Raw genomic sequence first — 72,089 nt, 5'->3', positions numbered from 1 at the left:
CTTGCTTCTTGCTCCAAGTCCCCTGCCACGAAGAGCGCCTGAGAGAGTATAACAGAGTAACTGCATGTGGAATCTTTTTCTGAGTTCTGAGGAGAGGTGTTCCTTACACACTGCTTCAAGTTAATTGGCTAGCATCAAACAAATCCATTGGTTCACTGGACTTGAGGTCAGAGATCACACTCCCTTGAGAACACACCCTCTTGAGGGCCAGGCATGTGTGGTTTTAATTGAATTAACTTTAATTGAGTTAATCAGGGAAGTTAGTCAACCCAATCAATCTTAATCCAATCAATCCCCTCTAGCCTTTGGGTGTTCCCCAAACTCTACTATTTTCTCACACCTCTAGCAATCACCCTGCTATTGAGCTCTTCTTTATTACAACCTGTCCTATTTTCCATGTTTTCTGCACATGGATACTGATGTTTCCGGGCATTATGCATTCCAGTTGTCCAAGACAGTGCTTGCACCAGCTTTGAGAATTAACACTTAAAGCACTACCCTTATATTCTATGTCAGTCCCAACCAAGAAGTTAGGTCACATCACTGCATTTTGAATATATTACTGGTATGTCATTGGCATGATTATGTAAATAGTAGGGTTACTAGCTTAAAGATGAAAAGGTCAGTCAATATGCATTCATTAAGTACCTACTGTGTACCAAGAATGGTGATGAGTATATAAGGAAAGTCAAAAGACAGTGCCTATTCTTAATGAGTTTACAATCAAATGGACAAGGTTCTTTAAAGGTTGTCTGGTCAATTCCACTCAGTTTACAGATGAGGAAACTAAAAAAAACCCAGAGGAATGAATTGACTTGTCCCAAGTCACATGGAGATAAGAGCCAGAGCTAGGCCTGAAACCAAAGCATTATGATTCTAATTCTAGTACTTTTTTTCTTTATATCATGTTCCAAGGCAAAAATGAAATTTCCTTTTATGATGCTCCGTTTCTCATAGCTGAATAAATAGGGCCAAAGGAGACAAAGGGGAATGATTACATTCTTCTTCTTTTCTTTTTATCTCCAAGATATGATAAAGAGGATCGGCCTGAATCAAAATTAAAGTTTAGAATGTGATCCAGAACAATGCTCCTGTATTTCATTTGACTACAGGTGGTATATGTAGACAGAACTGACAAAAATGTTTGTAGATTATTAGAATTGCAGCTTGGTCCTACTTGAAAAGTTTCTTTGGTACAAGAGCTGTTGTTTGTCCAACATTCCTGAAGAGGAACATGACATTGGGGTGATGTCATGACTTGTACTGAATTCAATTTAAGTGAGGGAGGACTGTGCAAGGTCACCAACCTTACTTTCTCCTCCAAAGGCATCTGGGTACAGTGGCAAAATATACATCAGGACAACTAGATATGGCCCTAGATGTTTAAGACAATTGGGGTTAAGTGAATTGCCCAGGGTCACACAGCCAGTAAGTGTCTGAGGTAATATTTAAACTCAGGTCCTCCCAACTTCAGGGCCAGTGCTCTATCCACTGTGACACCTAGCTGCCCTTGACTTAGTACCACTGATACTGATGATTATGCATTTCAAGTAATTATTAGACGGTTTTAAAATAAGGCATTACATGATACAGTGGACTTTAATGAATAGAGAGCAGGCTTCAAAGTCAAAAAGTTACATAATGACTATGTGACTCTGGGCAAGTCACTTAACCTCTCAATTACCCGAGGCTATTCTCTAGTACTATCAGTTTGAAGACCTAACCCCTATTATCAGAAGGAATTCCAATGCACCACTGAAATCATAGGCCCAATCAAAACATAAAATAACATAAAATAATGAATTGCAAAACACATTAAAAGTTCATTAATTAAGAATAATTGGAGGCAGTATGAATTGCAAAAAACAAATCTGAAAAAGAATATTTTAAAGGAATGAAATTTCATTCCTCTTAAATATGTAATAACTCAAACCAGGTGAACAAAGGTCATTTATTCATTCAAGCTGTTGCCTGCTAGGGCCTCTTAGGGGATATGTTTTAATGAATATAGAACACTAATTTAAATTAGCATATCAATTGCTTGCATATAAAAAATGTCTCAAGTTTTATACAGGAAAGTTCTCATTTCTCTTCTTACAACTTACTTCCCCTCAACATGCTTTCTATGATCCAGTGATCCTAGCCTCCCTCCTTGCTTTTCCCTTTAGAAGACACTCCATATATAGATTCTGGGCATCTTCATTGCTGTTCCCCACGGCTGGAATACTCTTACTCTTCATATCTACTGCTTGGCTTCCCTCACTTCCTTCAAGGCCCAACTAAAATCCCATCTTTAATGTGAAACCTTTTCTGATCCCCTTTAATTCTACTGCATCTTGTGCTTATCTCCAATTTATCAGATTTAGGTATAGATATATGTGTGTGTATATATATATATATATATATATATATATATATATATATATATATATATATATATAATATATATATGGAGTGTTTGTATGTGATTATTTATGTTTTCTCTCCTATTAGACTCCTAGCTCTTTGCAAGCAGGCACTGTCTTTTACTCAGAATTTAGCACAAAGCCTGGCAAACAGTAACCACTTAATAAATATTAATTGATTGACTAAAAAAAAATACTTGAATCTTGTTTATAACATCATCTTACTCACCACAAAGTAAGTGTTTATTAAATTATTGTTGAATTGAATTTAATCCAGAGAAATAATATTAATCTCAATGAAGAAAGGGACTCTGTTCTGTTTACCTTTGTATCATTCCTATAGCCTCCGTCCTGGCTCTGAACATAGTAGGCCCCTTATAATTGACCTTCAAATTCAGTGAAGAGGCAAAGAAAAGCTCAGCCTACCTATTGTTCAATAACACAGTATTTTAATGTGTAGAAAGGCAATTAGTTTTACTATATGTGAAAAAATTGCCCAAATAATCAAGTGGCTAGCAGCAAGAAAATAACAGAGGGAGAATAATGAATAGAAAGTTCTGAAGTCTGATATAGTTTTCAAGTGCACCTGTTTAACTACATGCATCTCCCTCAGGAATGCTCATTTATCAAAACAAAATTCTTTTTCCCAGGCTGTCCCATTGTATTCTAGTCAACAGTCCATGGGGGTTCCAAATGCCCTAGAAACATGTTTGTTCTAAGCAAATATGAAAAATGTAGCTTGCCTTGACCTTACAAGTTCCATTTTGCACAACTTAGATAATTGATCTAATACAACTTTAGAGCCTCCTTAATTATATACTAAACCCTCATAAATACATGTGTAAGGCATGAAGTTTCAAAACATTTCATTTGCAAAATGGTATCAATGTTTTAGCATCAGCAGAGTAACAAAAACAAAGGAATAAAAAAAAAACAACCAATAAACTAATGCCCATTTCTAAGAACCAGCTCCTAAAAGAAAACTCATATCCAAAGATTAGTTTCCCTATAAAGGAAGAAGTGCCCCAAAGCAAGGAAATACAAAACAAGTGATTATATTTATATACAGTGTGTGTATATACATATATTCTACATGAAGTATCTTTTTCTTGCAATCAGGTCCTAGTTTATTTATGGTTTTAAAATAATCAGTAATCATCTTCCTTTGATTTATATTTCTTGGATAATATGTTGTTCAGAATTATCCTAGTGGTGTCTGTTGTTATGAGTATCAATAAGATTAATAGCACCTATATTGAATGAATGTTTTGAAAATAAATAACGAACAAAGGGAAGAATAATATAAAAAAATTAGAATGTTCAATATTACAAAAAAGTGAACATGGTCTTATCCTGAAGAAGCCTACTATAAATAGAAATCTAAAGGAAAAACATAGAAAAAAGCTTGGGGAATTTGTTGAAGTAACTAACAAACAAATTTAAAATCATCAGATGTTTGAGGGGGTATAGTTTTCATGCAATTTCTTAACTGTAATAAGACATAAGCCCAGTGTCATGCATAAAGGACCAGAATTTTAGAGCTGCAAGGGACATGAAGGATCTTCACAATAATAAATCAAATCATGAGGCACTTTAGCTTTTAATGAGCTTTTTCCATGAGGATCCTTTATGGAGCTAGTGTCATTGTTCCCATTAGGTAGATAAGAACTTTAAGGCTTGAGGAAAATAAATGTCTTGCCTAAGATTACACAGTAAGAATCTAGTAGACCAGAGTTTTCAGAATCACAGAATCTCAGATGTGGTAGAGAACTAACTTACCATCGAGTAAAGTCTATATCTAACCAAGAATCGTCTCTCCAATATAGCATGTAAGTCATCATCAAGTCTTTCTTGATGACGTCCAGAGAGCGGAAAGTAGGAATCCAGTTATTCCAAGGCAGCACATTCATCTTTTGGCTAATTCCAGTTTGTAGCACATTTTCTCATACATGAAACTCATATTGCAATTTCCACCTATCATTCCTAATTCTATACTCTGAGTTTGACACCCACATTTTTTTCTCGAGCTATACTCTTATACCAACAACAACCAGATAGACATATCTACCTGGACATCTTGTAGACTTCTCAAACATGATATGTTCAAAACAGAACTCAAAAATCATTATATTTCTACCTATAAAATCATTCATTTTATTAATTTCCCTATTTCTGTCAAGTGCACCACCATTCTTCAAGTAACTCAGGTTTTAAACCTTAAAAATATTCTTGAATCTTCACCCTGAGTTACTCTTCATATTCATTTAGATGCCAAATCTTACTAATTCAACTTTCATTACATACCAAGCATCTGTACCATTGTCTTCATTCTTATAATCTCTATCTTAGTTCATAAATTTATCATCTCTTGTCTAGATTTCTGAACAGTCCAGCCAACCACCTCCTTTTAACTCTAGTTTTTCCCTCCTCCAAAAAACTGTCAAATTACTATTACAGTAGCACAGATATAACACCCATGCCACTCCCAGTAAAGAAGCTTAAGTTCCCTGATGGATCTAGGAAAAAAAAAACCCTCCTTAGCCTATGTTTCCAAACTAATATTACACTATTTCCTTTCCCATATTAGACAGTATATTCCCACCAATCTGGTCTATTTTCTGTTCCTATACATGAACAATTCTATCTCAGGTATCTGTACTTTGTTCAAACTTCTCCACATGCCTGACATTCTCTCCCTTCTGATCTACATTTCTTGGAATTCCTAGATCCCTTTAAGTCTCAGTTCATTAACCACCTTCAATCCAGGGCCCTTCTCGATTCTGATATTTAGTGTTCTATTCATTTCCCAAAGTTATTTTTAATTTATTTTGCATGTATTTGGGGTTTTTTGATGAGCCAGTATATATATGTTGTTTCACTGAGGTACAATAGAAACTCCTTGAGAGAGGAGGCCATGTCATTGTTATCCTAACATGCCCAGCACCTAGCAAAGTAACTGGCCAATGTTAAAGGACTAATGCATTTGTATTAAATTGAATTGTGTTGAATATAACATGGCCTTAAAATGCTTTGCCATTCTCATCTCCCTTGTCTGAACACTCTTCAGTTTATTAATGCCCTTGCTAAAATGTAGTATCTGATAAAATGCAGCATCTGGAACTGAGGTCTAGCCCGAACAGGCCATAGAGTAGACAATCTACCACTTTCATAGTGCTTCCCAGGAAGTACAGCTATGGAAGGCAGTATGGATGAAGAAAACTTCACCTCTTCCCCAACAAGAAAAGAAATGGAATTGATGATCCCTGACAATGTCTGCCTCCACCAACTAGTGGTAGACTCTACTCTCTTGAGATTAAGAAAACTCAGAGACCCTTTATACAAAGCAACCTATTAGCTGGGAGATAAGAGGACTGGCTTAGTACAGGACAAGAGTCCTAAACTCACATGGCTCCTCTTCTCTACAAAGTTGGGAAACTTAGAAATACATACAAAATAATTAGCCCCCAGACAATTGTTTTGATTGCTAGGTTAGACATGGGGTTTCCCTCAAAAATGAATTTGATATAATAAATTAACCAAAATACCTCCCCTCACACCACTCTTTATAGCAAAATCATAGTTGCAGGGCATAAAATGTGCATTTAAGATGTTATAATTATCGTTTTTCTAGAAAATCTTAGTTTAAAATGCAAATAGCCAGACAAAGAAATCAAAGCTATCTATAGCCAAATGAAAAACTTCTCTTAATCACTATTGATTAGAGAAATGTGATTTAAAACTCGGAGGTATCAGTCACACCTATCAGATTGGCTAATACGACAAAAAAAAAAGAAGGAAAATTGTAAATGTTGGAGAGGATGTGGGAAAACTGAGATATTGATGTACTGTTGGTGGAGCTGCGAACTGATGTATCCATTCTGGAGAGCAATTTGAAACTAGTCCTAAAGGACTATAAAACTGTGCATACCCTTTGATCCAGCAATATTACTGCTAGTTCTATATCGCAAAGAGATTTTTTTTGAAAAAGGAAAATAACCTATTTACACAAACATATTAATATTAAATCATTTTGCGGTGGCTAAGAATTGGACATTGAAGAGCTGAACAAGTTACAGTGTGTGATTGTCATGAAATATTATTGTCCTACAAGAAAAGACAAACAAGATGATTTCAGAAAAAACCTTGCAAGACTTACATGAACTGATGCTGAGTGAAGTGAGCAGAATCATGAGAATGTTGTATATAGTAACAGCAATATCATACAATAAAGACCTGTGAATGATTTAGCCATTCTTAGCAATACAAAGATCCAAAACTTAATCTTAAAAGGAATCATCATGATAAATGCTATCTACTTCAAGAGAAAGAATTGATATGTTCTGAGTTTAGACTGAAGCATACTATTTCTCTCTCTCTCTCTCTCTCTCTCTCTCTCTCTCTCTCTCTCTCTCTCTCTCTCTCCCTCTCTCTCTCTCATCTTCTTTCATAAAATGACTAATACAGAAATGTTTACATGTTTGCATATTTATAACCAATATCACGTTGTTTACCATCTCAGGGGAGGGGAGGGGAGGGGAGGGAGGGAGAGATAGAATTTGGAACTCAAAATTTAAAAGAAAGAATGTCAAAAAATTGTTTTTACATGTAATTTGGGAATAAAATATTATTTTAAAAATCACTGATGTTACCTCAGTATTCAAAATAGCCAATTGTTTTAGTTCTGATGATCCTGGAATCATGTGGGCATTATGATATGATTAAGTTCAGATCTTGGGTATCAATTGCTATTAAGTATTTTTTTCTGTCTTTTCCAGTCCAGAGATCATTCTCCTTCCCAGAGAAAACTAACTTTCTGGTTTCCATCTGCAGCTCTGGTTCCTTTAAACTCCATGGAACATGGTGCCCTATCCAGAATAAGATGATCAGCTGAAATCTTATCAACATTTCCTTAACTCATCTTTGAATAGTAAACTACATCAGCCTTCCCTCTTCTCTAAATGGAAGAATGCTGGAATATGAAGCACTAAATTCCTCCAAAAGCTTTTCTTGTAAAGTGCTAAAATCTAGACTTTCCAGGTTGTTCTCCACTTTCCATCTGTAGCTCTGCTTGCTTTGAAATCCATAGAACATGATACCTCCATATCAGGTGACCCCTGATGGCCTCCCTCCCATCTTTTCAGTGTGTTGTCTTCCTCCACTGGATTGTAAACTCCTTGAGGGCTTACAAGGGAGGACCTCTTTTTTGTACCCTCTGTGTTTAGCAGAAGGTGCTTGTGACATTGGAAGCACTTAATAAATGCTTATTGAATGGAATTGAAACAAAATAAGGATTGAGTAACTCTGCTTTCTACCCATGATTAGTTAACATTTTATCTACACCAAGGAGAAGTCTTTTCCCTTATTCTATCTTCTTCTTTCCCTGAATGTAACTAAACAACAAAAATCAATGATCCTTTGTGTTGTCTTACCTTTCTTTGCCATTTTCATCTTATTTTGAGCTTTTGCACTTCTGACAATATTCTTACAGGACCATGCTTTTCTGTCCTTGTTTCTCTTCTGTACTTGTCTTTTTGAAACTCTTATTGGAGTAATAAGTTCTGTAATTAAACACCTTTGTATAAATCCTCATTTTCTTCCTTATCATAATTGTACGTCATTATCTCTTCTGGATTTCATCCTTAAGAAATGTCCATGCCTCCTGAACGGATTTCCCCTGTAGAATTTTAATCCATGGGATCCTACTCATTCTTCCTCTGAAGACTTTGAAATGTATAGTCCAAAAATCAGATTATGACTGTCTCTCTATTCTTCCTACATCACAGATTTGAAGATGGAGTAGTCACTTCCCCAGAAAGTTGCCATAATTTCCACCTCAGCAACCATTGCTTTCCTGTTAATAAGAGTCATATCCAAGACAGAATTCCACCTAGCTGGTTTCTCTACTTATTAAAGCATCTTTAAATTAAGAATGTATTATCTGCACTGCATGTGATAGAGAGATGGCACCAGAAGATGTCCAGGTAATTGAAGTCCCTCATCACAACAGGCTCATAATCTGTTTCTCAAAGATGTCATTTATTTCTTTTATCTGTCCAGGTAGGCTATAAGATATTCTGATGACTATATCACTTTGGCGCCTGCATCTACTGATCTTCCCTCAAATTTTCTCTACTTTGCTGGATCCCTCTTCTATTTTATTATTTTTACATCTCTGAACTCATCTTCTTTCTTGGAAAAATACTTGGCTGATCTACTTAGTGTCTAATTACTCTTTAAGTTTCTAGTTACCTTACAGTAGAATATAAGCTCCATGGAAATAGTAACTATCATATTATTTTCCTCTTTGTATCCCCAGTGCAAACCCAGTGCCTGGCATAATGTAGGCTTAATTGAATTTGATTAAATTATATTATCTACTGCTACCATACCTTCCTCATAGTTCTTTTACCATAGTCTACTTCTTTCAAATAAACATTGCCTTCTGGAGTCACATTCTAGTCATCTAGGCTTCTAGGTGGCACTGTGGTTCGATTGCAGGGCCTGGAGTTAGGAAGACCTGAGTTCAAATCCCACCTCAAATATGTATTAGATGTGTGACCCTAGACAAGTCACTTAACCACTATTTTCTTTAGTTTCCTCATCTATAATATAGGGATAATAATAGCGCCTATCTCCCAGGGTTTCTGTGAGGATCAAATGAAATAATAATTATTAAGGACTTAGCACATTGCCTGGGACATAGTAGGTTTAATATAAATGTTTATTATTGTTGTATTATTACTATTATTATCATCCCACCAAGTCTCAGTAATACTTGTGAGGTAAAATTTACCTCCTCACATTGATATTTCTAATTCATCTCCTCTGTTATAAGTTTGTGCACAAATACTTGACTGTAAGTTTTATTCCTTGTTTCTTTCTTAGATTTTGTTGCTGGTAAACTTTAAGATAATCTCTTCCACTATTCTACTTGCTAAATTATACCTACTTTAGAGGTTTTCCTATCCAGTTTGGGATGTATTGCATCTTTCTCCCTAGTTGATCCTGTTCAGTACTTCCTGAAAAAAATACAGATTGTGATCTTCAAGAATCTAGGCAACCACACTTGCTCACTGGGCAGAAGCTTATCAACACTTATTTTATGCAAGAAAATTGTGCCCAGAAATACAAATCTCATTATCAGATAACATCTTCTTAATCAGCTATTCAATTCTTAAATCTGCCTTTCTATTTGGAAAGAACATTGGAAGCAGTGATTAAATTGCCACCTGTATCATTAAGGTCTTTATTTCCTTGCACAAAATTTCACAAGAAAGAAAGGTTTTCTTAATTTCTTTAGGTAGTATCATTTTGAGTATTGAAATCATACTACAGGAAGAAAGCATAGTTCCCAATTGTTTTCAGTAGCTGCCTCTGTCACCCTCATCAAGGAATCATAAACAACCACTATTTTTCTCTTTTTCCTCTGAGGTTTTATTTCATTCCCCTGCCAGCTACTTATCAATTGTGTTGCTGACCAAACCAGAAACCAAATCCTGGAGGAATTAACCCTATCATGACCAGAATCCCCATTCTAGAAGTCCCAACATTCTGATTGGTGGTTGCCTACTACATCTAGGCTTGGTTCTAGTCATTCTTGACATCTCACCTGGCCCAGTTCTTCACCAATCAGCAATACCCCCTTTTCCAATTCTTGAACTGAAATTCTGTCATTACACTTATAAAATATGTTTCAATCTATTTCCCTGCATCTCCTCTGTCAATATCCTTTCATACTAAAATATCCCTGCATGGTCTTTCTTCTCCTATGCGTTATCCCTTTCTATTAGAATATAAACTCCTTAAGGACATGTGGTTTTTTTCTTCTTCTAAACATATGCAGTGTTTAGCACAATGCTTGACAAAATGTGAGTGCTTAATATTTTTTCATTCATTCATTACATCTCAACTGAAAACTCTTATAGATCTATATCACCATTCTTTAAAGTATGAGCTATTACTTCCTCTTCTGGAAGAACCAAGTATTTACTGATTAGCTCCTAGTATTTAGTAGTTCTCCTACTTCCTTCTCTTCTCCATGGGATATTCTTCCAACATCTAGGCCCTTTGCCTTTTCTGATCATTTCCCTTTATTTGTCCAGTTAATATTTTCTTTATCTACCCATTGAATATTTTGGTTTTGATTGTTTAGCTACCTTTTTTTTTTTTTTTTAGTGAGGCAATTGGGGTTACGCGACTTGCCAGGATCACACAGCTAGTACGTATCAAGGGTCTGAGGCCAGATTTGAACTCAGGTCCTCCAGACTCCAGGGCCGGTGCTCTATCCACTGCGCCACCTAGCTGCCCCTAGCTAACTTTTTCTTTTTTTAATGTATAAGGTATTTTATTTTTTCCATTACATGTAAAGATAGTTCTCAACTTTTGTTTATACAAGCTTTACAATTTCAGATTTTTCTCCCTCCCTCCCCCCTCCCCTAGACAGCAGGTAATCTGATATAGGTTATATCTATATATCTCTATACATATACATATAGATATAGATATATACACACACATATATATATATACACATAATAACATTAATCCTATTTCTGCATTAATCCTGTTACAAGAGAAAAAATCAGAGCAGTGATGCAAAACCTCAAAATAGAAAAAAAAACAACACCACCCAAAACAAAAGAAATAATATGGTTCAATCAGCATCTATACTCCACAGTTCTTTCTTTCTTTTTTTTTCTTGGATTTGGAGATCCTCTTCTATCATGAGTTACTTGGAACTCTTCTGTACCATTGCATTGGTGAGAAGAATATAGTCCATCACAGTAGGTCAACACTCAATGTTGATGATACTGTGTACAATGTTCTTCTGGTTCTGCTCATCTCACTCATCATCAGCTCACGTAAGACCCTCCAGGTTTCTCTGAACTCTTCCTGCTCATTATTTCTTACAGCACAATAGTATTCCATTGTATTCATATACCACAACTTGTCCAGCCATTCCCCAATTGATGGGCACCCCCTCAACTTCCAATTCCTTGCTACCACGTAAAGAGCAGCTATAAATATTTTTGTACATGTTGGTCCCTTTCCCCCTTCCATGATTTCTTTGGGCAAAAGACCTAAAAGTGGAATTGCTGGGTCAAAGGGTATGCACAGCTTTATTGCCCTTTGGGCATAATTCCAAATTCCTAGCTAACTTTTTAAGGCAGTATTTTATTCCCTCAGATAATGTGGAGAATTATTTGCTTCCAGAATTTTATTCTCTCAAATAATGTGGAGAATTGTATTTTTTTTAAAAAAAGAACCATTTTAACTAGAGAAATAACTTGTACTTTGGGAACAGATAGTGGTCACTTGACCATAGCAAAAATACAAGTATCACATATTATACGTGAGTCATTTCAAATTGTTAGTCTTCTCCACACCTGTGAGATCCTCCGTTTAGGTCATTCATGCTAGTCATTCACTGGAGAACTGATGTATCAAACTGATTGCAACAGTGGTAAACTCTGGATTTGTCACTTTACTCAAGTCCTTAGAACTTTGACAAACACACCATCCAATTTCCTGTTTCTTCTCTTACTAACATTTTACCTTGTAGATTGGAAATCCCACTTAATAAATGTAAGACATCCCAATAAATGTAATGAATAAAATCCCTAAGTTAATGTTTACTGCAACTGTGTGGCACACTTTCTTATTTGGATACTTTCTTGGAAGATTTAAGAGTTTAAATTACAAACTTACATCAGAGAAAGATGTTGTCATTTGTCATTATTGTTCTATTTCCTTATTATATTCCTGATCTGGGTGAGTCCAAGGCCTTCATGCTTAGGTTTTATACTTCAGAAAAGTCATACATATACAGCCAATCACTCCTTTTCTAAGGTCATAAAATCAATTCCCTGTAGCTTTTTGTGTATGATCCAAGGGCATTGAGTCAATTCTTACCCTCCCTTTTATTTTTTCCCCTCTCATCTCTCCCTCAAATTATAATGCTCAAAAGTTAGAAGTTATAGATTTGGAAATAAGAGTTAACAGACTTTCTTTTTGCTCTCTTTGTAGCCCTAACACTTAGCAAAATGCCTTCCACATGATAGACATGTAATAAATGTTTACTGATTGATAGATTGATTAGTTATATCTTGTCTTTTTACCAATTAAAATGCTAGAAAATCTGAAGCAACATGGCATAACAGGGAAGATCATAGCAACTCCAAAAACCAAGCCATCTCATCTTCTGCCTCCCCCTATATATCTGGGAGCATACCAAGCAGTATAAGGCAGCTATGTAGCAATGTGCATGAAGGACAGGACGTGGAGTCAGAAAGACCTGAATTCAAATCCAACCTTAGACACTTACCAGATGGGTTACCCTGGATAAGTCACCTAATGTCTTTCTGCCTCATTTTCCTTATCTATACAATGTGAATATTGCTAGTACATACCTCCTAGGGTTCTTGTGAGGATCAAATGAGATAATATATATAAAACACTTTGAAAACCATAAACCATATATACATATTAGTGTGATAAAAGAAAACCCCTAAGAGACAAAATTTCTGGGTAATCAATAAACAATTTATTAATTTGGCTAGCCCATAATCAATAAATTGCTGGTCAGTGGTGTCTCTTGGTAACCAGTGACACAAAGGGCAGCTCTGAATCACTTTAAATTCCTCCTGAAAAAAAATTTCCTGACCTTGTGAAACTCAATCCTGACTGGTGGACATTTAATGAGGAGATGGATTCAAAGTCTTCAGCTTCTCCTGCTGAGAACTTGGCTTGATTATGAGAATCAGCAGTCTCAAGGCAGCTGGGCAGAGGAAACCATTTACAGCTGGACCTCTCTAGCTAGTTTTCTCCTTCATTCCTTCATTAGCTGGTTTGCCCTAAACTCTAATGGAGGTTATCAAAGACAGCAAATGCTCCTAGAGACTGGAATCTATTTATATTATAAACAAATTAGGTCAGGGGCAGCTAGGTGGCACAGTGGATAAAGCACCAGCCCTGGATTCAGGAGTGCCTGAGTTCAAATCTGGCCTCAGACACTTGACACTTACTAGCTGTGTGACCCCGGGCAAGTCACTTAACCCCCATTGCCCTACAAAAAAAAAATAGGTCTCCAAGTTTGGTGGGGTCCTGCCCAACCTAGTTAAATGAATGTCCTGTAGAGATTGACTGAGCTTTTTAAGTAGTTGGGTTTTAAAAGAAATAAAATGAAATGGGTGGATTACAACTTAATAATTATTTTATATAATAATATAATATTTATTTCTCTCATTACCTATTACAACTAGAAAAGGAGGAGCATTGGTATTTATCATATTCTAATGTGGTGGGATGCAGACCCTAAGAAACTTAGACCTTAAACTTTAGCAGAAGTGAAAAACAATCCATAAACTTTAGACAATTAAACCAAAGATTCCAGAAATAAAAAGCAATCTTTGTTTCCCACCTTAGGAATGTGATATTGCCAGGACACATAAACCAAGGGTCATAATATATGTGTGTTTACATATATATACACACACACACACACACACACACACACACACACACACACACACACACACACACATCAAGGCCTACAAGGATGATATGCAAGTTCTATACATTTGAGATATGGATTTTTTTTGTACATCAACAAGATGTAAGACTGATGGCTCATTGCTCAACCTCCAAAACATCTCCACCCCAATTCTTTTGCAATCTCTTTAGTTGGCATAGAAGCTTCTTTGTCTAAAATGTATAAAAGGTCAACCCTCCTTCCATTCAGAGAGACAGTCTCCATCATGACTCTCTCCCAGTAATGTATTCCTCTCTCTTAATAAGTCTATTTTACAGGATTTGCTGTGAGCCTGCCAGTTCTTTGGGTGAGTTAACCACCACCACCACCCCCATCCAGGTCCCAAACTCTGCCCAGAACATGGAGCTCCACCCACAAAACTAATATACCATATCTTTATAAGATAGAGCTGTCTATGTTATATCAGACAATTGGGATCATAGAAATGCCAGTTCTATACATAGGTTATTTTTTCACTTTTTATATCTGTCCATAAACTATGGCCATAGCACATTTAGACAGATTTTAGATAGCATTTGTAATCAAATGGTAAAAGCAAACATACAGAGAGAGAGAGAGAGAGAGAGAGAGAGAGAGAGAGAGAGAGAGAGAGAGAGAATCACTCAAATTACCCACTAGAACCCAGAAGACCTATTGTCCCTTCTACTGTCTTACTTTATCTTACCAAATGCCTTTTATTTTTCCTTCGATCCTTTTACTCCATATTTTTCTTCTCCTTAGCTCTTTTTTACTTATTTTATACTCCTCTTTGAAACTTTCTTCAACAACTTGAATCCTTTTTTTTTTGAGCTTTCCCTGTTTTCAACATGAGTATTTTCCTTTCATCACCAAACATACTTCAATTTTTACTATAGCTTCACTACATAAACTCAAATTTTGTCATTCTTCATATCCTCAGATTCATTCAAATCCCCTTCAAAATTATTTTATCTCCTTCTTTAACTCGTCTTTCTTCTGCTCTTTCTCTAACACAATCTTTTTCCATTGAAACTGGATGCAGAAATATATCTTTCTTCCAATACACTATTCTGCTTTATATAAAAATGTGGACAACAATTGAAGATGGCATCAATCTATCCTTTTCTGATTAGGTATTCATTTGTAGTAATAGCAATTAGTATCATACTCTATCTCTGAACATGGCTAATGAGCCTTGGCTAATATGATGGTATTAAAATGTAGACCTTGGGCAGCTAGGTGGCATAGTGGATAAAGCACCAGTCCTGGATTCAGGAGGACCTGAGTTCAAATCTAACCTCAGACACTTGATACTTACTAGCTGCGTGACCCTGGGCAAGTCACTTAATCTTCATTGCCCCATCCACCACAAAAAGCAGATCTCCATATATACATGCATGGATATAACATTTAATAAATATATGTGTGTATGTGTGCATACATGTACTCATATAGTGCATTTTTGGAGAACTTGGACTCTAATTTTCATAAAGTACACATATAGATAAATAGATAGATAGAGATAGGGATAGAGACAGAGATAAAGTTACTGGTTTTATTCTATTAGATATTTTAGAAAGGGAAGCACAGAATGGTAGAAAAGACCAAATATTTAAGGCATAATTCTTATTTACAAAGCCTTGAATTCTTTTCATAACTCCCGTGCTTACAAACACTACAGCATTTTATATATTCTGTTTAGGACAATCTTACCTCTAATTTAGCTGAATTGCTGTGTTTGCATCACTCTTCTTACCAAGTATTTAATCTCATTCATTCTTAACCTCCTCAAATGAAGAAATAGGAAGAGAGCCCATACCTTCAAATTACTATATCCAATGGTTTTCACATTTTATTTTTTTCGGTGACTATTTTCCTTTTTGAAATGTTATCAAAACCCATCCATCACTTAATGATCATAGATTCATCTTCTTTACTTTTCCATACTCCTAAATATTTCAGGACTTTTCAAATATACCTATATGAAAATTATTGAATTTCCAGATAACAAGATAGATTAAAAAGATAAAAAAGTAACCCAACTCAACCAAATATACTCTAACAATGTTTTTGAAGAAAGCATTGAATCAGGGCAGCTAGATGGCGCAGTGGTTAAAGCACCGACCCTGGAGTCAGGAGGACCTGAGTTCAAATCCGGCCTCAGACACTTGACACTTACTAGCTGTGTGACCCTGGGCAAGTCACTTAACCCCCATTGCCTGCAAAAAAAAGAAAAGAAAAGAAAAAAAAAGAAAGAAAGAAAGAAAGAAAGAAAAAAGAAAGCATTGAATCAAATAATGATGAAGAAATTCTGATCTACTAAGGTAACTGCTGACCTCTGGAAGGGAACATTGAAGCCTGCCAAACCTGTGAGTGCAGACATTTGAGGGAAAGGGCATGCTAGCCAATAATGGGAACTCAGGAAATCAAGATCAAGACTAAAAAGGGCCTGACCACACCATTCGAGAATACAGAAAGAGGTAGAACCTAGACCTCTCACAAAAACCCAAATCAAAATTTGAGTTTGGAGCTGTATGTAAGCAGAAGGCACTGAACACTATGAAGAATATTATTTGTCAACAGATGCCTAACAGGTAAGCCCATAAATTAAGAGTACTTGCAACAACGAAAAGCAGAGCCTCAGAAAGACAAAATGATTTTGCCACAAGAATTACAAGACTATCTGGAAGAAATCAGGAAAGAAATATTTTTAAATTAAATTAATTATAAGTGAAAATAAGAGCTCTGGAGGAATTGGAAGGAGAAAAAATAGGCTAGAACAGATAAGAAAAAAAGTTAATCATGTAAATAAACAGACTGAAAAACTGCATTGATGAGACAGCAAGAATTTAGGATAAAATTGAGGTTGAAAAAAATAGAAGAAAATTTAAAGTATATAATGTCCAAAAACAACTAGATTGGAGAACAGATCAATAAGACATAATCACCAAGTCCCTTAAAAACTATGACAAAAAGAAACCTGGATACCCTATTTTAAGAAATCATAATTGAAAATATTCTAGATTTACTGGTCAACTGGACAATAGAAAGAATGCTCCAGTAACCTCTTTAAAGACCCCAAAATAAAAACTCATGGTACTGTTAGAGTCAAAATACAAAGTTTTAAGTTCAAATAAGAAACAACCAAACAGAAAGAATTCAAGAACTACAATCAGAAGCACACAAGACTTGGCAGCAAATACTTAAATGAGAGAAAAACTTAGAATGCCACATTTCAAAAAGCAAAAGATAAACACCAAATAGACTCTAACAATGTTTTTGAAGAAAGCATTGAATCCAATAATGATCAAGAAATTATGATCTATTAAGGTGAAAATAAACAAACAGAAAAACTTATCTTGAAAAATTAGTTGTTATATTATGTGAGATAAGAATGGATCTTTAATGGGAATAGAACACATTAAAATATTCCTGATGAAAAGACCAGTGGTGGATAGAAACTTATAATTGGAAATATAGGAGGGCAGAGAAATCCAGAAAGATAAGTATTTTTGAACCACTGAAAGGGACTAACCAGTGATGGAGTAGCTGTATTTTGATAGGTTTAACAGAAATGAGATGAGTATCAATTGAAAATGCCATTATCTTTCTGAATCACAGGCAGAACAAAATAAGACAAATAGGAACTGAAGTGGTTTTGTTCCATTTCAAAAGAAGAGGTAGAACAAAAGGTAAGTGAAAAGAAACAAGTAGGAAAGAAAGGAAAAAGATGTCTCAGATGTTCAGCAGGAAAAAATGTGTTCACTTTTGTGATCTCCAGACATCTACCAAGTTAGAGGGGCCCTCATTTCAAATGGTGTATACTTTTTTTATCTCCATAAATTAATAGGAAGCTGTGTCAAAGGAGGTAGGTGCTAGTCGAGTCCCAAAGTAAGAATTTGTGTTTTTAAGTGAAAAATGATCCTTATTTACCTAATGGTGGCACAGTCTTATTGTATTGCTTAATGGGCCCACAACAATCTAGTGCTTTCAGGGCTTTTAGTTTACAATCCTTCTAATACAAAAAATACTAAGGTAAAAAAGGGGAAAGGAAAGGAAGCACCGTACTACCCCCAGCAAAGGAAATTATGATAGTGATTAATTCAAAGGAACCTAAGAAGACTTGTATGACTTGATGCAGAGTTTAGTGAGCAGAAGTAGTACAACAATTTATATAATTACTATAAGATTATAAAGAAAAATAATTTTGAAAAACTTAAGAATTCTAATCAATATAATGAAATATGATTTCAGAAGACCTATGATACATGTTTTCTACCTCTTGATTTTTTTAAGTGACAGAGTATATGTTTAGAATGAAAGATATATGTATGTTTGGATGGATGAATGGATGCATGCATGTGTGTATATATGCATGTATGTGTCTGTACATGTATGTGTGTATGTATGTCAGCTAGGGCCAGTGTGTGGATTTATTTAATTTGATTATATAAACTACTAAGAAAGGAAGGTTTTGGCAAAAAGGAGTAGTGATTGGTGAGGAGAAGGTGGTGTCTAGTAATAGAGATGTCAAAAAAAAGCAAGAAAGAAATAACATCAAAGAAGCAGTTAACGAATGTTTACAAAAGCAATCAGAAGGGAATACTGAGGGCAGCACTGACAAGAGAAACAGTTTTGGAATTATCATGCTTAATAGGTTATGTATTATATGTTATATACACATATTATATCTATATAGAGAGATATATCTTTACTTATTATAGTATGTATCTATTATAATAAATGTAGCTAAAATAAGCTACACTAAATGAGAATCATATTCTCCTATAAAATCTTTTTTTCTGTTCCTCCTTCTATATGGAAATATTCATGTTGTCAAGTTCAAAATAAGGAAGAAATTTAAAAATAAAAAGATACAACTATTAATATAAATTCCAGAAATGTCTTAATTTTAATCTATTTGTAATTCTTCTTGAAAGCTTCATAACCGAATAATAGAGTTAAAAGTAATTTTAAAGCTGTATTTTAAAAATATTTATGCAATCCTTTTTAATACAATAATCCCCTTTTATATGTTAGAAATGCTTTAAAATGCCAAGCCTGTGTTCCCTTGTTTTTCATTACACTAAATGAACTGTTTCTAAAAATGCATCTTTAAGGTGTTGTTTTAGAAAGTACTATGATGTCATTAAAATCTGGAAAACAGATTCTCTCTCTTAAGTTGTGCCAGAATTCCAGGAAAACACAGCTATTTCAAAATTATAGGAAATAGAATCCAACCATCTAAAAATATTCTGACAGTTAATGCCTCTGGTTGTCTGTAACAAATTTAAGAAGTACAGATATTGGAAAGAGTCTTATAATGAGCCAGTTATGAGCAAGTTTCAACTGTGGTAAGGCTGAAATCCTCACAATTCATTGGCAAGCCTTATGTCTACACAAACTCCCTTAAAAATAAACCAAATATACCATCTTCCCACCACCATATTTGCAATAGTCACCAAAGGGCAAAAAGGCCCATTCTTCTGAAGGTCTGACATCAGAATTTGTCATTGCTTGAGCAAAGACTGTTTTTTACTATTGCTGATACTACTTTCATAAAGCTTCAGATGCTCTGTTGAAGTATTGTAATTATTATTGTAAAGCTTCCTGCCAAATCACACTTGCACTAGTGGACTGGATTCCCAAAGGACAGCTGTTTCTTTCCTCAGGGTTCTATTATCAGATAATCCTGAGTGCCTAGCATTTCTAATATTCTTGCCCCAAAGAGTTTCCCATCCCTTAGATACAGGTGATTTAACAATAATACTGGTCAGCTTGTAGACTGCAAACTGTGATTTTAAATATTGAGAGATTCTCTGGTAGCTTGAGCAAATGATGGTGAAGTAAGATGGATATTGAAAGCAGTTAATGCAAACACTCTATTGTCAACTTGTCTACTCTACAACTTACCTATAACTCAGCTATCTGACTTGCAATTGTGGTTAGGTATGGTTACCAATCAACTTAAAGGTCAGATACCTAGAAGAGTAACTTCTGAGCTATAAGGGACCAATCAAAGCTGATGAGACGTTGGAAAGCCAAGCTTAACCAATATGGTGGAAATTCTTGATAGCAGAAAACCACTCAGAAAAATACAGGTAAGAAAGGCTACATCTGAGTTGGCAAAGATGCATTCCAATAGATGGCTTCTTATGTTATGAGCCTGTTACTTAGTAACAGGGTTATTTTTAGTAGGGTATATAAAATGGCAAGTGACCATCATCATATCTGACAGATGGTTTCTTTCTTCCTATTGCATTTGTTCCCCTTGGATTATGTTAAATTGTGGGAGGAGGCATCATGTATAAATATCCATGGATACTAAGGCTCAGTGTCTTTTGGGTCCCAGACATGAGACCAGCTTTATTGTGAAACAGGATCCCTCTCTGAATAAAACTAATTTCTTTTGGCTTGGAAACTTTGGTTTTTTGCTTCATCTAACACTAAGACTTAGAAATTTTCACAACACATGCCAAGTAGTATTCTCCCTCTAGTATGAATTAATTAAGACCTATCCAATGCCAATTGACCAGATAGCATCAATGAATTTTTACAAAAGGATCTTTACATACATATATATATATATAGTATCTATACACACATATACATATATATGTATATATATACACACATATATATGTATGCATATATATGTGTATATATATACTGCATTTTATAATTATTGTTGCTAAACTGGGCTTTTTAAATTATTGCTACTTATATATTAATGGCTATTGCACCCATTTTGGCATTAATCATTAATTAATTTACATCATAGATATCAGAAAAGAATTGACGGTGTGGGGCAGCTAGGTGGCACAGTGGCTAGAGCACTGGCCCTGGAGTCAAGAGGACCTGAGTTCAAATCAGACCTCAGACACTTAACACTTAACTAGCTGTGTGACCCTGGGCAAGTCACTTAATCCCAATTGCCTCACCAAAAGAAAAAAAAAAGAGAATTGACTTTATGGCAGTTAGCACCCAGTTTTTCCCAAGAAAAGCCCCAAAAGATGCATGCTGTCTCTCAGAGAGACAGGACATGGTTTCAAGCAGAGTTCAGAGGCTCTATAAAACCTACACTGACCTAAGAGGGAGATTGAGCAACAAGTGACAGCATTTCAAGTCAAGGGAGTGGGTCCAGGAAGCCAAGAATGGCAATGCTCACGTGATCAAGGTTTTTATCCTCTTTTGATAGAAATGGGTCACTGTACATTGATCAAAGCTAATTGGTTAGCATCATTCAATTCCATTGGTTGATGAGACTTGATGTAATGACCTAATGGGAGGAATTCTCTGGCAAAGCGAGAAGTCCAGTCTTTAGGTGGAGTTTAATCCCCTCAGTCCTCTTAGCTAAACAAAAGAATCCATCTCCATCTCTATTTTACCCTTGGGCTGGCCCTGAACAAGATTAAAACTTCCTCAAGAATTGAATTTTCTGAAATGAGGGGAGAAGGAGACTGAAACTGATCTGGGTCCCCCCAACAAATTCATTATTAATAATTATTTTCTCACAATACTCATATACATACCTATGCATACATGTATCAATACACCTATGTATTTTTATAACTATATATGCATGCATACATGTTTTTGTGCATATATACACATATTTGTATGGGCAAATAAAAAATAAAATGTTCCAGTAACCTCTTTAAAGAAACCCCAGAATGAAAAATCACAGGACTGTCAAAGCCAAAATACAAAGCTTGAAGTTCAAATTAAAAAAAAAAAAAATCTGCAAGCAACCAGATAGAAGGAATTCAAGAACAACAGTCACAAACACATAAGACTTGGCAGTAGTGATGTAGAAGTCTTAGGTGTGAACACATCAGTGAGTAACTTAACTGTAATGAACATAAAAGTCATAGGAGTTGAGAAGTTAAATGTCTCCCTCCTTACTATTTCACTTGATGATCTCATTAGCTCCCAAGGACTCAATTATCATCTCCTATGCTAATCATTCTTAAATCTATTTATTTGGCCAACATCTTTATCTTGATCTCTAATCTCACTTCCTCAATGGACTATTGGACTCTCAAACCAAATGCCCTATAAATATCATGAACTCAACATGTCAAAAACTGAACTTATTATTTTTCTACACAAACCCTCCCCTATTCTTAACTTGCCTGTCAGGAAAATTTTTGTTAAGAAAACCATTATCTTCCCAGTCATGCAAGCTCACAACCTACATTTCATCCTCAACTTTTCACTCTCTTTCCACACATATCCAAATATGTTCCCAAGTTCTGTTGATTTTACTTTTGCAACAAGGTAAACAACAAGGTGGTCATTGCCCCCATTACAGTCTATCTTCCAGTCAGCTGTCCAATTGATCTTCCAAAATCCAAGGTGTGACCAAAAATAAACAAAAAACTCCAGTAGCTTCCTACCCTCTCCAAGATCAAATATAAAGCTTTTCATACCTTCCCCCTCCCCCATCATCTGAGTCTTCTTTCACCTTACACCCTTTCACTACCTTCTCTTCATTTCAGCAATACTTGCTTGCTAGAAAAGATAGTTCATCTTGTGGCTCCAGGGATTTTCTCTGGCTATGCTTCAAGAATGGAATGCTTGTCTTCCTTATCTCTTCCTCATGGATTCACTGCTTCTTTCAAGTCCTAACTAAAATCCCACCTTCTATGAGAAGGCTTTACCTATCCTTCTCAATTCTACTGTCTTCCCTTTATTAATTATTTCCCATTTATTCTGAATATAGCTTGTTTATACATATTTGTTTGCTTGTCTCCCCAGTTAGGTAGTGAGCTCCTTGAGGTTAGGGACTGTCTTTTGCCTCTTTTAATATCCTCAGCACTTAGCACAGTGGCTGGCAAATAGTAAGTGCTTAATAAATACTTATAAACTGACTTTCTGATGGGAAAAAAATATGGAAATAGTTTTGGGGCAGTTGTAGGAATATAAGTTCACTAATTCCATCAGCTGAAATGCAGAACTTAGCAGGGATAACAATTTGTTCAGACTTATTATTGTTTCTTTTAGATACAGTGAATGCGTGGTTTAAGGAGGACTTTAGGTGAGATACAGAGAAGGCTCTGCATACATATAATATAGCACTAGATCTCTGGACATAAGCTTTGAACATCTGGAAGGTACAGATTCAAGAGTAATATCAATAATTGTAATGATTGCATTATGAGGATGAAAAATCTTACCATAAACGAGTTCATGGAGAGAAAAGACAAAGCCAAGAAAAGGAGCCTGTTTTGAATGATATGAAACCCTGAAGTGTGACCACACCATTTGGTAGCTGAAGTATGATGGAGATAAAAGTCATAGGAGTTAAGAAAAATGGATTGCATGTGGCCATGGTATTATAATGGTTAATAATATAAATGTTGATAGCAGTGGAAATATGGAAAGATAGAATGGGATATGTATCAAAGTAATAGAGAAATATCAAGATTTTACAGGAGATTAGTAGGTGATAGTGACAATAATTAGGAAAGGATGATGTAGTCATGCATGAACTTAAAACAAAAGGTTTTTGATAGTGGTATATCCACACAGCACATAAATGTTTGGGAAAGTGAAATATGAAATGAGTATTTTGGCTTGACATGTAAGCCTTCTGAGATGGACAGGGCACTTAAAATGCAACAGGACTCCTACTACAAACATGGATTCAACAGAGACAAGTAAATGTTCAGTTAATTAAAAGAATGATAATGATTGTAAGAGAAAGAGAATGAGGACAAAGGGAATTTTGTTCAAATGCAATATTAATTTCAACTATCTCCATTTTTTGCTGATGGGAAAAATATGCATGCAGCCTACTGGGAAAGCAATGTTTGAGAAAGGATTTATAAATTGCACAATAAGAATAATAATAACTATGCCTTAATAAATGCAGCAGGAAGATCAAGCAAACAAATTAGAACTAGTGTCTAAAACACTTGGGATTATCAATGACTTTGAATCTACAACTTATTGGTTAATTCTTAAAGATAGACTGCAAATTGCCAGCATGGAGATTGGTGATATAAAATATAGAAACAATGGGATACAACACCCATTTCTAATGGGAAATCTGAAACAAAGTTTATAATAATCATAGCTTACATGGATTTCCTCTTATATTCAGTATCTAAGAAGACCAAAGTGACATTAGGCAAAATATTCATCACAGAAAGTATCAGTTGATGGCATATCCCTGGAGGACGTAGTTATAAATGCAAAGAAAAAGAAAGAGGGAGGCCCCAGCAACTGTGTAAGAGGCTAGTAATGTCAGCCATGACAAAATCAAACCATTTCCAAAATTATAAAACCTACTTTCCTAAGGGCTTTCACTTATTATCTAACAGACTATGACAACAAGAACTTAACTAAAGAAAAAGAAACCAAGGTAAGTGATATTAGAGCCATTTGATACCTGACATTTACCTTACCTACTCAAAATCACAGACATAGATTTTTATAGTTAGAAGAGGCCTTAGCAGCTATCTAGTCCAAAACAATCCAAAAAGAGAATCTCCACTATGACACACCAGGCAAGCAATCAACCAGACTGTATATGAAGATTGCCAATGAAAGCTATTCTTTTCTCCCATACTTACTAAGGTAGCACATTCTACTATGGGAAAATTTCAATACATTAGAAAGCTATTTTGGGGGAGGCGAGGCAATGAGGGTTAAGTGACTTGCCCAGAGTCACACAGCTAGTAAGTGTCAAGTGTCTGAGGTCAGATTTGAATTCAGGTCCTCCTGAATCTAGGACCAGTGTTTTATCCACTAAGCCACCTAGCTGCCCACCTAGAAAGCTTTTTTGACATCAATTCTAACTTCTCATTGCAACTTGCTACCTGGTTCTGTCCATTGGGGTCAAACAGCTTAAATCAAATCCCTCTACCAGATGGCAGACATTCCATCTTTTGAAGACAACTATCACATTTGTCCTGAGCCTTTTCTTCCCCAAGTTTAACTTACTAGAGTTTATGAAGTTTCCCCAGTCAAGAAACAAAACATCTTTGAGAGATATATCTTCAAGAAGAAAAGTATACCTGAAGCCCATTTTTCTCAGTCACTTGGCATTATTTTATCTGTATATAGCATTGATCCCAGAGAAACTGGTATGGCAACAATGTGGTAAACTAAAGAAATATAACTATACACATCAATGTATAGCTTGAATAATACCATACTTTCAATCATAGGCAAAATTTATATGGTTTTAAGTTATGAGATTTCTTGGAATTATATTTCCAAAGAGTTTTAAGTGAAAGTGGGACAGGGTATGTCCTAGTCCCTATGTTCTATATAGGTATTTCCCCTACGGGAGAACAGGGAAGACCTCAATAATTTGAACCTTCTGTCTAACACCAGGTGCTACCATTTCATAGGATATTTTTCTTATATTAGGAAGAAGAAACTCAGCATGAACTTGTTTCATCTTTGAACTAAATGATCTGGATAAAGAGGAAGAAAATGTCCCTCCTGTTTCAGAGAAATGAACAAAAAGATTTCCATAAAAGGAAGTAGGAAAAGTTGAAATACAATATGAACAGTGAGTTCACAGAGGTGAATTCTGCTCAAAAGTGCTTCCACACACATGAGGCCAAGAAAACTTCTCATAAATCTACTGTTATGGAAGTGATTATTTGTTTATTACCAAGAATCAACAAAAAGAGAAATGCACTAAAGACGGAGTCCAATCAGTGCATTTGGTCTAACATTGCACATCCTAGCAAGCATTATGCTCTAATGTATCATATTTGCTACATGTTATAGACATAATAATTGGTATGGTGCATGTTCAACAAAATATATACACCTCATTTGCTGTGGTATATATACCTGGGATAAGTATTATATCAGTCATAAAAACATTTATATGTGTTCTTTTTTTTCATAAGTGGCTCTGAGCAGAATAATAACAACAGGATTTCTAGACCATCTTCTATTTTTTTTAAATCTCTTGGCACATCATTAAGCAATTCTTGGGTCGTCCTTAATTATTTACCTGAAATAATACTATGTGTGAGGTATTAGTTAATAAATCAAAGTAGGAAAATAAACTAATAGGCTTTAGCTATTGCCTAAACTAAAGACATAGGAGAAAATACTTATGAATGTCCTGGAATAGTCACTGAACTAAGTAGCATCTTGTTCACATTTTAAGCAAACCTAATAGCTTAAGAAAATAACTCCACATGTTTATAAATTCTATTTAACAGATTAGTAGTTATTCTATGCATTGGGAATAAGTTAAGCATTTGACTTGTTGACAGATGAATTGGATTTGGGTCCCAGCTCTAACACTTGTTAAATTTGTTACCCTAGACAAGTCATTTAACATCTCATCCCTTCATTGTTCTCATCTGTAAAAATGGGTGTAATGCTACTATCTTCCTCAAAGAGTTGTTTTGAAACAGTATTTTATAAAACTTGAAACACTTTATTAGATGTTATTATTATAACACAATAAAGAGCTGGTGATGGGTCTTTCTTGCATCAATACTATCCAAGTCAGATGTTTTTGTGTGAAAATCACCATCTACATGAAATTAAAGCACAGACAATACCACGTACAAATGTCATAGCTTCAATCTGTACCATTCAAATAAGCTATCAAAACAAAAAAAGTGAAATGGAATAATGAAAAGATATTGACCATGATCATAAATACTTGTTAAAAAAATTAAGCAATGCTCACAAGTTATCCCAGTGAGGAGGTCAAAAAGGGTCCAGAAATCAACTAATCAATCATCAAGCATTTCTTAAGCATTTACTGTGTGCCAGACACCATGCAAAGCACTAGGGAGTCAAAGACAAAAGTGAAAGAATCCCTTCCCTCAAGGAACATATTGTCTACTATAAACTTGCTTAGAGAGGAAACAATTGATATCATGTCAAATGAAAATACATGGCAGCCTAGGACAACTTTGATTTATTGATTTAGAATATAAACTTTTGTAGACTATTTTTCTTAAAGATGATTGATTATGAACAATGTTGTCTAATAAAACTGAAAAGCAGTGAAAGAAAAAAAAAGTGTTTCTAGAACACTTGGCATGATATTTAACCTATCCCTAACTACATTCTAAGAACATTCCTAGGAAAATGGAAAGTGGGCAACAAATAAATGTATAATTGGACAGATTTGTCCACATTTCTATAACATTCTGATTTTATCAGTAATGTAAAACGCCCATATTTGGATGCTAAAAACTCAGCACACGTTATTCTTTATTACAAAAGAGAAAAGACCTAAAAACAGACAGGAAAAGCTCTAAGAACTTATATACTACACAACAAGGAAATATATACTGAAGGATTATTTTCCAAAAATTCTGAAGGAAAGAAAGGTACCCAAACATGTGCTTTTTCACTGGCTATCTTCCATTCTCTGAATGCTCTAATTTCTCACCTCTGTTTTTTGACTTCTTCAATACTGTTTAAAGCTGATCTTCAACAGGAAGCTTTTCCCTTGTCCTTCTTCATGCATTGACTCTAAAATTATCTATTACTTACTCTATAAATATTTGTTTATGTGTATATATATTCACATATATGTGTATATATACATATGTGTGTATATATTCATATGTATGCATGTATGTATATATATGCATATGTATGTATATGCATATGTATGTATTGTATATGTGTGTATATATATATGTACATATATATATATATATATATATATATATATATATATATATGACAGAAGGCTTCAGCTATATGCTTCCTGATTGGCTGAATGAATACTGAAAACTTAGTTTCTCAGAAGTGTATGTTGCCCTTTTCAACTGTGATGTTTAAAATCTAAATTGTGTTCACCTTAAATTAGAAACTTCAGTACCAGTCTTGGGCATTAAACATTTATTAAAGCATACAGGTGTTCAGAAAGTTAAGAAAAAGCCTATCTCACATAGAGTTCCATCCTGGTTGGGTTCTTCCTCAAGCCCTCATCCAGGAGCCTGCTTTAATCAGGAACTGTCCAGCAAGCTGACTGTGGAAGCTTTTTTTAGTTCTGGAACAGAGGCGGTCCTTACACACTGCTTCAAGATGATTGGTTGGCATCATGCAAATCCATTGGTTCTGAAGGTGTTCTCAAGCTGTGATTACAATCCAGTTAACTTGAAGTAGGCTAATCAGCAGTTAATCACTCTCACTTGATTCAATCAGGCTAGATTAATCTCCAGGTGGGTCTTTGAGTATCTGCTAAATCTCATTATTTCATCACACTACCAATTTTGCTTTCAGAGGGAAAATAAGAAGGGGGAAAGATGAAAACTTCAACTACTTCATAGTAAAAGCTGATTAGGTTGGTTTGCCTTGCCTAAAGGGTCTGCTTGAGCCATTTGCTTTGAGTTCTGCTCTGATTGGATACCACAACATTGGAGTTAGTGAATAATTAGCTTGGGTGATCTATATAGCCTGGAAATAGTATGATAAGTTTTATAGTTCTCTGGTAATTCTCCAGCATATGCCTTCTGTAAAGTGTTATATTATGTTAAACTGAGAAGATGCCCATAGTATATTACATACAGTATATTATACATTTAGTTTACATATTGCATTACAAATGAATGCATCATCCTATCTTGCCTCTGGAAACGTGGTACATTTATTTGTTGAACATTAAAATGAGATTATATAAAATGTAGAGGGGGGAATTATATATTTCCCCAAACATCTCTTCATTTTGTCAGGTAGGTTTTCTCTAACTTTTGATGTGGTGAATAAAATATTTCTTATTTCTTTTTGATACCATACTACATCTAAAGAGTTTGGGGTATCATGACTTCCAGGCTATTTTTCTTAATGTCAAGTCTGTAAAATGTTTCAAGAATCAATTGAGTTTCACAGTCCTACAATTTTATGCTCCAAATATATCAAAGTATTGCAGTGGTTTAAGCTTTTGTGTTACATGTACTGCTAAGACTTAACCCATTATTTAGGCCACATGTATTCATATAGCTAAGAACCTATATAACAAATGACCAAAAGAAGCTACACAGTTCACATACTGAGGTCAGGGTTGAAGCATCTGAACTATTCTCGAGGCCTTGCAGACCCTTGGATGAATAAATATAATGCAAGCTCTTTAAGGTCATGAACTATTTTGAATTTTTATTCTTTTAATTCACAGAAAACTCTCTGGCACTTAAGAGGTATTTGCTGAATTGAATTATTAAAATCACTCTGTTGCTGCTACATATGTTCCTGAATGGGAAATTCATGCAGGTGTGAAATCTGATTTCAACTAACCTAACAAATATTTAAGTACCTACTACTGTATGTGCCAGGCATTGTTCTAGGTATTAGAAATATCAAAAGAAAAATAACATCAAAAGGAAAATTGAAGAGGAAAAGGGTCATGGTAGAGTGGAAAACGTCCTGACCTGGGCACAAATCCTGCTTCTGATGTTTCTGCCCTATGTGATCATGGGCAAATCTCTTGAACTTCATGGAGCTCAGTTACCTTATTTATAAAATGAAAGGGTTTGACCAAATGGCATCTAAGATTCATTATGCCCCAAGATCTATATACCTGTAAATCCAAGCTGCATATGGGCATAAATGGGTAGAAGAGAGATACAATTCCATTGCTATTAACTTGGTACTTATAGGGAAGTTAGAGATTGTTATATAAAAGCCTCCTCCTCCCCAAAGTCTCTCCCCGTCCACATACCTTCAGAACACTGGACTCAGAGCCCCTGTCTTCATTCATTATATCCCAGAGGAGAGTTTTTCCTACTGATTACAAAGCATTCCATACTGATCATAAAGGACTACAGCAGTAGTCCAGAGGATATAACCATTCTACTACTTAGGTATAAATCCAAACTTATGTAGCAATATTCTATTGCTTTCATCCAAGTAAGAATTACTACTTTCTATCTGAATCACAAATGCCAGATTTAGATAGTTGCATGTCTATCAAATAAAACTAAAGTATAAATATTTCTTTTTTTAATTTTTATTTATTTTATTTTCAATTTAACTAGTATAATATAATTAGTATAATAAAAAAGATAATTGCACATGAAACTGCAAATCTATTATGTGTACAACTTGCTTTTCCTTTTAAATATATAATAAAGTTATCATGTAAATTTATTTTTCTCTTCCCTTTCCCCTCTTTCTCTTGAGATGGTTACCATTAAACACAAGTATGTATATTTCTGTAAACAACTTTACATCTCTGATTTTATGGCTATGTCTGTATGACCAAAAACTCAAATAATGATATTTAAAGTGACAGTGAAACAAACAAAAACACAGAGACACATATATACAATAACAACCTATAGAAAAAAATTCAGCTCTTATGTATTTTATGTGTAGAAAACATCTTACCTTATTACCTATTTCTCCCATGTTCAGTTTATGAATTATGTCACTTTTTATAAGAGATCTGCAAGGTCACAAACCAGGAGATAAAAGTACACTTCTTTGAAATCACTACAGAACTTTTACAAAAAGATATAAAGTGATAAATCATGACTCAGAGCATGTCCAAAAGTTGAAGTAGCATTCACCTCGTTTGAAAGTACATCCCATTCATTTTGAGTAATCACAAGGGTTTCAATTCTGACTGCAATCCACTCTGTTTTCTCCACCATTACTGAGTAACTATGCTGAAGTTGTTTCACATCTTCCCTATTTTCAATTGTTCCTCATTCCACCTGGAAACTCTTTTAATAACCTTTTGAAATTTAAAAGCAGGTGATTATTGTATTTCTGTTGGAAAAAAGAAACAATTTTCCATTACATAGAAGGATTCAAAATACCCCACCATATTGCAGATACTCAGGCTTGGGAGGATGCAGAGTCATTATTTCATTGGTACAGGAACTACTGGTGTGTATACTTTCTCAACTAATGTAGATTGATCTTTTTTTCCCCCTGTAAACTACAGCTTGGTAATCTTAGAGAGCTGTCAGATCCATCCATGTCACTTTTCTACTCTCAAGGAATTCCAGTGGTTTTCTATTCTAAGATATAAATTTTTAGTTTTTAAAATACCTTACAACTATCCTCTCCTATTTTTCCAATTGCATATTATTCCCTTTCCTGAAGTCTGCAATCTAATCCACCTACCTTTTTCCCTGTTCTTCCCAAAAAAACCCCAATTCCAATCTCTGTGCCTTTGCACTGCCCATCTCACCTGTTCTCTCCTTAGCTCCACCTTATAGAATCCCTGTCATCCTTTAAGACATATTTAAAATGCCATCTTAATGAAAATTTCCCTACTTCAAAGAATTATTATATTTATTCCTATGTATTTATGTATGTGTATCTCTATATTCCTATATGTACCATTAGAATGTACCTTCCTTGCAAATAAAGATGTTTCATTATTTGTTCCTGTACTTCTTACAAGGAGAACAGTGATCTAATAAATATATGTTTATTGATTGATGTTTGGAGAACTGAGAGATTAAGTGATGATAATACAGGACTTAAACCTAATACTTTGTTACTTCTCTCTACTATGACATCCTGCCTTTTGATTATGGATCAGATTTTGTTGTGGTGGTGGTGTTCGTTGTTGTTTATTTTTATTTGTTTGCTTTGGGATATGAACCTGATATTCCACTGATGCATAGAATTTCTGATGAGAATTATGTTTATGTGAATGCAGATTGGCATCTGTATAATTAGTACCTAGTTTAGTGCCACTTTGAACTATGCCCCCCTACCAAACTTTAGGGTTCAACATGGGTGAGCTTTAACTTTAAGAGACTCAATAATCTCTATCTTTGGTGATTCCCAGACATAGTGTTCTGGGGAAAAATAAAATTTAATACAAATCTAAAAACACCCTCAATTGGGGGCGGCTAGGCAGCACAGTAGATAAAGCACTGGCCTGGATTCAGGAAGACCCGAGTTCAAATCTGACCTCAGACACTTAAACACTTACTAGCTGTGTGACCTTGGGCAAGTCACTTAACTCCCATTGTCTGTCAAAAAAAAAAAAAAACACCCTCAATCTCCATAAAAACACTCAGCTAAGAAGCTATTGAATAGGGCCGATTTTATTTTATTAGACAAAAAATGCAAATAATCCACACCTAAGACCACAAAAAATTTATGCAACCACACCAGGTTTGAGGGACTATGATAAAGGAAAGAACTCAAGTTGGAGTGATTATACAGCAACTTTCACCTTTTGGGGCTCCTACTTTCCCCAAAGATCTGAATGATCCCACATGATTTATGGTAGCCATGGAAGCATAGGTCTAGCTTGTTAATCCACATATTAGCCTACTGCAACCTGACATCTCTTCCTCTTCTCTTCTCTTCTCTTCTCTTCTCTTCTCTTCTCTTCTCTTCTCTTCTCTTCTCTTCTCTTCTCTTCTCTTCTCTTCTCTTCTCTTCTCTTCTCTTCTCTTCTCTTCTCTTCTCTTCTCTTCTCTTCTCTTCTCTTCTCTTCTCTTCTCTTTATTTCTCTTCTCTTCTCTTCTCTTCTCTTCTCTTCTCTTCTCTTCTCTTCTCTTCTCTTCTTTTCTCTTCTCCTCTCTCTTGGTGTCACCTCTTTCCTCTCTGTAAGAAGGACCACTCTGAAGTTTCTGATATTCTCTACCATAGGAAGATCTCATTTTCCCTACTCCTTTTATGTCTCCATCTGGTGCTTCTTGTTCCATGATTCCCCAGAGGGACTGAATAGATGAATGAGTTGTTATCTGTGGAGTTCCTCTCCACATTTATCTGACCAGCTTCCTGGTGGGTCTGTATCCACTGAGAAGGGTCTAGGTGCTATTGCCACTCTGAATTTGGCAGCATGAGTCCATACCAAAACAAAGAGCTATATCAATAGGATAACATGATTTCTGGATAAGAGAAATTCATACCTTACCAAAGATTTCATATCTAGTCAATAAGACAGAAGTGAGAAGAGGAGGTTACTTGACTCCAAGTCAAAAAGCCAAACTAGGTTTTGCAATAAGTATATGTATATTGGTGAGAGGAAGTTTGGCACAGTTGATAAAGAACATTTCTTAGAATCAGAAAGACCTGGGTTCAAATCCTGCCTTTGATACATACTGGTTGTATAACACTAGGCAAAACAATTTATTTTCTCAGTGTGTTCAGACAACTCTCTAAATTCTGAAATGTAGAAAAGTGAACAATCTATATTGTTAGAGGGAGTCCCCATAGAGAGAAAAATGTATCTCTGTATACTCCTTTCAAAACAGTTGGAGAAGGAAGTTGAGTGAATAGCTAGTATATGCATTAGAATTAGAATTAATATGACCAGAAATATAAAAAAACTCTGCATTCTGACACAATTGCTGTTTACTATATACTTCTTAGGAATTGTTTTCTTTTCCCCCTTCACCTCTAACTCCTAGTTTCCCAGGCTTCCTTAAAGAATAAGTTCAGGGGGCAGCTGGGTGGCGCAGTAGATAAAGCACTGGCCCTGGATTCAGAAGGACCTGAATTCAAACCCGGTCTCAGACACTTGACATTACCTGTGTGACCCTGGACAAGTCACTTAACTCCCATTGCCCCACAATAAAAAAACATAAAATAAAAAAGTGAATAAATTCAAATACTACTTTCTGCAGAAAACCTTTTGTGCCCTTCCCATCCCTCATTGCTAATGCCTTCTCTTTTCAGACTACTTTCACGTGCTCTGTATATATCCTGTATGTACCTATATATTTACATGTAGCATTCCCCCATTACAATGTATGCTCCTTCAGGGTCAATTAGAGCGGCAGTTGGTAACCAGCAATTAATGGTGTGTCTGTGTTGATACTTCCATTAATTAGAGAGTGAAAAGAGCAAAGGCTTTAGAGTCCAAAGACTTGGGTTCAAACCGCATTTTTGTCACTCAATGCCTGTGTGACCTTGATCAAGTCACTTAATTATCATCAATAAAATGAGGAGATTGAACCAGATCAGTGGGCTCAAAATCAAATAGAAACAGGGGCTGCTAATCTACACATAAGGATCCCTGCAGGACACATATTGACTTATTTTGAAAATGTAATATTATCCATGTTTTATTGTATTTTTATTTTTCTAATTAAATATTTCCAAATAACATTTTAATGTGGTTCAGGTTGGACTCAGGAGTATGGCAGGGCCTGTGTTTGACACCTCTGGACTAGATGACCTCTTTGGTCTATCCCAGCTCTAAGTACATCAGCCGAAAAACTCAGTGTTTTAAAAAGACCAAAATCTTTCTTGTTCTGACGAATCCTCATATCATAATAGTATTCAGGAAGGTTCCATCTCACATTATCTGAAGAAAAACTACTATCCTATCTCCTTTAAATGTAGTCTAAATTTGAAAAAGTATTATTTGGGACATTGAATAAAATAGAGTACCTTTCTTCTGAGGACTTACAAGTTCAGGTATTTCAATGTTATTTTTTCATAAGTAGGGTTGGCCAAACTATTCACAAAGGAGGCGGGGGGGGGGGCGGGGGAGACTGTATAATTCCTAGTATCTAAATGATGCATACAGCTGGAAAGATAGGCTATAGAACTCCTCTATATGTGTGCCTGCATACATGCATATGCCTATCTTGAGCAGGCAATACAAAGGAATGGTAAGCCAGACCAACAATAGAATAGGATGAGAGTGAACCAATTTGCCTTTAGGAAATTGCAAAGTTCTTTTTCTCTGAAATAAAGGCCTATCTTTTTAACACCAATATTCTCCTTATGATGTACAACTGCAAGTCATTTAATGTAACAGTCTCCCATGAATTAAAGTTGAAGATCCCTATAGGGCAATAAAAACGTGTGTGGTAAAAGTGAGCAGGCAGTGACCTATGACATACAAGGATCGAAAGAAAAAACACAACATCATGGATTTCATCACAAGGAATGTATGATCAAAAATGGAGATTGAATGGTCACAGAGAGCAACAAATAATTGATGGGCAGCCTGACTTCTTCACTGACATCTGTATGATGTCAAGAGAGTTTGAGGAAGGTCCTTAGTACATCAAATATTCCCCTTGTGGCAAACTTATTTATAGGATGACAAAGATGAGAAACGAGTAGGATGGACAGGCATCAGTGGGTTGAGCTCTGCATCATTGGAGGGAATACCAACACTGATGAGACCACAAATCCATTGGAGTAATGGAATAAGGCAGGTTCGCAAAGGGAGGAGATACTCATTTTACAAATAGCTATACTTGAATAGATGTCAGATGATACATCAGTGATTGAGACTACATTAAAACTCAGGCTGGCTCTCAAGTCAAGGCACTATCCCATAGATCATGCCACCCACTAGAAAGTTTTAAGTGAAAGATACTGAATTAATGTTCAGCTGGTATTTCTAGCTGTCAGTACTACACATCCCATTCTGGAAATCCCAGACACTCACATATTCCTCTTTCTTAGCAGCTTGATTTACTGTAAATATATTCTTTGCTATTTGTCTTCACAGTACTCCAATATAATTAAATATTCAATTAAAAATGTAAATTTTATTGAAAAGTTTTAATTATATTTAATGTTTTCTTCTCACTACTATCTGAAATATATTGAAAAAATTGCTGTCAGACTTTTTTTCTAGTTTATAAAATAAGAATATTTTTTCAATTATTATTTTGCTAAGTAAAAGATGCTTGAGTAACTAACATGCTGTTATTGTGTGTGGGTTGCTTGTTTGTTGTTTTTTTTTCTTTTATCCTCTCTGAATTCTTTATGACTGGGGTATATATTTATATCTGTGAAGTGAAATCATGTTTTTAAAAGCCCTCATCAAACTCAGCTTTCCTTGTTTTCTAAACCTGTGAACCTCAAATATGGCAGAAATTATGGAAATGGAATTGTAGGTTTGAAAACTGACATTTGAGGTAGAGGCCTTGTCATATCACTCTTCTAGAGGTAAATGAAAAATATAGTATGAAAATAGATAAGGAGATTTTGAGGAATACTGATTACATAATTTATGTCTTTTGTTGTCCACAGAAAAATTCATTGTTTTAAAGAATTAATTTTAGATCTTTATACATAAGTTCAGTCATGAAAATCTATTTAATTTCCAGTTCCTTAAAGGTAAGGCATGTCTCTTATTTATATTTGTTTCCCCTCCTCCAACTCTTCCACCAAGCCCATCACAGTGCATTTCACAACATAAGAGTTATATAAAGGTTTGTTAAAGGAATGAATGAATAAATAAATAAAATAATGAATGAGTAAACTGTGTCCCTAAATTTTTTCTAATTCATAGCACTTAAACTACTAGAATTATTCATGCTTATTTTAATTTACTTTGTTTTACCCACACAGAATCAGCATGTGACAGGCCAAGAATGGGTATATTGTATGCAATCCTTTCATTTCTTGATGTGACTTCATTGAAGAACAATTCTCAATTCCTAAAGAGGGAAATTTGTAGCTAAGTGTTGATTTGTTGTAACAAAATTCAAAGAACTTCAATGGCAAATAAATTCCTTTTATCCAAACATAAGAACTCTCCATAGACTAAAGACCTTGGGCATATCTCTATGCAACGAATGACACTGGGGGGAAGAAAAATAAATCACCACCACTATGACATGCAATAATGAAACCAAATATAGCTATAACACAAAGAATAAATATTTATAAAGAAACAAAATATAGCACATCTAAAATACAAACTGAGGTGTAGGAATGTATAGAGCAGTCTCTCAGGGAAGTGTTAGCTCATATTTATATGTACAATTGGTTCAATTGTGATTGTAATCAATTTCATCAAAAATGAGTGTAGTAAGCCAAAACATCAATCAGGTCAGTAAAAACAAAACATTTTGACTGATTTTGTACTGACTATACTGTCTACAAATGTGAATCTGCTACCATTATGTAAAACAATAGAAATGAGAAAAGGTCTAAACTGTTAGCAAGGGAAGGATATGGTTAGCAAAAGGAAAAGTCTAAAGTAGAAAAGATGACCATATTAAATATTTTTCCTTTCTAGTTAACTGCTCCCCTAAAATAGATTTTAAAAAAATAACATTCTATAAGCTCAAATCAAATTAGAAAAGTGCTAGCACTTCAGAAAGCATAATGGCCAAGAGATCCCACCTTTAAAGTATCTTCACACATCCAATTCAATTAATCCAACAAACCATAAACTATCCAAACACTCCCATTCCATCACTAAAAAAAAATCTGCTCTTGGTTATTTAGGTTGGAATAAATGCCAGCACTCCAGAATGCAAAATGAAGGGCCAGCATAATGATAGGGAATAAACAATAACAATTTTTCAAACATTTTTGAAATTTTTAAAATAAAGTTTCAAATAAATGTCAGTTATTACCATGACTAATATATAATGTTTTTAAAATGAGGGGGGATTTCATATTTAAATATCTGCTTAAACTCAACTATTGGGAGGACCAGGTATAGGAATTGATTGCATAGCATCTGTATCCCTCTTCATATTTCATAGATCTGTCTTCACCCCCATCCAGATTAGCTTCATTCAGAGATGCCATTGATATTTTTAAGCATCTTTAACCTGTTAAATAAGTTGTAAGTTGTGAAGATGGTTGCTTACCATGTTTGTTTATTCACCAAGTATGACTTGTTTGTACCTTCACAATATCTCTTTATACCAACTCCTTCTCTCATAGACACCACCCTATTTCAGGCACTCATCACTTTTTATCTGAACTATTGCAGTAGTCTTCTAATTGATCTACCTTCCTCATATGTCTTTCTACTCTAATCCACTGCTAAAACAGCTGCTAAAGTGATTTAGCTACATTATAGGTCTCTCCATGTCCATTCTCCTACTCAATAAATTCCAATGGTTCCCTATTATCTTCAAGATCAAATACAAATTTTGGGGGTGGTGGCATTTAAAGGCTTCACAACCTGGACCCATTCTATCTTTCCCACTTTCTTATATTTTACTGCCTTCCACACCCTATATTATCCAGACACACTGGCCCATTTGCTATTCCACACACATAACACTCTATCTCCCAATTCATGTCTTTGTACTAGCATCCCCTCCATGCTTAAAATGCTCTCCCTTCTCACTGCTACCTCTTATTTTCCCTGACTTCCTTCAAAATTCAGTGCAAAGTTCACATTCTATACATGGCCTTTCTCTGTCCCTCTGGTTGCTACTGCTTCCCTTCCCCTCCAAGATTTTATCTCTCTCTCTCTCTCTCTCTCTCTCTCTCTCTCTCTCTCTCTCTCTCTCTCTCTCTCTCTCATCCTGTTACATGGGGATATTAGTAGAGAATAGGCAGTTATGTTTATGCAAGTCATAATCCAACATTTCATAATAGACGACATCTCTACCATCACATAATTGATAGAATAAAGAATCCTCCTAAGCTATTACTTATGTTTATTTATTTCATTTTTTTTGCAGGGCAATGAGGGTTAAGTGACTTGCCCAGGGTGTCAAGTGTCTGAGGCCAAATTTGAACTCATGTCCTCCTGAATCCAGGGCCAGTGCTTTATCTACTATGTTTGTTTACTTTTAAAAAGCATTTGATTTGGGGGCAGCTAGGTGGCACAGTGGATAGAGCACTGGCCCTGTATTCAGGAGGACCTGAGTTCAAAGCCAGCCTCAGACACTTGACACTTACTAGCTGTGTGACCCTGGGCAAGTCACTTAACCCAAATTGCCTCACCAAAAAAAAAAAAAAAACAGACAAAAAAAAGCATTTGATTCAATAGAGGAAATACCACTCTAATGGTTTTCTACCAAAAAGGCATCTCTATTACATCAAAATTATTCAAAATTCATCAATGTCTACAACAGGGATATACAAGAAAGATTATTTAATGACTCTAAACATCAAAATAAAAAGATACATAAAAATTGGAGATCTATGTTTCTCAAAAGATTTTTACCAATCTCACAGCAGATATCCAATGCATAACACAAAGTGAAGAGGGATTCCTCAAAGATTAAGAGATTCTCTAGATGCTACTATTTGTGGAAAACATCATACTGGTTGCATAAAATCCTAGAACACAATAGAATTTCCTGGGAAAAGTCCATAATCACTAAAAAGAGATTAGTCTTATTATTCGTATGAAAAAATAAACAAGTAGGTGAAAAATATCTATTGACCCACATATTTATGACATGAAATTAAATTGACAAACTATACATTTCAACTATCATCTATCTATCTATCTATCTATCTATCTATCTATCTATCTATCTATCTATCTATCTATCTACCTATAATGACTAGGCAATGGAAATAGATTATGAGTTGGGATAAAAATTAGAAAGGAAGAGAACTGGCTAGATTACCTTCAAAAACTACAAAGCTCCTTTAACAACCATAGGCTTCTTCCAGAAACAAAAGCCCATTTTTTTTTACTACCAGTACTAACCAGTACTGTTACTCATGGTATATTATTATGAGCTGAATATCATTACAATCTATAAGGATTTAACATTGAGTATCCTTCAGAAGGCATTGGTAATAAAAGCATTCTGTAGGTATGAGTAGGACATAAGAATAAGAAATAAGGAAAAATGTGAAAGAACCTAAATTAAAGATATCATTAGATGAATAATCCAAAAAGTTGAGCTATTCATTTTGAAAAGAGAAAAGGACAAATAGTATATAGCCTATATGCTTCTTTGGAGTCTTTGTAATGTTAGGAAAAAGTGAAGAATGCCCTGAGGATATTGGGTAGACAGACCCTGGTGGTCAACTCATGGAAAGACATGGGTAAGAATCAAACATAAAGGGCAACAATGAGAAAATTGTGATCTGTATTAGCATTTACATTGATGTTATCACAGATCGATTTGAATTTTTGAGTTGAAAAAGAATTGCTACTCCACTTCCCAGTTAAGGAGACAAGGAGCTCTCACCAAATAGTTTTGTATATTTCAGATGATCATTTAGCTTAGAAAGCTTAATGAGAAAGTAATGACTATTACAGGTAATTTTCTCACCAATAAGCATGATATACAGATTTTAAATAACACAGAAGAGGAGAGCTAAAAGCAAGAATGCAATGTAGAGTATTATTGTATTTAAGTCTATGATAAATATCCTACATGAATATGATTTAAAAAAAAAAGACTGTGATTTCACCAGTGTAGGAAATTTATGGTGTGGAAACATATTTTTTCATGATAGATTGGAATCAAGGATGTGATGGTAAAGGTTAAACAACCAAGTCTACACAGGAGAAAACAAAGTAGATATCACACATTTTAAACATATTTAATCAGTATTATTAAGATTTTCTCCATAACTTTCTTAAGACTAGAAAATCACCAAAACAATTATAAAAATCTTGATTTGTATCATTTTCCAAATTCCAATGTAAATGTTTACAATGAAAATTTAATAATTGATGTTTAAAAGTTCAAGCTAGCTCCAATATACCCCTGATTTCATAATTATCTATGTTATAATAGATAATTATTAGGAATTTTGTTTGGGGTATATAGATGTCAGGATATTTGAACCTAGATCACCCTGATACCAAGCCGAACATTCTCTCTTTCATGTCATGCTGTCTCTGTGAAATGCATATGTGGAGTGAAAAATCCTGAAAATGATACCAATGAAAAAAAAAGTTTCACAGTAGAAATATCAATAGAAAGAAACATTGTATGTAATTTTCAGGGATTTATCAAAGAGAGTTTACATTAATTGTGAATTTGACATGTGAGTTTTAAAAGTTTTCTTTATATTATGTATGCTGCCACCATCACTCAATTTTCTTATGATGCTTCAGTGTAAAGTGAAGTTTCCCACTAACCTCACTTTTACTCTTTTCTTTAATATAGAATACCTCAAAGGTAAGGTAATTTAGGCTATCAATTCACTCTGATATATTTATTGGGAAAACAACTGTCCCACTGGATATCTTAGAAATTGAGCACTGTTGTGGTGACTTATTAAGGGAATTTTGGTCTAAATGGAATCTGTCTCAAGTTAGATAATATAAAAGAAAAAGAAACAGTGACAGAAAAGATAATAAAGCTTTAGAATGGAAAGGAGAAGGTAACCCATTTCACCTGGGTGCTCTGAAAACTATTAAATAACATTAGATACAAGCTTTGAACTAGAGAAAAAGACAAATTTACACAAAATATCCATTCTTCAGATCATATCTCATCATACCTATTCTAGTGATACAACATTTCCAATGGATCCCAAAACAATAAGAAGGATAACCAAAGGGAAGAGGCAAACTATAATCTCTCTCACTTTCAATTCTGGCTGAAAATTAAGAAAATAATCTACTAGGTAAGGAACTATATATAGATATATTCATGCAAACACATATATATATATATACATACCCCCATATATATCTTTATCTTTCTATATCTATATCTAGATAGATATAGATATATAAGAATGATTGACTTCAGGATTTATCAGTAGAAATATAATCTAAATATAAAACTACTTTACCTTCTAACATTGGATATTTCCTGAGAGATAGCTACCAACTACATAGAATTTCAAACTTAGAGAATTGATAGAGGAGCAAATAGATACCTATGTCTGGAGGTAACTGCAATGAATGTTGGGTTTGTAAAAAAATGGTTCCTAGGATTTCGCAGGTTAAAAATAATGATTAAAAATTTAAACTCTTTATAAAATTCTGGCTTTTGTATGAGCATCAATCATTCCACAAGTATTTATATGCTAGGAAAAAGTGAAATTCTCCCTATCCTTAAGTCACTCAGATTTTAATGTGGGAAACTAAATGTACATAAATAAGTACATATTTTATAAGATATATACAAAGAAGATACAAGATAATCTGCTCTAAGAGAAAGTCACAAGTAGCTAGGAGACTAAGAAAAGTTTCTTGCAGTAAGTTTTGTTGTTGCTGTTGTTGTTGTTTAGAAAAGTCTCAGTTGACAGAATTTGATAACTTAGAAAATTAAAACATCATTAAGTAACCTAAGCTACAGAGTTAGTATAAGGAGCTAAGAAATTTGAAATAGTTTCATTGTCCAAATTAGTCCTATACATAGACACTCTTAGGAGTGTCCACTTTTAGCCTGTAGTCATTCTGGCTGGCTTTTGTAAATCTGCCATAGGTGACTTTCATCAAATTTATCTGATCATGGATTGTAGTTTGAAGAACTGTTAAACTACCATTGTCAGGGAGAGGCTTTCTAGTCACCGTACCTAAATAGATAGAAGACAAGATGACAGTGGATAATAGGATGAAACTAAATCTGTCAGTAAGTCAATTAGCATTTATCAAGTGTTTACTATGTGCCAGGCATTGTGATGAACTCTGGGGATATATAAAAGGCAAAAATATAAACTAAAGGCAGTTCATCTCCTCTAGAAGCTCACATACTAATGGGGAAGACATGTCAAAAAAACTAGCTACAAACAAGATACATATAGGACAAAGTAGAAATAGTCTCAGGGAAAGGGCATTATCATTAATGTATGCTTAGAAGGCTTCTTGAAGAATGGGGTTTGCCAAATGAACACTGAAGGAAGCCAGGGAAGATTGGAGCCAGAATTGAAGAGGAAATGCATTCCAGGCATGGGGCAACTAGTCCAAAATATACAGATTAGGGAGATGGAATGTATTGTGCAATGAACAGAAAAGAGGGCAGTGTCACTAGATCACAGAGTGGAGGGGACCTAAGCATAAGACTGGAAAGAGAGGAGTTTGGCAAATGCACAGTTTTTCAGAATACAGAGAAACAAAAAGGGAGATAGTCTACCAAACCTTGAAAAATTCCTAATCAACCTAATGCCTGGAGAGCAAAGCAAAGAGAAATAGATCCTGGGAGACTAGTCTGGACTGATGGGAAATGGAAAGAAAAAGCAGAAACTAACTAGGAAATGGTGTTTGTGATACAAGCTTTCCTTTTCAGACAAGTTGGGTGAAACACAAATATTTGACACACTAAAGAAAACTTTATGGATTATAGAACTTTACTGTCACTTTACTAAGTGAAATTTGATTCACAAATATTAAGTATGATTGTCAATGTTACTAAGAGGTAGGAAAAGAAACAATAATAATGGACAAGGGAAGTCCTTTGTTTTCCTATGGAATCCTCTGGAAGGAGAATAGTCCTTCTTCTGAAAGAAATAAAGAAACAGACATGCCAAGAGCTAAATAAACAAAATAAAATCTCAAATCCAAAGGCAAACAAAATATGTCTTCATCATGCAACCAATAGTGAAATTTAATGACAATGACAGCCATAACATAATGTTCCTGTTTAAGTAGCATGCAAGTAAAAAGGAAAAAAGGCCAAGGAAACCATTACCTTTATGTTGTGGTAAGTAAGAAACATTTATCTATGGCATATCTTTTTATTATCTATTATTTATACCCTATTTTATATTTTATTTTGTGCCTTGACAACATTTTCTTAGCTTTTTAGCACATTTATTTTATGAACTGGAATCTTCAAAATTTATCCCAAGATTTGCTAGACAAATTGTTGTTTATCTCCTAAGGTTTTTATTTTTAAGCCAATAACAATTAAAAGGAATAATTGCTTCTTGCAGTTAAAAGTAGTAGAATTATGAAATTGCATATATTGGATATGTATGCCAGTGAGTCAGTCAGGCAAAAAGCATATAAGTGCCTATTATGTGCCAGACACTGTCCTAAGGGTTAGAAATACAAAGAAAGGGAAAAAATAGTGCCTGACCTCAAGGAGCTCACAGTCTAATATGGAAAGGAGAGAGAGCAACAACAACAAACCATGATAACATCTATGAACATACAAGCTTATTACACTATGAACATACAAGCTTTATACAATACAGTTTGAATTAAAGACAACCACAGAAAGAAAGCACTACCAATAAAAGGGATCATGAGGGACTTCTTCCCAAAGGTGCAATTTGATCTGGTACTTGAAAGAAAACAGTGAAGCCAAAATGAGGGAGAGAATACTAGGCATAGGCTACAGTCAATGAAAATGCCAAAAGTCAGAAGATAAAGTACTATGTGTGAGAAACAGCAAGGAAACCATTGTCATTGTATCACAGAGTAGTTAGGAGGAGTAAGGTGTAAGAAGAATAAAAAGTTTGGGGGAGACAAGTTTTGAAGAGTTTTGAAAGCCAAGTAGAAGAACTTATATTTGATTCTGGAGGTGATCAGGGACACTGGAGTATATTGAAAAGGAGAGTGCCATGGTCAGATCTGCATATTAGGAAGATTAATTTCACAGTTGAGTGGGTGATGGACTGAAGTGGGGAGAAATTTGAAACAAGTATTTCAACCAGTATAGTATGTCTATAGTCTGGGCATGAGATGACAAAGGCCAGCAGTGGCAGTGGCTGAGGCAGGGGAGAGAAGGGGGTACATTCAAGAAATGTTACAAAGATAAAGTTGACAAGATGTAGTAATATATTGTATATGGATGTTTAAAGAGAGGGAGAAGTTGATGGTGAAACCTAGGTTGTGAGCTTGGGTGACTAGGAGGATGATGTTACTTTCAACAGTAATAAGGAAGTTAGGAAGAAGGAAGGGTTTGGGGGAAAAGGGAATGAGTTCAGTTTTGAATATGTTGAATTCCAGAAGTAAACAAGGCTTCCAGCTTGAGTTTTCCAATAGACTATTGAAAATGTAAGACTGGAGATCAAAGGAGAGCTTAGGGATGGATTAGTGGTTATAAGAATCATCAGGATAGAGATGTTGATTAAATTTTTAGGAGGTGGGGAGATCATCAAGTGACATTATAAAGACAGAGAAGAAAGGCAAGTAAAGAGACCTAAGAGACTTCCACCTTTAGCATAATTGATCTTGAATGAAGATCCAACAAAGGAAACAAATAGGAGAAAAAGGATAGAGTAGTGTCATGGAAACCTAGAGAGAAAAGAGTATAAAGGAGAAATAAGGCCCACCTGTGTGTGTTTTGGAACCAGGACTCATTTAGTATTTTGTTTATTGTCTAGGCAATAAAGCAATGGATAAAATGTTAATAATGTGGTATATACATTTTTAGAGTCAATTGTTAAGCATTTACCAGTATACCCCCCTGGAAGAAGATATCAAGTAGAAAAAGATGACTGACAGTGTCAAAAGGTGCCAAGAATTAAAAGGCAGGTACTGAGAAATGTTTTGGCCATTTACAGATCTCTGGTACATAGAACAGTTTTGTTTGAATGATAATATCAGACTATAGAGAGTTCAAAAGAGAGTGAGAGTAAAGGAAGTGAAGGTATTGATTATAAAGGCATTGTGAAGGATTTTAGCCATAAAATGGAAGAGACATAAGATAATAACCATTGAGATGGATAAGTCAAGTGAGGGTTTTTTAAGGACAGAGGAGACATGAGGATATTTCTTGGCAGTAAAGAAGTAGCCAGTACACAAAGAGAGATTGGAGATAAGTGACAGAATATTGTCTGGAGGAACAAGTCTTCTAGAGAACATGGGATAGAATAAAATCATTTGTCCGTGTAGAGAGGTTTGCCTTGGTGAGGAAAAGTACCATTTTTTTTTCAGGTGAAACAGGGATGAAGGAGATAGTGGAAGAAAAGAGAATTGGATCCCACATCTAGGTGATGTGAGATAAGGAAGAGGGGCAAAGAGGAAACTCTTGGTAACTGGCCTAATTTTTTCCAGTAAAATATAAGGCAATAATATCAGTTAAGTGACTGGGGGTCAGGGAGAGGAGAATCCCTGGTGTGATTAAGGAGAGATGAAAAGGTTTAGAAGAGCTGCTATGGTGAGTGTGATGTTTAAAATTAATGTGTGTCCTTACCTGCGCCCTGCCCAGTTTTGGGGGGAAACTAGCTAAGATTTACTGATAAATTCAGCAAGAGTTTAGGTTTTTAAGTATATATTAAAGAGTAAAGACAACACATGGAGTACAGTAATGCAAGAAAAGTCTATCTACTTTCCTCTCTCTCTCTCTCTCTCTCTCTTTCTCTCTCTCTCTCTGCCACCAACCCAAAGTCCCGCCATGAAAAGGGCCAAACCAGGGAGCAAACCTCACCTTCCTACTTCTTGTCTCCCTCCCTGGAAGGGGAGGTCCTTCAAGCTGATTGGTTGAGAGGGATCTCCACAGCCTCTGAAAACAACAGCCCACTCAGGGCCAGCCAGGTGTGGTCTCGATTTAATCAACCTTAAGTAGGTTCTTAGTCTCTCATTCTCACACAATTCAATCAATTCCACTTCAATCTTCAGGTGGGGGCCCCTGGGCATCTGCCAAATCCCATTATTTTATCACATTAGTAAGAAATTAGTAAATTAGGAAGGTGTGAAAGGATTTATTTTCTATAAAGGTGACTCAGTTGAGTTAATGTAACATAAATTTATAGTGGATCCAGAAAGCATGGTGTTGTTAATTCCTAAGCTTCATATAGTCAGTCAATCAATAAGTATTTATTAAGTATATCATGCACTGTGTTAAATTCTGGGGTAATAAAACAAATCCCCCTAAAATGCCAAAAATGAAGTTCCTGATCTTAAGGACTTCATAGTATGATGAGATAGACAAAATGAAAACAATTATGTACAAACAAGGTATGTACAGGCAAATTAGAGATAATTAAGTGGAGGCACTAGCATTAGGAGGGTATCAAGAAAAACTTCTCATAAAAAATAGGATTTATTCTGGGATTTCAAGGAAATCAGGAAAGTCAGAAAAGGGAGATGAAAGTTGATTCATCCATCTTTCTTGGACATGCATTACAGATGGTCATTATACAAGACTTAAGATATAATAAGACAAAGAAGGAAGTTTGGATTATATTTTGGAAATTGTACATCACTTTTAACAATCCCAAGCTTCTCCCTGGAACAAAACCACATATTTTTAATACTGATATTCCTCTAGTAAAGCTATAAGGCAATAGTTTTTGAATATCACATTGCCCAACAAATGGACGTAAGTATATTACAAAGAGCAGTAAAGGGAAACATGAATAAGTAGGCTGTAGTGTATTACCAGTGATTGTTTGAAAACAATAAGTGTGCAAAGATGCTCAAGTACTATAACCTCATCAATGTGGGCATTCCCTCAGATCTCAAACAATACACATCTGCCCATTCTCTACAACTCTCATCCATCTCCTCCCTTAAGTTCACCATACTAGGGTCTACCCAATAAGCAATGATTGAGCTTCATTTTCTCTCAATATAGCAAGGATACCACTCACATTTGGGGCTATCTCTCAGTTATCATTCAGTCTCACCATGTGAGCAGTTTTACATTGTGTTTTGTTTTTTGGTTTTTGCTAATACATTTGCTTGTTGACATCCTTTATACCACTTATGCCTGATTCCTTGCTTATAATGCTGACACTTGTCCTTTGAGTGACCCTCAGTTTTAATTCTTTGGAGACTGTACTGCTCTGTGACTTTCAACAATTTACTACCTGAATAATGTTGCTATTTTAAAGATGGCTTGCATTGCAGGGAGTCTAGAGACATTAAAATAATTTTGAAATTTCTCTGAGGGAATACAATGAATTCTCTCTATCTTATTCAGTTCTTGGTTTAACTCATTGTTTATTTGCAGTTTTTGTCCAAAACACAAATTAATGATGTACAAACTTTACATAGCTGAACAGTAGGTATTTTTATTCACTGCTGGATTTTTCTCTTTTTTCACTCTATATAGATAATGGTCAACTCTTCTGCAATATTAAAGCTTGACATAATCACAATAATGTCATTTTCAAACAAGAATCTCTGGAGTGCCTCACAATCAATAGAAGATTCTTATTCAACTTGACTTTGCATTGCATATCTTCCATGACAGTGGCAAGCACTTTTGACTCTCAGTTCTTTTCCTTTGAAATAATAATAATAGCAACAACAACAATAATAATAACACCTCATAAGATTATTGTGAAAATGAAGAGAGATAATATTTTTAAAGGTTTTTGCAAATTTTAAATTATGGTATAAATGCTAGCTATGAGTAGAGCTATTTTTCTTCCACCTTTGTTTCCGACAGTGCCATTTCTATTTTGTCTAGAAGCTTATCCAAGGCTGTGAATTTAGTTGGCTGCAGGCTGTTTTATAGTGAAAAAGTTTGTAATAATAATTTTGAAACAATTTTCAGGGTTTTTTTTTACCTTTTATCCATTGATTGATCTTCTATTTGCTCCCTTAAATGACATTGGGATAACTTTGTTCAACGGATATAAAAGATATATTCATTTACATAGTATTTTAAAGGTTTACAAAGCATTTTACACATTATCATATTTAATCCTTACAAAAAACCCTCAGAGGTATACGCTATTTTATCTCCAATTTATAAATAAGAAAACTGAGGCATACAAAGATTAAGTGATATGTGCAAGGTCATGCAACTAGTATTTGAAGTAGGATTCAAATTTAGGTAACTCATGACAGCAAATCCAGTATTCTCTCAATGGTGCCACCACTTTCTGAAGATACAACCAATAAATGCATGAGAAAAAGCTGGTCATCCAGGGTTAGAAATAACAGTTAGGTTACTTGTGTATTATATTGGTACCCAAAAGAATTTTAAAACACCAAAAGAATGATAAGCTACACAATGGGAAGAAAATGTACAGGATGTTTGGGAATAGAAGAAGAATTGCAAAGGATAAAAAATCATGTACATACAATTCTGTTGAATATCCACATCATAAGATACATTGAAGTATAAGGAAACTCATAGTGCCCAATATGTTATTATATAACCTTAGTCTCTCAAGAAATTATTTTGGGTGATTAGAATAAAATAGCCAAAATGATGTGCTATCAATTTTTACTATAAACTAATTATCACTAAAATAAGTTTAGAGGGGTATAGAGGCTCAAAGTCCCTGTATAAGAATGAAGATATTATAGGACCTCCATTACCATGGAATAAAACATAAAATACTACACTGAGGCTGAAAAAAAGAATATCATTAGCCAACTACACCATAGTTTATCAGTTTCTCTCACCCAGTTTTAAATATTTTCCTTGAATTTAGATAAAGGTGATTTTGTAGTTCTTAGAACAGATAGAATATAAATTTAAATCATTTCTGAGATTTATTCAGCCTGCCTCAAAAACAAACAAAAAACACCATACTGCCTTTCATAGAACAATGAAGTATCTCAGATAAAAGAGAATTCTTAGCTTTTTCTTTTTCACTTTCAATTGCAGATTTCCTTCTTAGTAGCTTACAGTTAACCAACTGACCATTGATGAGAGACCTACTTTAAGTTATTCCCTAAACACTACTTCACTCATAAACATGTTTGGTATACATTTTCCCACAAAATAGATTATTCATCAAACTTTGGAAAGCATGTTTATCTATAATGTCTAGTTAACCTAGTCAGTAATTAGGATAGAAGTGGAAAGGTGGAGAAAAGTCAGTAGTTTTATTCCTAAAGAAGATTCCATCTACCTTGAAAAAATTTCAACTGCTTTGTTCCTCAGGGTCCTAGCTGGAAAATCTATTATAAATGTGTGTTTTTTTTCAGAAAGTTTCTATTAAATATATTTGAAACATAAAGAATTTTAAGAGCCAAGAATCATGACTATTTAACAATGCTACATGATAGTACAAAAACTTCTATCTATGACAGATCTCCATTGCTCTCATCAATCCAGGTGCATCTGGAAATAATTCTACCTTAAGACTTTTCATTCTTCAAATGAGGCTTCAAAACTACATAAGAATTGTTTTTCTTATAATTAAAGGTTATCTCCAAATTATAAGTGAAGCAAAAGTACAACCTAATTCCCCTGCAAAATCAGTTTTAAAACACTCATTAAACTATAGCATATTCAATGAGAGTAACTAGCCAAATGATATATTCCTATAGGAATAATATCTTTTACTTTTTAAAAGTGTGATAACAGCTGAGCTTTTTTATATTTCTTCTTTATCCTTTTTCCCACATGTCATAAACAGCTAAACCGATACTGATATACACAATATATCAACCACTTTAAGAGAGCCAGTCATCAAATTGTTTGCTTATTTGACTACATTATTTTCTCATATTGGAGAAAACTGTACATTTGCTTAGCTGTTTTTTGCTTTCTACAAAAAAATTATAGGAAAAAAGATGCAATTTTAAGTAATATTTAAAGAAAAATAATTCTAAGTACAATCAGATACTCTTCTCCCTCTAACACTGATTTTCATTATATGTTGCTATCTCTAGGGTTGAAAATTTACTTGTTTTTTATTATTAGTGAGAGAATCAAAAGAATGACGTGTGACAAAAATGCAGAGAGGAAAGAGTATTCAGGTAAAGTGTGTGACAAATATCATCAAATGCTACAGAGAGGTAAACAATAGTATTGAGGGGAAAGTCCATTAGATTTTGGAATTAAGAGATCACTAATAACTTCAAAGAAAACAATTCTAATGAAGGAGAACCCTTAAAGCCAGATTACAGAAGTATTAGCAAAGAGGAAATGGAAGGGCCTAATGTAGAAAGCTTTCCTAAGGAGTTTATTCATGAAGGGGAGGACAAATATAGGATAATAGTTAGGATGGATGATCCAATTGAGTGAGAGTTGAAACAGCAGGCAAACAGCCAGTAGATAGGAGCCTGAATATTAGAGAGGGATGGAGGATTATAGTCAGAGCAATCTGATGGAGAAGAGGGGAAAAGATGGAATCAGTGGTGTATGTAGAGGGGTTTGCTTTGACAAAGAGATGGGCTACCCCTTCATGTGAGACAAGAATGAGGGAGATGGTGGCAGAAAATGTCCGATTGATGTAAAATTTGAGGGGAAGAAGAGGGAGTCATTAGCACATGGCCTCATTTTTTTTTCTGTAAAGTACAAGATAATGAGAAGGTAGAAAGAATGGTTGGGAGAGTTATATGTTTAAGAAAGAAAGTTATTTGGAGTCATCACTGTTGTGAGTGGGATAGTTCATTTAGGGAAGTTTAAAATTATTATCTTGCTTCATCAAGGTCCCAGTTGATATTATATAACATAAATTTGTAGTGGACCAAGTCAAGACAGTTTCATAATTTTTCTCTAGCTTCATTCAGTAGCATGTGAACAGGAGTGAAGAAGCTAGATATTGGTGGTAATCAAGGTTGGGGGTTGGAAAGGGGTCATCATCAATAAGGCAATAGAGAAAGAGACTTGACTGCAGAGAATAATGTAGAGAAGTTTGAAAATGATTCAGCAATTAACATTCCAGCACTATGTGCTCATCTTTGGCCACCACTCCCTACCTTGTGTTATTTCCGCTCTTACTTTGCAAGCTTCTTGAGAGCATGGATTATCTGTTCTAGTCTAAGTAGTAGTGGTGGTGGTGGTGCTGGTGGTCATAATTCATATCTTCAGTTTACCAGGGCTTAGCACATAGATAAAGCTTGATTTTTTCAGTCATTTGGTCATTAACAGGGAGAGGGGAGCATCAGGGCTATTGGTGGTAGATATTTTATATCAAAAATGTTAATAATAATAGCATTTATACAGTACTTTATAAATATTACCTCATTTTATCCTCACAACAACCCTGGGAGTCAGGTGTTAGTATCATCCCAATTTTACAAATAAGGAACTGAGAAAGAAGTTAATTTCCCAAGGGTGACAACTAGTAAAATTGTGATAGCCTCTGCTCTCAAGAGTTCACACTCAAAAATGTGAGAAATAATACACAAAAGAGGATTCAGCTCATTTGGATGGTATAGTCAAGTATTTTTTTTATTTCAGCAGGTGAAGTATTGGGGTATACGGCAGGCACTAATACCTGAAGAAACAATGGTGTGATCAGCATCTAATTTAGAGAAAGTTAGGTGAAAGGATGAAGAAAAGAGGACTAAGAGAAGGAGAGAAGGATGGTAGGGAGAGGGAGGCAGAAAGAGGTGGGGGGGAGAAAGAGACAGAGTGAGACAGAGAGACAGAGCATGCATGACAGAGACCCAGAGATAGAGACAAAGACATACATCACCAGACAGACAATGTGAGAATCTATATCTGTTTTTGCAACCTTCCCATTGCATTTCAGTTAACAGATTACTTATATTCTAGAAGAATGATTCTTCAGCTGATGCTCTAGGACAGAATTGAAATGTGACAAAGGTGGCCCTAGAAGAATAGCTGAAATCTAGAAATCTATCTTCCTGTCCTGAGAAGGATTGTAACAGATGCTTTGTCCTCAGGAGAGAACAAAGAAAGAGAGGGAGAGAGGGAGGAAAAGGAGAGAGAGAGGGGGAGAGAGAGAGAGAGAGAGAGAGAGAGAGAGAGAGAGAGAGAGAGAGAGAAGGAGGGAGGGAGGGAGGGAGGGAGGGAGGGAGAGGGGAGAGGAAGGAAGGGAAATAGGTGAGGTAGGAGAATCTAGAGAAGTACAAGTCATTATAGACCCTTTTATTTTCCCAAGTGACATCAAGGTGATGGAGCATCTAGCTCTTGAGGACAAAACCATAGATGGCCAGTGACTGGGAGGAAGTGCTGCTCCTCTGACCTTGAGAGATGTTCACTTCCTCCCACCTGCTGTGATCGAGACCTAGAATTTGATTTCTCACTGTGGGAGACAGAAAAAGGCATGGGAAGTATATTAGCTGGCTACAACTGATTTTGGATCCAGCTGTATTATGGAACCTTACCCTGTGTTGGACAACTGTATCTTTACAAACTAGGTTCAGGTTCTTTGATACCCCTTTGTCTGTCTCAGGTCAACCATTTCCATAATTCTGATATCTGCCTTGGGGACACCTTCTAGGAAATTAGGAAGAAAATTAATTAGTTCATCCTTAATATGCCTTCTTACTCTCATAACTTATTTCTATGATTCTATTAATAAACATTGAAGTTATCTGAAGAAATCATGGCATTAGCAATAAGCATAATCCTTCTAGTATAATTTTTCTTTTACTTATTTCCCAAGAATAGAATCTAAACTCTTCTTATATTTGCCTTGAATTCCCAATTAGTGCTTGGAGCTATACAGAATGACTGCTATTATATTCATATGCAGTTATATAGATCTCATACCTTTTGTAAAAGAAGTTGAACTCCCTTACAAAGTATATTTTAAAAATAAAAACAAATCTATATTGAGAAAAGATGAGTTCCATTTAACAGAAGTTAATGTAGCACAGAAACAGGCATGGTTTTTTGTGATACAATGTCTTTACAGAGACTTTCACTTTCAGTATGACAGCATGATCCATGCCATCCATGGATGGCAATGTGGAAGTAATTTGTCAGCATGGTCAGAGTGGTTAAGTGGAGTCAAGAAGAACTGAGTTCAAGTTCTGCTTAAGATATCTACCTCCCAAGTTTGTTGTAAAGATTACATCCTTAAAATTCTATGGAATATAAGCTATATTTTTATTATCTTCCCTTTGAGTAGTTATAGGAACATGAGCAAGTTATTTAATCTTTTTGAGTCTCAGTTTCCTAATCTGTAAACCCTGGATAATAATATCTGTAGCCTTTACTTCACAGGGTTATTAGGAAGTCCCACGACAGGGATTCTTAACATGGGGGCCATTCCATGAACTTAAAAGAAACTATTTTGATAAGTATTTCAATAAACCTGGCCTCCTTTTTAATTCAATATATTTTGCTTTATGCATTTAAAAATATTATTCTGAAACAGCTAAGTATAACAGCTACTAGAGCCCTGGACCAAGATTCAGGATGATCATGTTAAAATCTGGCCTCAGATACTTACTAACTGACCCTAGTCAAGTCACTTAATGTCTGCCTGCCTCAGTTTCCCTAATCTGTAAAATGGGGTTAATGATAGCACCTACCTCTTGGAGTTGTTATGAGAATTAAATATGTCAGGTAAAGCACTTTCCAAACCTTAAAGTGCTTTATAAATGCTAGCTTTATTATTAGAAGGAGTCCATAGACGTCACCAAACTGCCAAAAGTATCTGTCATACAGACAAAGAAAGCTCTAAGGACATAAAATATGGAAAGTACATAGGAAACCTTAGACTATTAAATAAATTTTAGATATTAAGTTCCCCTAAAAGTATTTTAAAGAGAAAAAAGAAAACCCCTATACCTAAACCTGAAATAACACATCAGTTGCTTGAAAAAAAATAGACAAAATGATGATACTGCACTTTGTAAGAAATCATTATTACTCTTCTAATTAGCCCTAAGAAATAGGTGAGTCAAATTCCTGAAGGACATTTTAGGGACATATATTTTTATTCCTATATTCATTGAGGTGCATCTTAGACATAAGACTCTTTTCATTAGTTAAAAAAGGACTTCCAAGTAAAGTGCAAACCAGTAAGTTATGCTTAGTGAAACTCTCTCATTGAGCCCCCAGGCTTGGTCTCCATGCCCTTATTAGGGAATGCCTAATGGGATCCCTCCTCCAAGTCATGATTAAAGAGGCCTCACAAGTACAACTTTCAGCATCTGTCATGGTTCGGATTTGGATCTCTAAGCTTCAGGGTCAACACAATATTTTCCACAACCTGTCTCACTCATCTTCTCACATTTTTCTATTACCTACTTGGCCTAGGGCACAAACATAGAGTGTTTCCCACTTATATACTGTTTTCCCACTTAGAATATTTTCTCAAGGCTTTCAAAGATGTTTTAAGTGGGTTTCATGGTCCTCTGTGCCTTATAGGGATGTTTTAAAATTAACTTCTTTCCTACTCAGAAGAAAAAATGTCATTTATGGAATCAAAGATTTCTTCATTCTCCACTCAAAACTTCTTATGCTTAGGCTCCCATACCTTGCTCTTATCACAGAATCTCAGTAGAAAACTTTCTCAATTTAGCTGAAGTTATTTATTCACAGCATGAAAAATCAATTGCTTCCAGAGAATTCAGAGTAGTTTATTTTCATGCTTTCTAAATTAAATTTCTCCAAAGTTAGTAGAGTTATCAATGTCATCTTGCTTAAATGTATGGGTACTTTTAATTCAGAAAGCTAATATTGGTCATTCCAACATTGATAAATATATATTGAGAACCAATATAGAAGAAGCACATTCCCTGCTCTCAAGGTAACACAGAACACCAAACCTTGACTGGAACATTATTCTTTCTCTCTAATTATTGCTGTCTGAACCACTGTGGTTCCCATGAAAGAAATAAAAAACCAAGATGACTGTGTAGGGGTGAATAGGCATCCATTAGCATAGTTATAACAATAACAACAACAACAACAACAACAATAACAATAATAATAAACGTTTATATAGTTCCTCTTATGTGCCAGACACTGTGCTAAGTGCTTTAAAATTATTTCATTGATTCTCACAACAACCTTGGGAGGTAGGCATTTTTATTATCATCATTTTACCAATGGGAAAACTGAGGCAAACAGGAATTAATTGACTTGCCCAGGGTCACAAAACCTGTAAAGGGTTGGAGGCCAGCAGTCTATCAACTGAACTACCTAGCTGGCCCCAAAACTAATTAACTAATTTTACAAAAGAAAAACACTAACTTTGGCACTATGTGTTCCTATTAAGATGATCTTCTTCTGTGGGAATGGGCATCATATCATGTAAAACTTTTTAAAATAGATGATCCAATTTTTAACGAGTTGTTATTAAGTACCATCTAAAAATTATTTAAATAATTAATAGGTAAATGGTTAATAAAAGAATAGACCATGTTTAGTGGCAGCAGTGACCCTATATATTCTACTTCCTTTTAAAAGTATTCCAAATTAAAATATTAACAAAACTCTAGGAAATCTTTATTTCTTGAAGATCAATCAATCAACCAATTATCATTTATTAAGTGCGAATTATGTGCCAGCCACTATACTAAGTGCTAGGGATACAAAAAGAGGCAAAAATACAAAAAAGTCTCTGTCCTCAAGGAGTATATATTGTAATAGAGATGTGACCTCCAAGAAAGTCCTGTTTCAATGTTTTTTATGTCCTCTTGAACCCCAAGTAAGACCTGCTTCAGTGCATTATGGTGTAAATGTTATTGTAGGTTTTAGAAGTCTGTATCAGCAAAGCACAGAATTTAGTTGATCCAATCAGGCTGGAAAAAAAAAAAACTGTCCAGTGACTGAATTGTTTAATGAGCAGCATAAGGCTCACTAGAAAATTGGTGAATTTTTCAGTTACTACAAATCACTACCTATAAAGGCAAAGAGAAATTTTAGTCTTTGTAATCTCCAGATCTTTAGCTGGAAGTGTGAGAATTGGAGTGACATCCCCTGCTGAAGAGTTACTGTAGAAAAGCTCTACTATAAGGAGAAGGCATCCAAGGGCAAGCCATGTGGCTTGGAAGGTCAGTTCCTTGGCGTCAGGAAGTGACATTTGTTTGTGGGTACTATTGATCTAAGCTACCAGCCAATTATTACCTTGGAGCTGTGTGTGGGTGAGCGGGATGTTTCCAGTTTTCACAGGAGGCTTGTGGGACAAAGAAGGGGCTCTCTCTCTCTCTCTCTCTCTCTCTCTCTCTCTCTCTCTCTCTCTCTCTCTCTCTCTCTCTCTCTCTCTCTCTCTCTCTCTCTGTTTTGCCAGGACATCATGAGGAGTGGGTAGAAATGCTGGCTCTCTGAGATAGATAGATGAAGGCAAGTAGGCCTCTTTCTCTCTCCTCACCAAATCCTTATGCTCCTTAATAAATGCTTAAAAGTCTAAATTCTTGCTAAAGCCTCTAATTTATTGGTGACCACTCATTAGAATCTTAGACAGTATAGCTAGAATTTTAGCCACTTTACAGACAGAAACTATTCAGATGGTGACCACAAAGTATTCAGAAGGGACCTCAAAAGTCATTTAGTTCAAACCCCTCATTTTACAGATAAGAAAACAGACCCAGAGAGACTAAGGGATTTACTCAATGTCATAAAAGTGGTATGTATGAGAGGTGAAATGTGAACCCACATCCTCCATGTTTGTTCCCTTTTGGTTCACAGTGAAGGAAATATCTTCACTGACAAAATCATGGATCCTCAACAGACTGAAGTAAGTTATAGAAGAAAGTAAAAGGTAGCTAGGTGGTATAGTGGATAGAGTGACAAATCTAGAGTTAAAAAGACTCGTATTCATGAGTTCAAATCTTGCTTTCAGATACTTACTAGTTGTGTGACCCTAGGTAAGTCACTTAACCTTATTTGCTTTGGTTTCTCATCTGTAAAATAAGTTCGTGAAGGAAATGGCAAACTCCAATATCCTTGCCAAGAAAACCACAAATAGGGACACAAAGAATCAGACACAACTGAAATGACTCAAATAACACCAAGAAAGTGAAACCTCTATATTTTCCATTTTAATTTTAGCATAGCATATAGGATACAGATTAATTTGGTTTTAGGTACTTAATGATCAATTTATAATAGTTTTTGAAGAACAGACACAGATCTTAAAAGGTAAAATGTTACAAATACTTTCTTTTACAAAACAAAAATAAAGTTTTACTTTTTGTTGGCCTTGAACAAAATCATGCTTCAGATAGTTCCCCACTAATTTTCATTTTCATCATATTCTACATACAAACTCAATTATCTCTCCATGTTGAAACATTCAAATAAAATCAAATGGTTCAGCTAACTTCTATTGAGGTCATTCTTTCCCTTGGTCAAAAGTTTTTAAGTGGCATTGCATCCTGTCATTGAGGAAGAACATCTTCATTACTATTTAAAATGTATTCATCCATTATTTTACTCATGTAAAATTTTTGTTAGAGTGTGAATATTTTAATATGACTGTGTATTTACAGAAGACACACATGCATTTGATTATTTTATTTTACTCCTTGTTTAAAGAGAATGTGTCTCAGAACCTGCATGGCTGTTCTTATTTTAGAGCTTCAGAGAAAAATCTCTGACTCATAGAATAAAAGAGTTTCAGATCTGGAAGTGACTTTACACGTTACCTAGTCCAATTCTAACCTGAATAAAAATCTCCTTTACAAAACCTCACAATTATCCATCCAGGCTCTGCTTGAATAGGTCTATGTCATATGATTTATTTTTGTGGTTTGAGTTTTGTCTTCTTTGATTTAGGCCTGCAGTTTTATCAATGTAGGAAATTCCAAGTATGATACAAATTCTTTCCACTGGTGCTAATTGATAATTTTTCTACAATATATATAATTTTAGAGAGATGACAAGGGCACTGAAGAATTATGTTACCTGTCCACCAATAACCAACTAACCAATCAAAAGCAGAATATGAACTGAAGTCTTTCTGACTCTCAGGAGAGTCCTCAATCCATGGGGCCCCTCTCACAATAAGATTGAATTTGAAAATAATTTGAGTAAAACATTCTTAGTATTTTGTAGTTTCTTCTCAAAACTTAACTTTATATTTAAAATTAATATGTATTTATTGGTATGATTTTTAAAAATATTTCTAGGGGAGTTTCAAATTTGGTTTTGACCTATCCTACACATTGGCCTCACATTTCCTTGACTTTCTTATTATGGATAATCTTCACTGATCTATAGCTCACTCTCACTTCATTTTGGTGACCTCCCAATTTTTGCTTATTGGAAACCCCATCATTGCTTAAAACCATTCTCCATAAGATTTTGATAATAATCCTTCTGACCTCAGGTTCCCTAAATCTCCATTTATCCTATTAATGCCACCATCTACCATTAGTAGCCACAGCTCTGGTCTTGTTCAACAAAGAAGTATCACACCCTGTAGCAGTTATGGCATTTGCACCACTAAAATGAAATGTAGAAAAAAAGTCCTAAGGTCTTTATTTTTCTCAGAAAATGGACATTTTTTCAAAATTCTCAAACTATGTCACTCTTTGGATGACATAACAACTTGCTACATGAAAATGTGGATCACTATGAATTTATCCAATCAGAATTAGGTTTAGAGCACCTCCTGTAGCAAAATAAATTAATGATATCACTATACTTCAGTGTATACTAGTCAGGTGACCATAGCATAGAGGAAATTACTTCCTATAATAATACACAGTCATGTTTGAATTTTTTTTATCCTAGACATAGAAGAAAGACAGTAAAAATATAGATAATAAAACATTTTCTGTGTACAACACAGAGTCTAACAGATGATCTGGTAATGCCCCACACCACACATAGTTTGACCTAACCCAAAGAGTTCCAAAAAATAAATTAAGGAAATATGAAGAGCCAGACTTAAAAGAAGAGTACATCATGAAAGGGCAACTAAGTGGTGCAATGGATAGAGTGCCAGGCCTGGAGTCAGGAAGACTCCTTTTCCTGAGTTCAAATGCAGCCTCAGACACTTACTAGCTGTGTGACCCTGAGCAAGTCACTTAACCTTGTTTGTAGTGTCCTCATTTGCAAAATGATCTGGAAAAGACAATCCAAACCAGTTCAGTATCTTTTCTAAGAAAAACCCAAATGGAGTCATGAAGAGGCAGATACAACTAGGAAAAAAAGAGACTGAATAAGAACAACAACATGTAATCTTAAGGAAGGAGTGGATCAAAGAACAAATGATCTGAAAAATAAACAATTGCAGCAAAGGAAATTATAACAATGAGATAATAAATTAAGCCTTATGGGATGAAACAAGAGAGGAAATTTTATATCTCCTTAAACTTATGATAAAAAAGCGTGTAATAAGAAATAAGAATTTAAATATTTAATTGAACAAACTGGAAAGTAGATATACTCATAATCCCTAAAAAATACAAAATATACATTCTGAAAACTAAAGAAGTTACAAAAATTTAAAACAGCAAAAAGAGTTTGAGGTGATAAATAAAAAGTACTATTTGTAAAATAACAATGATTAAATCAACTAAAACCAGAGGGAGGAAAACCAAATTTACAAAATAAAAATGAAAAGTTGAAGCTGACAACAAGTAAAATACAATATTGTAAATTGTTTAAAAAAAAAACTATTACAAGGGGCAACTAGGTGACACAGTGGATAAAGCATTGGCCCTAGATTCAGGAGGACCTGAGTTCAAATCCGGCCTCAGACACTTAACACTTACTAGTTGTGTGACCCTGAGCAAGTCACTAAACTCTCATTACCCTGCAAAAAAACAAAACAAAACAAAAGAAACAAACAGAAAACTATCACACCCAATCATTTACCAAAAAAAGTGTAAAGCTGCATAAAATGCATAAATATTTATAATAAGATAATACAAAGAATAACAGAATGAGAAATGGAAAATCTAAAAATGCTTATCTATAGAACATAAATTAAACATACCATAAATAAACGTTGAAATTTAAAAAAAAATCCTAAGCCTTAAGCTTACAAATAAGCTGTATCAAGCACTTAAAGAATATAAAATTCCTGAATTACATACATTATCTGCAAAAAAATAGAGATAAAAGACAATTATCAGACACATTATAGAGTAAAAATAGTGACCTGTTGTACCAAATCACAGAAGGAGAAAGCAGAAAAAAAATTAAACTATAAAGAAATATAATTAATGCTTCCTGATGTATAACTTGGAAAAATGTTAAGGAAAAGAATAATTTATGTATGCGTATATGTACATAATTATTAATCATGAAAAAGTTGCATATGTATGAGAAATGGAGAAATATCTAAATATTAGAAAATCTATAAATAAAAACATTATTAAAATAAAATAGCTTATATTAAGAACATAAAAAGTTAATCACTGGGGCAGCTAGGTGGCACAGTGGATAAAGCACTGGCCCTGGATTCAGAAGGTCCTGAGTTCAAATCCAGCCTAAGACACTGACACTTACTAGTTGTGTGGCCCTGGGCAAATCACTTAACCCTCATTGCCCCACAAAAAAAACAAAAACAAAAACAAAAACAAAAAAAGCCCCACAATTAATCACATGATTATATCAATAAGTACAGAAAAAATAGAATATTTATTAAAACACTTAATAATATAAGAATATGATATTAAGCATTAGATGAATAGTATTTATCTAAATCTAAGCACAAGAAATAATCCTAATAAAATTGGGAGCAAAACAATAATATACATTTTCCTTATTATTTGGTGTAGCTCTATAAATGCTAATGTTCATTTCAGTTGTGTCCCACTCTTTGTTGTGACCCCATTTGGGGTTTTCTTGGCAAAGATCTGTAGTCATTTGGCATTTCCTTCTTCAGCTCATTTTAATAGAGAAGGAAACTGAAGCAAACAAGGTTAAGTGACTTTCTTAGAGTCATACAGCTAATAAGCAAATTTGTCTGAGGCCAGATTTTAACTCAGGAAGATGAGTCTTCCTGAGTCCAGCCACACCATTCTATCCACAACCCCACCTAACTACTATCTCTAAGTGCTAACTATAACAATATAACAACCAAAAAAATAAAAGAATTTGAAAAAATAAACATAAGAAAAGAAGAGGTAAACATCTCTACAGTGTTATGAGAATTACAGAGATGCAATGGAAAAAAATCAAAATAATACCTACATTAAAGTAGCAGGATAAAAAATAAACTTGCAAAAATCTTACTGACAAAATCCAGATTGAAGAGTTGGAAAGTAATATAAAATTCAAAGTCACTTGAAATTAATATAGTATCTGAGAGTCAACCTACCGGAAATATTCAGGGTTTATATGAATACTACTATGAAATATACTTATAGAAATAGAGGAAGACTTAACTAAAGAGATATTCATTGGTCATGAATATAATCAATATAATAAAAATGATTATATCAAAATTATTTGTTGATTTAGGGCCATGTCAGTCAACCTACTAAAAGATTATTTTATCAAAGTAGAAGAATAATAAAAATTAATCTAGAGGAACAAAGGCGCAAGAAGGTAAAGAGAAATGTTCTTTCCTTTCTTAGTGAATGAAGATGGCCTAACAATCAGATCTCAAACAATATTATAAATAAGTAATAATTAAAATCATTTGATACTAATTATAAAAATTGATCAATGAAAAATGATAAATATTAATAAAAACTACTAGGGCAATGATTTCTTATTCAACTAGAACTATTAGGTATCTGAAAGGTAGCTTGTCAGAAATTAGGCTTAGACTAATATTTTGAACAATTTATCACATTAAGTTACAAACAGGTATGTGACCTAAATAGAAAAGGTCCTATAACTTAGGAGAAAAATACAGAGTTCAGCAAATCAAGATAGTACTTAAAATTTAATACAGTGAGGATCTTCAAATATGTAGGAATAGAGGTGATCATAAAAGATAAAATATTTATTTTCAACTACTTAAAACCTAAAGTTTTACACAAAAGAAATGCAGTTGGGCAGCTAGGTGGCACAGTGGATAAAGCACTGGCCCTGGAGTCAGGAGTACCTGAGTTCAAATGCGGCCTCAGACACTTCATACTTACTAGCTGTGTGACCCTAGGCAAGTCAGTTAACCCCCATGGCCTCGCCAAAAAAAAAAAATGCAGTTAAAGTAAGAGAAACTAGTAAGATACAAAAAAATGTATTAAATATTTCTGATGAACATCTGAAATTCCAAATATATTGGGAAATAGATACTGATAGTTAGTATAGACCACCCACAATGGATGTTGGTAGTCTTCATGGACTATCCATAAGCTCAGAGGTCATAATAGAAGTTTAAGACCTAGTGCCCGGGATCAAGCTTATTCATATTTCTTCATAAATTACTGGTGATCAAAGAAAATAAGCAAACTACTCAAAAAAAGAATGGCAAACTATTGGTTGCCCTATGAAAGGATACTTCAAACCATTAATAATAAGGTAAATGTAAGTTAAAACAACCGTGAGGTTTCTCCTCACACTCAGCAAATTAGCAAAAGTGACAAGGGATGGGAATAGCTAATGTTGGAGAGATTGTAGAAAAACAGATACTCTAATGCATTGTTGATGGAGCTATGACTTAGTACAATTATCCTGGAAAGCAATTTGGAGTTATAAAAACAAAGCTGCTAAAATAGCCATAGCCTTTTGTTCATCAATTAAGTTCCGATATATACGCCAATGAAAGTTTTCTTTGAAAAAGAAAGTTTCCAGATACATAAAAATAGTTATGAATATATTTAAATAGAATTTTTTGTGTGTTAGCAAGGAACTTGAAACTAAGTAGGTGTCCAACTAGTGGATGATGGCAAAATAAAAGTGTGGTACATTAATATAATAAAATATTTGCATGCTTTTAGAAATCATAAGCCTGAATACATAGAACCATGGCAAGATTTGTGTTAGTAGTTTTCTTATATTATTTCTGATAATATGGTATTCATGATTTTTGACTTCTGTATTTCTAAGAAATCTATAATCCTATGCTGTGTATGTATCTTTTCTTTCTGATCAATATGTTTTGCTTCTCTAAAGATTATATTTTATTGTTATTGTTTTTGTTTCTCTTCTTCCAGATTATCAATAAAGATCTATGAAGCACCTACTTTGTAACAGAGTGTGCTAAAAGAATATGATATGTTCATCAATAAATAAGTGATTTGAGGAAAAAATTCTTAACAGCTGAGTATATCAAGGAAGTCCTCATAAAGAAGACAGAACCTTAAATGAGCCTTGAAGGAAGAAAATATTAAGTGAGATAATGTATATTGTTGTTGTTTGACCTTTGTCCTCCAAAAGGATCATAACCTGGATAGGTGATATCATGACTTTCAGTGAATTGGATTTAAATGAGGGAGGGCTGTACAAGGTCAACAACCTAAATCTCTCCTCCAGAGCCATCTGAGTCCAGTGGCAAGATATATATCAGAACAACTGCAGATTTTTTAGGCAATTGGGGTTGTGATTTTTCCAGGGTCACACAGCTAGTAAGTGTCTGAGGTGAGATTTGAACTCAGGTCCTCCCAACTTCAGAGCCAATGCTCTATCCACTGAACCACCCAGCTGTTCCAATAATGAATATAAAGTCCTTTTCAAACCATAAAGTACTATGTAAATGTTATTAATGTGTAGATGAGAAGGGAGTAATTCTATACATGGAAGAAAATTTGTGAAGATACATGTAAGCTGGCAATGAACTGTTGACTTCAAGGAATACTGAGTAGCCTACTTTAGCTGGAACACAGAGTGTAGTCAAAAGAAATAGGATGAGGGGCAGCTAGGTGGTGCAGTGGATACAGCACCGGCCCTGGAATCAGAAGTACCTGAGTTCAAATCCAGCCTCAGACCCTTAACACTTACTAGCTGTATGACCCTGGGCAAGTCACTTAACCCCAATTGCCTCACTTAAAAACAAATAGGATGAAATAAAGTTGGAAAGGAAAATTGGAGTCCAAAAGTTATTTCCTTGTTATATCCATAGCAGCTAATAATGGCCAGCATTTAATAAATGTTTGTCATCATTAAATGAAATAGAATTGGATGGAATCTTATGCACATATCTGACCAGATTGTAGGGTGGAAGTGATATTCAGTTTTATACTACAAGCATGTGAGAATAGTTACACTGTCTGCACATGTCAAGCTTGTGAAACCTACCAATGTTGTCACCTCAAAAGGTTTTCAGTGGTTATTAATGAACTAATAATAAATGGAGAGGGTTGGGGCAGATAGGTAGCACAGTGGATAGAGCAGCAGCCCTGGATTCAGGAGGATCTAAGTTCAAGTGCGGCCTCAGACACTTAACACTCTACTAGCTGTGTGACCCCGGGCAAGTCACTTAACCCCAATTGCCTCACCAAAAAAAAAGAAAAGAAAAAAAGAAAAGAGAAGAAATGGAGAGGGTTTTCATAGGACAATACTTTGTGTCAAAGTTCTTTTTAAACTCTTATGGTATATATAAATGTTTCATTATTATTGTTGATAATAGTAATTGCTAGAATATTATTTTGATCTAATCACTGCCTCTATCTGGCCATAGGGAGTCAAAAGGAACAAAAATATATCAGGAATTTATAAGTAATCCAATCGATATCATGGTGACTCCCCTGAGATACATAACACTGACCTATTTCACAAAATCCAAAACGTAAATCTATTAGGAACACATCAACAAACATGTATTTTGTACTATACTTTGCACTTTGATTTTTCATATAAACATGCATCAGAAGGGCACAGAGCATAGTCTTACATGCCAAAACTGTAGGGGCCAAATTTTAATTGGGGGGTGTTAGCTAGGCAGCTCGCTGCAATATTGGGACAAGGAAGAAGACCAACAGCCTCCCTCAAAAACAATACAGAATTTATTAACAAGAATGAACTTAAAAAACACAAGGAAGATCAGTAGAATTAAGGGAAAGGAAAAAAATGGGGGATGGAAAATGATACAACCTGAATAACACCACCGCCCAGGGATCAGCTGAGAACACATGGCTGTGTCCTGTCACTTTCGAGCTTCAAGCTAGAATGGCAAAACTCCTCTCTTCTCCTTCCGAGCAGACCCCAAGCTGACCACACACAGTCCCAAGCCAATTGGCTGGCAGCCCTAACTGACAGTCACATGACTTCCCTCACTGGGCTTCCAGTATAATTATAATTTTGCCAAGTCCATGTAGGCCTCAGCAAGTGGTGGTGATATGAGGTGCCATCACCATGGCGACAGCTACAACCAGTGGGTGCAGCACCGTGCCATTGGGGAGGCACGACGCCTGAGCCTCAGGCCAGTGCACACACTGTTTTTTTTTTTAATTCTAGCCAAAAGATGGGGTCATAAAAACCTCAAATAACAATTTTTTACACTTATTAATCATAACAATTGGTGAGTAGCACTGCTAATGAACATGGAAAGATACTAGCCTGGGCATATAAGAATGCATATGGTCCAATCTGTGCACATGTTTGTATAAGCAGATAAATGGTCTATAAAAAGTACTGTCTTTATGTATTATTAATACAGTGTGCAATCAGTGGGATATAATTTTATGCAGAATTTCCTTTCCCCATCTCCCTACTATTATTCTTAGCACATTGAGATGTAGTGTAGTAGAATCAGTTCCCAACTAAAAGGGTACCTCACATTGTGGCTGCATCTTGAGGAGACCACACTCAATGGGGAGCCCTTTGGTAGATGGAGGCACCCCTAAAATGGCTTTTTAGCATTAAGGGTAACAGAATGAATCTCACACTGGCACCCCCAAGTGGAAAGTTATAGATCGCATAACTACCTCAACCCTCTACTATATAAAGGAGGGAATGTAATGGAATTTATTAATTTGATCATTGACAACACTATGCTAAGGTTTAATAAAAATCCAGCAATTAAAACAATTAAAGAAGAGAATCCAGCTTTCAAGACCAGAGTCCAGAGCCCAGCTTTCCAGACCAGAATCCAGCTTCCTCCTGATGACATCTTAACCACTTCAAGAAGACAAGAGAACTCAGAGACTTTATATGAACAGTTTTGTTTTGTTAGTTTTTGTTATCTCCTTCTGTTATTATATACCATCTGTAACATGTACTCTCTGCAGAGGACCCCCTCTTCAAGACCAATGTCAAAGTGTTGTATTCATGAGGGACTGCCCCCTGGACAAAACTTTTCTCTCTCCCTTTTCTGTATTGATTTTAACATATTATTAGCTACCATAGGATATTATTTTTGGCTGTTTCATTGAGCAAACTCATTCATTTTTCAAATGAAACAAAGGGGGAATGTGGTAAAAAACAGAAGTTTTAGCTGAATCATTTGAGAGTTGAGCGTATGTTATTGAAGCGACTTTTGAAGGACCGCCCCTTTTGAGGTGGAGACTACGCTGTACTTCTGGGATGCCAACTTAAAACTGGGAGTAGAACAAAGTTCATGCTCTGTCTCTCACACTCTGGCTTCTCAGCTTAGCGGTGACGGCACTCGCTTTGGTGATCGGCTCTGGTTCTCAGCCTGGCAGGCAGTTTGCGGATTCAGTGAGTTTTATAAAAGAATATAGACTAAGTGTAGATCTAAGACTATTCATTTGTATTTCTACTTTCCTATTTCCCTAATCGGTATCACCTGTTTGTTGTCTTAACAATAAAGGCTAATCCCTCACTGATTAAAGCTCAGAGGCTTCTTTTTCTTAGTGGTCTGGGAGATATATAAGGGAAAAGTTAAAAGGGGAATTTAATGCTCGTATATCCAATTTAAAATCTCACAACATGTAGAGATTAAATGAGACCATTTAAATAGTACAACTAACTGCTACTTTTTTCTAACTATAATAAAGTTGATTTCCCCATTTTTTCTCACAATTCAACCTCTCTTACATTTTACTAAACCAACAATGTCCCATACATTGATCAATGATCACTATTATAAACCTACCTCAGATCTCACATACCTTAGTTCTCCCTACCATAATCTACCAGTAGCAGAGATGAAATAAGGAAGTGCTAACATTAAATAGTAGGCCAGATGATACTGCAACAGAGCTGAAAAAGAAAAGACTGGCAAAAGTCAATATCATATTGAAAACCATTACATTGAAGTTATGCATATGCATCCTTCTCCTCAATGCAAGGTTTATCCTTTCTTCTTCAATTTTTAAATGCATGTGTTTTCTTACTAATAGAGTATGTGGGATTGAACCCTATTTTTTTCACTGAATGTCATTTAAATAATTTCACAGTTAAGAAAAACTGTTAACCCATAAAACATGGATAATAAAGGCAATTATGGTTCCAGTCACCATTGACCTACCAGGGTCCAATAACACCAGAAGAAAAGGCTTACTATCACACAAACACATGGACTATGTTGTTAAATAAAATAAAAGAATCCAATGATAGTATATTAGAAAAATTTTCAAACAGCAAAATGGATTTATTCTGCAATTTACAAATTGGAAACCCTAGATATGAAAGAATGTAACTAACTTTTCAAAAAACAATTGTCTCTCCTAAGGGTTTGGCTCTACCTCTATGATCATATAATTTTAATGGTGTTTTCTGAATTCCCTATGGCTGAATCAACCACAACATCATTGTATATTAAATTTTTTAACATAGAAATAAACATTGAGTTTCTAAGCTTGATATAAAAGTCATGAAGAGACTGGAGGCAAGTTAGAGAAAAAAACTGAGTTTAATAAAGAGATCAATATAGCTGAGCAGACACATTGCCAACTAATTCTCTGAGGCTTCTTAAGAAAACTTGTCTCATCAAATTTTCCAAGAGTTTTCAGGGGGAGATTAGATGCCCCCTGAAGAAAATTAAAGCCCATATTTTTCTTCTGTTCAACCTTTCTATGACTTCATTTGGTTTTAATGCACATGCCATCTTTCTTTAAATAAAAATTGAGTATAACAATTTTAATTTTAAAAAATCAAGTATGAAATTGGTATCTAAAAGTTACCAATAAATATCTGTAGATATAGTATAATGGTGTAGTAGAGAGACCTAAGCTCAGGAATAAGCTCAAGTCTTAGTTCTGATACATTGACCAAAGTGACCCTGTCATCATTTTACCTCTCAGCATTATAGGCCACTTTCTATCAATCTAAATTGTTGAGAAGGTATTGATTCACACTGATAGAAGGAATTTCTTCATCCTGCAGTTCCTTATAACAGCCCCTATTCTTAACCCTATATAAATTTGTTTCTAAGAAAATGTGTCAATTATTATAAATATAACATGCTAATAAAATTATATAAAAGGAGCACATCTGGGTATATTTAAGTACAACAGCTATACTTCACATCCACAAACATTATTATTATTATTAATATTTATATTACATTTATTTTACATCTATATAATGCCTACTATGAACTAGGCACTGGGCTAAGTGCTTTACAATGATCTCTTTTGATGCTCACAACAACCCTGGGAAGTGGGTGCTATCATTATGTGAATTCTATAGGTGAAGGAACTGAGGAAGTGGGGTTAAGTGACTAGCCCAGGGTCACAAAGCTAGTGTCTGAGATAAAATCTGAACTCAGGTTTTCCTGACTCCAAACCTAATACTCTATCCATTGAACAATCAAACTGCCAGGAAAACAACTTCAAAAAAATATGATATGATTTTGCCAGTTTTTAGGCCAAATGCTGGGAAAACAACTTCTTATTAGAGCATAATTTAATCCAAGATAAATTGGTATATTTTATATACTGATGCACTGCCCCAAAAGGTATTTCATTTCAGAAAAGTTAAGGTAGATTTTATGACTGCTAATGTCCTTTCTTGTTCTAACATTCTGTGTGTCTATGACTTAGTCCAAATAATTTAATTTTTAAAAAACCACTATTTACTTGCTACAATGACTATAGTAATGAGAGAAAATAAACATTTTTGTGAGTTCCACCAAAGTGTAGTAGCACAAGTTATTAAAGGCAAAAACATGGTCAGGAATGTTTCTAGGAATTTACCTTGCCCCAGGATCAGACTTGTTTACCTGAATTTTGTCCTTAGTATATATTCCCATAGTGCTAAGTGGAACAGTGCATAGAGTGCCAGGCTTGGAGACAATAAGACTCATCTGCATGTGTTCAAATCTGTCCTCAGACACTTGCTAGTTGTGTAAACCTGGACAAGTCACCTAACCCTGTTTTTCTCAGTTTCCTCATTTGCAAAATGAGGTAGAAAAAAAAATGGCAAACCATTGTAGTTATCTTTGTGAATAAAACCCCAAATCAGGTCATGAACAATTGGATATGACTGAACAACAGCAATGTATTCACATGGGAGACCAAAAGAGTTTTGAAGTTAGAAAGGAAAATGCATTGCCCAAACAAAGAACTTCTGGTGGTTTGGTGGAAATATAGACTCTAAGCAAATATTTAATTGATGTCACTTAGCAATGAAAAATTAGGAAAGGAGGAAGGAAGGAAGGAAGGAAACAAGGAAGGAAGGAAGGAAAATATAGACTTGGTATTATAATTATCAATGCATATTTATCATATCTTCCTAAATGAGTGCAAGCTCTATGAGGACAAGAAATTCATCTTATTTAAACTTTGTATCTTCTCAAGAGCCTAATACAATGATGTACAAATAGTAAATACTTAAAGAAATTAAATTGTGTGAAAGGAAAAGCATTATAATTATACTTATTATAATTATTAATCTAATTATAATTATTAATAGTATTATTATTATAGTTAGTGTTTTTTGTTCTCCTGGACTTACTCATCTCACTCTGTAACATTTTGTACAATTCTTTTGAGGTTTCTCTGATTTCAGCCTTTTCTCCATTTTTTTTTTTGGCAGGGCAATGGGGGTTAAGTGACTTGCCCAGGGTCACACAGCTAGTAAGTGTCAAGTGTCTGAAGTCAAATTTGAATTCAGGTACTCCTGAATCCAGAGCCGGTGCTTTATCCACTGCACCACCTACCTGCCCCTCTTTTCTCCATTTATTACAGTGTAATAATATTCCATTGCATTAATATCCCATAATTTTTTCAATCACTTCCCAGTTGAAGGGTACTCCCTTAGTGTCCAGTTCTTTGTCATAAAAAAGTGCTGCTACAAATATTTTTGTATATTGTATATATTAGTGTTCATCTATATATACATTGTTTTTCCTCTGTGTCTAGATAGTGGCCTAGTAGCAGCATTAATGTTTCAGAAGATATGTACTGTTTAGTGACATTTTTAGTATAGTTCCAAATTGTGTTTCAGTGTAGGTGAACCAATTAATAGCCAAATCAACAGAGCATTAAGGTATCTTTTCTTGTACAATTCCACCCAAAATTATCATTTTTTGCCAACTTTGCAATTCAATGAGTATGAGATGGAAGTCAAGAGTTTCTTTAATTTGCATTTCACAATTAGAAATTTTTTTCATTTTATCATTGATCATTTGTTTTTCCTTTTTTGAGAGGTCTATTCACATCCTTCAACTATTTATTAGCACAGTATCTGGTAAGCACTTAATAAATGCTTGTTCACTGACTACTAAGGAATGGCTCACATTGTCATATATTTCTATCAGTTTTCCCATATATCTTCTATATCTGACCTTTATCAGAGAAATTTGCTCCAAAGATGTGTTTCTCTGTTAATCACTTCCTTTATAGTATTAGCTGCATTGATTTTGTTTGTGCAAAAGCTTTTGAATTTTGTGAAATCAAAATATTTTATTTCATCTCCTATGACCCTTGTTTGGTCAAGAATTCATTCCCTTATTCATAATTGTGGAAAAAATATCTCCTTCCTTGTTTCTCTAATTTCTTTATGGTATAACCTTTTTAATCTAGTTCAAACATAATTTTAGAGCTTAAAAATCATACATGACCAAGGGGTACCTCAAACCTCTTGGTTGCTGGAAGTCCTTTTCATCCATTTGTGAAGTCTTCAAGCACTTTATCTTCTGGTTTCTTTTCTAGGGTTCTCATGGACACTTGAATCTACATGCAGTCTCTCTTGGGCTCCCAGTGCATAAACTATTTCCAGCTGATGTGGGAGTGTCAATATACCAATGGGAAGATGAGAAGTACAACATCTTCCATACTTTTTAAAGATCTCAAGGTCCTCATTTGGCCAAAGGAGCAGGGATAAAAAGACTTAGGCCAAATCCTCTCCTTCTCTTCAGATGTTTATTGGAAAACTCCCTTTCCTAGATCCCTACTCATCAGGATGTTCTCATTTCAGCTCACTTCATAATTTTACATAGTACCCAGAGGTTATAATAAAATCCATTAGCCAATTGACATAGACTTTTCATCTGGTGTTATTTTACTTCTTCCAAAGAATTTACGCTTGGAAAAAAGAATCAGATGGAACATGATAGCTATGTTCAAGTATTTCAAAAGTTGCTATGTGGAAGAGGGATTGGATTTGTTCTGTTTGTCCCCAGAGGGCAGAACCAAGAGCGACAGAAAGTTAATTTAGGCATGATGTTAGATAAAACTTCCTAAAAATTATAGTTCTACAAAACTGAGAGAAGCTGCTTCAAGAGACAGTAGTTCACCCTCCTTAGAGACCTTCAAATAGAGTCTAGATAAGCATGTGTCAGGTAGTTTAGAATGAGAATTTCCTTCATGTGAGGCTTGGACTCAATGGCCACTAAGGTACCTTATGGCTCTCAAATTCTTTGATGTTATTATTGAGTGTGTAGGGGCCAGATTTTAATTGGGGAGTGTTAGTTAGGCAGCTCACTTCAATACTGGGGCAAGGAAGGAGATTAACAGCCTCTTTCAAAAACAAAACAGGGCTTATTAACAAGAATGAGTTTAAAAACACAAGTAAGATTACTAGAATTAAGGGAAAGGGAAAAAAAAGGAATAGGGGAAGGAAAACAATACAACCTGAATCATACCACCGCCCAGGGTCCAGCAGAACACATGGCTGTGTCCTGTCTCTTTCTGGCTCCACACCAGAATGACTAAACTCCCTTTTCCTTACCAGCAACCCCTGGGCTCCCAGGAAACAGTTGGGGTAAAAATTATTGGAGTTTAGCTGACTCATTTGGGAGGGGCCACACCTGGCCCACTCTGAAGTTACATATGCTACTGAGGTCAGAAGGAGAAACCTCTCCATAGGCAGTTTTTGAAGGACCTCCCCTTTCTGAGGAGGAAGATTGAACGCTCCCTGAGGGCAGGCTGAGCCGCTTCCGGAATGCTGGTTGCT

Source organism: Dromiciops gliroides, chromosome 1, assembly GCF_019393635.1.
Source record: "Dromiciops gliroides isolate mDroGli1 chromosome 1, mDroGli1.pri, whole genome shotgun sequence".
NCBI classification, from domain to species: Eukaryota; Metazoa; Chordata; class Mammalia; order Microbiotheria; family Microbiotheriidae; genus Dromiciops; species Dromiciops gliroides.
The sequence above is the reverse complement of the archived record's forward strand: the minus strand, read 5'-3'. Positions refer to the sequence as shown.